This window comes from Carassius auratus, unplaced genomic scaffold (genome assembly GCF_003368295.1).
Source record: "Carassius auratus strain Wakin unplaced genomic scaffold, ASM336829v1 scaf_tig00032093, whole genome shotgun sequence".
NCBI classification, from domain to species: Eukaryota; Metazoa; Chordata; class Actinopteri; order Cypriniformes; family Cyprinidae; genus Carassius; species Carassius auratus.
This window is the reverse complement of record NW_020525975.1, coordinates 1-72,089: the sequence shown is the minus strand read 5'-3', so window position 1 is coordinate 72,089 and position 72,089 is coordinate 1. Positions and strand designations below refer to the sequence as shown.

The 72,089-nt window shown below is 36.1% G+C and overlaps 1 protein-coding gene and 1 pseudogene across 1 annotated transcript; one reads left to right on the top strand and one right to left on the bottom strand.

Moving 5' to 3' along the window:
- Positions 1-1,353: 1,353 nt before the first annotated feature.
- On the top strand, positions 1,354-12,075 carry LOC113080818 (melatonin receptor type 1A-A-like). Its single transcript, XM_026252871.1, has 2 exons — positions 1,354-1,704; positions 11,207-12,075. Exons 1-2 carry the CDS (start codon positions 1,518-1,520, stop codon positions 12,073-12,075), a joined length of 1,056 nt encoding a protein of 351 aa, XP_026108656.1. The 5' UTR covers positions 1,354-1,517.
- Positions 12,076-26,856: 14,781 nt separating this feature from the next.
- On the bottom strand, positions 26,857-71,974 carry LOC113080819 (cytochrome P450 4V2-like; annotated as a pseudogene).
- Positions 71,975-72,089: the final 115 nt, after the last annotated feature.

Genomic DNA, 72,089 nt, shown 5'->3' with positions numbered 1-72,089 from the left:
TATAGCTTTGACATGTCTGAAATGAAGTCTGTATGTGAGAGATAAACTCGCAACTATTCAGTGTGGTTTATTTAAACATGCTGGCACCGACAGGCATCCTCTGATGCAAAGCTAATGCATGGTGCTGAGCCACAGTCCAAAGAGTATTTGGACCACATTACTCTATGACGAATACATTTGGCTGTATGTGCAAATGGACAGCTGCATGGTCTAAAGGTTGTTTTTAAGGGGCAGTTTATTATTGCTGCTCAGATGCTTTTTGCAGCTCTGTCCAGCAGTTGGCAAACTCCTACATTTAGATATCACAATACGAATGCATGCTTTTTCTTTAGGATAAAATACACAGATGAATTGCTGATAACAATATATTTTAAATAAACATAGCCACTTCTCATACATTTTTTATAATAAGCGCACATGGGTGATACATGACTAACTGCATGCGTATTAGGGCTGGGCATTGATGCAAAAAAATAAAAAACATATAATAATAAATCTCAGTATTGTGGCAGGGGGAAGCCGTCACAGTATATAGGCTATAACTCAGCAGCTCTAAGGGTTTAAGTCAAAAGCCCAATTAACCCCCACCCCATACCCCTTACCGCAAAAAAAATGGTCAACATGTGTTTAATGAACTGTATCTTTTGCCCAATAACAGTGGAAATGCCAAGCGCCAACAGAAACAGACTTTAAAAAATAAACCTATACTGAGAAGGATGCACTGGAGTAAAAAGTTAAATACCTAGTCTTAGTTTTGAACTTATATCAAGGCTCTCTGATGTGGACTTGACAACATATAACCTACTAGCTGTGACATTAATACTTAAACTTGTGTTCTTGACCTTTTGTACAAAGTGATTTACAGTTAACTTAATAGAGAAACAGCTAAATACATTAAGCAACCTCGGGTGAAGGTCTTTTTTTTTTTTCTTGCATAAAGGCATAGCCTAACGAATAGTTTAAGGGTAGCCCTTAAGCAGTGTTTGAACCTCCAAGTTTCATCACAGATCTTTAACCAACATTCCACACACTGAAACTGATTTTTTTCCCACGACGCTTGATCAAACTGTGTGAATGTGTCGAATTCGATGTAAATACAGCATGGATATCCAAAAATAATGAATGAACACATGCATAAATAATCTCCAGGGAATGAAAAAGAAGCAACTCAACATTATTCGACCCAAAATCACGAGCCGATTTCTTTGTCATCCACAGCGGGGCAGCGTAACAGCGATCTACACACAGCATCACCCATCCATGGGCATTTGAGAAGAACTTAACTTGCTGTCGGATGTCACATACCAACAATCTGATGTAGACTGAAAGCTATAAAAGTGCGGACACATGTCCGCGCTCAGACCATGAAGGCGTGCGCTCCATCGAGGACCATGATATGATAACAGACCTTTATTTTACGCACGTTTACGCAAACGAATTAACTGCCACACGTGTTTTTTTTTTCAATGGAATCAAATCCTATGATTTATGCCGAGGATTGTTGAAGTGAAGATAAAATGAAAATAAATGGCAGCCGCTTGATGAACAGTTCTTCACTGAGCCCTCACGAGATCACTCTGAATCGCCCACCCTGGGTCGCCACAACTTTGGGCAGCTTTCTGATCTTCACTATCGTGGTTGATATATTGGGGAACCTCTTAGTGATCTTCTCTGTGTACAGAAACAAGAAACTTCGTAACGCAGGTAATATCGCTTTTAAACCAAACATGGCAAGCCGTTTAAACATTTATTCGTTTAAACTATGGATTTTGTATTTTTTTTATTATATCATGTCCAGATGTTTAATTGCTAGCAAATGATATATGATTAGTATCTTTGTTATTTTTGCTGTAACTGTTTATTCGATCTAGTACTACAAGTAGTGACTACGATTTTATTTATTAGTCACCAGTAGGCTACATATTCCTCAAAATCTCCTACTTATTCCTTATTAGTAACATTAGTGACTACCCCATTGTTTCTGGAAACAATGTAACATTTTTGCTATTGAAATATTTGTCATTTCATCATGTGTATGATCTTTTCAAGCTTTACTAATAGCCTACTTATTCATTGTACTTAATATTTATGAAACTAGTGTCTATTTAATTTGTAGTAACATTTTTATCTCACTAGTTACATTTTTTTTTTTTTTTTAACCAGGTTAATGACTATTCAGACTTGCAGCTTTATAGTTTATTACGACCTTACTGGGCAGATTTTGGGACCAGAGGTGTTTTCTTACTGTTCATCAAACTTCTTACCTTCATTTTTGACTTAAGATAAAGTTATATTTTCCAAGTAAAATTACAATGTTGCTAAACAGACAAGATAAAATTCTAAGTTAGAATTTCTCTGTAATACAGCCCCGGGATTCCAATGAAAAAAGTGCTTAATTTACAGGATATTAAATATTGACAGAACATGCATACTGTTTAACAGTCAGTTTACACTGTACTGTAGTATACCTTGAGTTTTAAGAGTTTATAAATGAATTAGATTATAATGCAGCATTCTGCATAAACTTAAATCTTAATTAGTATGATTTCATATTTTCTGCCATTCCTGACAGGGTATTGCACTAAATCATATTGGACAGTAAGGAACTATTTTTAGAGGTTTCAGGTAACTGGCCCAATATCAAACAAACCTGAACAGGCCAGTCATTTTCCTGTGAGTGGATGGAGTGCTTATCACCGGTGTCACACCGACCCATATGCCACTTTTCTCTGCCAATAGCGACAGAGACCTTATGTTCTTCCTCAACTGTGAAGTTTGTGGCACCAGTTTGAAAATTACAAAAGCACTATGGAAAAACAGGTTTTGGACAGTGCTAATGTTTACATTAATTACAAACCAATTTCAATAATAGCTGAAGCTTTTATCACAGTTTATGAAATAAGTTTAATAACTTTTTATTTACAATATCAAGAAGAACCATTAACAATAAAACACTGTAAAACATTACACAATAATATGTATAAGGTATAAACAAATGTTTTAAACAGATGCTAAATAATACAATTATAAAGAACAATAATAATCAGAACATTTTCAACCAATATCTAGGTGTTTTCTGTGCTGGCATGTTTTAGTCCAGATTTAAATATCCAAAAACATAAGTGTAAAAAAAATGTTTGAAAGTAAATATTAAACAATTACATATTTGGTGTTTTTAATGGACAAAATAGCAAATCTGAATGACTCTTTGAAATTATGTAAATACTGACTCCCTTTCTTCTCAGTGACAAGTGGATGTCAGAAACAGAAAGTTGTGTACCAGAGTAATCATGGTAAACAATGTATCGGTTCTTTTCCAAGTGCCATCTACTGTCAGATAGGTAATCTGTATTTCCTTTAAGCCTGTTTTGCAGCATAAATAATGCAGTTTGTATATTTAACCACTTACTGGAAAATAAGCTAATGTGTTTAAAAAATCCGAACCATTCAGATAACCTAAAATTATTCACAATATTTTGAAGCAACAACACCAAACTTTTCAGTCCATTTTGACATAATTCAGCATATTTGTCAGTTGTTTCAAATAAATTACTTATTTATATTTGTTTTGTAACGTTTCCTCCTCTACTCAGTATTGTGCACCATGTTATTGGATTAGCGCATCAAATTAACCCAGTAATTGTCCCATTAGCCTCCTGCGATGTGTGCTTCATTATGTTTCTCACTAGTGAGAGGACCTCCCATGGCCCGTTGCAAAGACCACTGACCCAGTGTGAATATTCAATTAGCAATCATTCCACCACATATCCAAAGTTACAGTTACTCAAAAAAACACGCATACATGCACAGTCAAACGAGCACACACACATTCACTCTCCATTGTTCTTCTGTAGTGAAACAAAGTGGTTCCTCTCCTCCCCATTGCGGTCTATCTGTTTTATTTAAGGTACTCAACCTCAAAGACTCTATCTGCTGTGGCACCACTGTCTGTTTAGATTATTCAGACCAACCATTCCCTGCTGTTAGGTAAACCTCATTTCAACACAGCCAGTGTACCTACATCATAAAATTACAAATGAAACTCCACAGGAGAGCTAGCATTGATATGCTGCTGGACTGCTGTATGTGCATCTTTTAACTTGGGACAAGCTGTATATTTAAAGGTAAAGGTAATCAATTTGTACGTTTCCTGTGAATCGAACCAATGACCTTTGTGTTGTGAGCATCACCCATTACCAGATGAGCTACAGGATCTCTAGCGCGCTTTAGATTCCCTTTTTACATTTCTCAACGTTTCGGACATTGTAACAGAGCCCGTCTTCTATGTGCAACTCTCATCTCTAACTACTGTTCTTTAGTTGCTCTGACGCCGCTTATGAGCCCAAGGCGGTCTTATTAGATGAAGTTCACTGTTCATTCAAGAGGAACTCTTCTATACCAATTATTCACAGAGATTGTGTGAGTGGAAGAAGGGCCCTTTCAGCAGGCTCGGGTACTGAACATGGGTGGAATGAGGACAGAATCCTTCATTACTGTGATTTGCAGTAATTTTACAGCATCTATAAGTCATGTTCAAAGTGTATTCCTTAAGATATAAAAATTATGCTACTGATGATTTAAAAGCTACTGTTCAGGTTTAACTGAAAAATGATGCAGTTGTTGTAAATTAACTGTCACAGATCTGAATGCTCTGATTTCTCTTTGCAACAAAATTGGTTGCTGATTCCAGCTCCAAAAAGAACAAGACAAGACAGACAGAGAGTGTGAGAGACACTCTCAAATTTTCCCATTACAAATCTTCTAAACTCTTCAGACTAAAATTGACTGTAGCTTTAAATGACAAGACAATTATATATGCATATAAAATCATATTAAAATAAAATATAAGCTGTCTGATTCCTAAAGATGAACTGTTTTGCAGGGTCATATACCCTTGTTTTACCTTGCAGTTTTGTTGTCATGCTGCATTGCCCCGTGGGAAACTCCCTAATGTTTTGCCTTTTGCCATGAAGCTTTATTTATTCTTGAGGAGTTCATGTGCTCACTCCTGCCCGACTTGGCCCTTGGCCTGCCCTTGGGCTGGTTTCGATGCCTTAATGAATGGCCAATTGCTGACACGCTGTACTGATGCTGTGCTCAGTTACAGAATGACACACTTTTGAAGATCCACTCTTGGCTTGTCCACTGTTGAACACAGCCAGAAATGCCTGCTCCACCACTTTGTCAGTCAAATGTCACAGTGTGAGTGGTCTGTGGCCATACAGTATGTATGCAGAGCTGGGTAGATTACAAATTGTAACTATTAAATAACTGATTTACCAGATTGATTTGAATAGCATAAACTTGTACCATACTGAAATAGAAATATATTTCATTGTCATTTTAATTAACAACATAGAGTGCATTAAGGGTTCCCAAATTGGGGTTTGCAAAGGAAATGCAGGGGGTTCATAAGTTTAAAGAAAAGCTAATAATTAATTAATTCATAAAAGTGAAAAAAATATATTAATAATTTTAAAATAACATCAATTAAATGTGATAATTCAAATAAAAATAAATGTGTTCATAATTGATGCACACTTCTTATACCTTAAATGATTTCTGCACATCCATTGGTTGAATGCTGTGTAGCTACCTGTGACTGGTCGTTGTGTGAATGTCCACAAAACTGGAAGACTTTCTGATAAGTGCATCATAATATATAATACCTTTTTGCAAAATGCATAAATTTAAAGAGAAAAAATGTAATTGCACTACTCAAAATACTTGTGAATCTTTAGCACTAATTCCATGTTTGTTTATTGGGCCTCTTGTTTTTTTTCCTTTAAGAAGTTGCTTAGTCATTTCTGTAGCTCAGCAAAAGAGCATGTTGCTACAGTAGGTGACACTAAGACAGTTGGTTCAGTTCCGAAGGGGACACATTAATTGACAGAATAATGCAATGAAAGTTGCTTTGGATAAAAGACAAGTGTATAATCTCGTAAATATGCTGTGTGTGTGTGTGTGTGTTTTAATTTGTAAATTATATTGTAAATTAAATTGTAAAGTACAGTTATGTTTTGAGGTGAGTGTTTGGTCCATTTAGCATAAAAAAAAGTATTACTGACCAGTCTCTCCATCTGTTGTTTGAAGCAGACTGTATATTAGGTCATTAATCATTGTGCAGTAGTATGTTTCTCTTTGCCTCCCATTTTCCTGAGTGATTTATTCATCCGGTTCACAAATTCCATAACCAAAGGACCAAGGGGTCTGTTTTTAGATGTTTTTTTAGGTTATGTCAGGCCATCCTGATTAGTTTTTATATATAACACATGGTTGCATTTTGTTCTACTTGAGAGTCAAGCAAAATGGCACTGTGAAATGTTTATCCAAATGAACATTATTTACATAGAAATATTCTTTAATGCAGACAAGCAATATCCCTACTCAAGTATATTAATGTCATATTATTATCTATAGACATGAAATAAGGAATGATATTCATGAATAAATGTTCTTGCTGTTGCTTTGTAATTTTAGTTGTGGTATAACTAAATTAATTTCAGTTTGTTTTTCTTGTCAGTTGTTTTTCTTAGAAGTACATTCGGTTATTTTCAATGGTTTAGAATAGGACACATTGTACTGTGCTTATCCTTCAATATAATCTGTGTGCAAATGTGAGCTAATTGGCACCTGCTAGATACCTTCTCCTGCAAGTCTTTTGCCACTCTTTAGTTGAATTAAGCATAAGGACATGAGTGATGAGTTATGCTTGACAAGACTCCGGTATCATCTGAAACAGCGCTCCAGGATCCCAAAGCAATAAAATATTGATTTAAGCATAATATTTCTGTGAACTCAAGGGTAGTTTGGAGCCTCTCTTTAGTGCTGTATTTACACTCAGTAGGGGTGACAAAATGATATCAAAGTTTATCTGGCAAAGGCTGCAATTAAAATATGTGGTACCCAGCGTTAACTAATTAGAAGTCAGTATTCAAAATTTTGACTATCAGTGTGATATGGTATTTGCTTTAATATCTGGTTGCTTAGATGTGGAGAGGCCTCATTAAAGGGATATTGAATAAATATAACAGATACCAAGCAAAGATCTTTTGGTTTAAGACAAGAGGTTAAAGCCAAGAAATAACCAACATTCCTTGCCCTTTTTAATGAATGCTGCATTTTTCTTTCAGTAAGATGAACAAAGATAAAGAGCAACAGCATGCCAATGTGTTTGTCTTTAGCTGTATTTGACTGTTAAAACATCAAGTGTACAGTATGAAAAATATAATAATAACTTTATATTTGAATATTCCCTTGGTTTATGATAAACAGTATGAATTTCTTAATAATACTAGTATTCTCTTGATTTTCCAATTTGTTGCACTACTTAAATATATTTGTTTGTATGTTCATATTTTTGGTCTCCAAACCATCTGCACTCCTTTTTTCCCTGTGTTTTCTTTAAACAGTACAATATCTCAGCACTGTTCTCAGCAGACTTCAATTTGAAAGGACAGCAAACCTTTCTACTATATACTGTAGTCTTTGCATTCGGCCTGTTCAAAACACAAGTGCATAGATTAATTACAATTTAATTTCTTTAAACATCATATTTAACATGCAGTTCTTCAATGAATAAACAAATCTAGATTTTAGATGTTCAAAGTCCCTAATATTGCACTCAGTACCTTATGACATCACTGAAGTGTTAAAGATTTTATCTTCATGATTATCACCTGAACTGCAAATGTCATGTGACTAATGACTCTAGCTCTGCAGGAAAAGGACGCCATTACAACGCTGACTGACTGATATCACCACACGAACTCGTGGCTATCCTTAGCTGTGATGTCAAAGCTAGCAGACAGGAACAATATCAGTTCATTTCACGTTTTTAAGAGCCCAACAAAAACAAACCAGGCTCTGGCAAAAGACCGAGTACAATATAATAAAATATTGAATGTGTGGCTGCTTTTGAATGGCTCTCATTGGAGAAAGATGCCTTTTAGATCCAGATGGTGCAGTTACAGCATCGACCGTCAGCATCTAAAAGGACTTAGATTCATTTCATCTTAATGACATCTAGCCGTTGTGTTGATAGTGAACATGCTCTACCACACTTCCTCCTGAACTAGTCGTGTGTAAACATTTAGTCTTCATTAGCATTTCTAACTACTATTATTACTATACATCCGCCTTAACATCCTGTAGGCTTATCCAGCACTTAAATAAAAGTTAAATGTTTACCTTCTGTGGTGAAAGTAGATGAAATTAAATTTACACCTGACAAGAAAATACTGTCCTTTTTGAGTGTTTTATTGAACAAACTGTCTAAAGAGCCACTCATCAGTGAATCAGACTACAGTGGTCATGCTTTGCAGCATTAATTTTTTAGCTCAGTTGAATGACCTATTGTCTTGACATTATTTAGCAGTTCCAGTCTTTTGTATCTCATCACATACAACTCACGACTCAAATATAATTAATTTTGCCATACTGCCGAATTTGTGCCGCAGAGCTAGAGGCAGTCGCTCACAGACACCAGTCAGATGGACATCACTCATTAGAGTCAGGATAATGGTTCATTTAGTTTAACTCTTGCTTGCTTTCTCTGCTTTCTGATGACTTTGCATCTGTTATATAGCATATGTGATACGCTCAATCAAATATGAACTTGATTTCCTTCTTGGTGGACATACAGTATAGTATATAACTTCAACAAAATCAGGGGAAAGGCTTAGATAAAGTAATACTTGCTTTGCAGATGCACTACAAGAGTTCAATTGCTTGTTTAAAAACACAGTAAAAATAGTAAAAGTGAAATACTATTACAGTTTAATATAAATTTTATTAATTTCAATACATTTTAAAGTGTCAATTTTTCCAGTGATTGCAAAGTTGAATTTTCATTGTTTCAATCTTCAGTGTCACATGATACTGTACTTCAGAAATCACTCTAATATGTTGATTTGCTGCTCATGACACATTGTTATTAACATCCTTATGTTTTAGCATGAATATAATTTAAGAAAATATGAGTTAGGAAGCATTTGTAACATTATAAATGTCTTTGCTATCATGGGGCAGTGGTGTGAATGAAAAGAAGTTCATGTGTGGACCTAAATCACATATTGAATTTATTAAAGCAAAAACTCACGAACACAGGAATCCAGTACAAAAACAACAGTGTTACAGTTTACTATCAACATCAAACTTAGGCTATACAATATGAAAATAATTTACAAAGGAAAGTTAGATCAAAGAGCTACATATACAAATAAAAAAGGAGTCTAAATTAGAAACAGGTGAGATTAATCGCTAAACAAGGTCAAACACAGAAAGTAAAAAAAATCGTTGGTTTGATTGCCAGCGAATTCTAGAACTGTTAAAACTGTAAAATGCTTTGGATGAAAGCTTCTGCCAAATGCATAAACAATAAATCTCGCAAGATGTAATCATATAGCGCATAGCAGAAAGAAAGAAAAGAGCAGCCAGATAAACAATTAGATGTAGAAGACTTAACAGAGTGAGAAATTTTCTGTGCGCTCCTCTGGCTCTCAAAGGATCTTGTGAATCTGGCTGTGAATTTCTCTCACTGTATGTGTGGTGGTGTGGAAAAATCATAACCAACGGTTTGCCCTGCAGCATGTATGCTATTAGTGGCACAAACAAACTCTCTAGGGAGAAGTGACGCGCTTGTAAGGGCTTTTACTCCACTGTCTCAGAGTCTTTGCCTCTTATGCTACTGTAGAATTGATATATTTTCCTTTTGTTTTGACATTTTATCCTTTGAGAGACAGGAGCATGATTTCATTGTGATCAATGATTTCAATGATCCAAACTAACAAAAATATATGTGTGCTAGAACTAGACATTAAGTTATTATGAATATTTAATGACATTACATAGACAATTTTGTTAAACTGCTTCTAGTTTATTTTTTATTTTTTGTGCTTTCAGACAAAAATTCTGAGCTAATATTGTTGTATGTTAAACTCTTCTTAACAATTTGCAAACATGGTAATCAGAGTTACTTAAGTTGTAAACTTAGAAACCTCCATCTAGTTGTAATCATATAAACAGCATAAAGAACTCTTGGGAATATAAACTTAAGCTTGTTGCAGCTGTGCGCTTAAAATAATGATGTTTCGCATGAAGTCTATAGCTGCAGATGACTTCTGCAGTGAGGTTTGTGTTCCATGCTACAGGGCTCCTGCTGGGCTTTCCAGATCTCTGTTCATATTTCCCTCCTTCTCTGATAGTCGTCCTAAGTTCAAATGCAACTTCAGGAACACAACAGTTGAAAATAGAGGAGCCACTGAGATGTCACAGGAATAATTTACAGAGTCACTGTTCTGGAATGATCTTCTGCTCCGATGATTCCTCTTAACATTGAGCTAAATTTGCTAAATCATAAATGTATTTATTTGGCAATCCTTCAGGATTGCAAGATTTGCACAGTATGTTCTGTATATGAGATAGAAATGCCAGTACACGAGTGCAATGATCCATACCTGATCTGCATCTTGAGAAAGTGAGGCTGATTCGCATTCTGAATATTTGACCTTTTCTTTCTAAGTGAGCCAAAAGGAAATGAGTACATAATGAGTACACAATCATATTCATTTCAAGTGGTTTAAATCTTTTTCAAATATGTATGAAGCACAAATATATAATGCATAACATAAAGGAAAAAACAAACATAAAAATTGTATATTTTTGGTATAGTTGACTTGCTACAGCCTGGTTTCATAGTGTCTCTTCCAACATGGGGCCCAAAAGTTCTAAAAGGTCTTCATTGGAGAGCGAAGTGTCATGTGACAATAACAGATGCAACCCAAATCCTTTTAATAGTGAAAGCAGCTGACAGACTTAGGAAAGATATGATTTAATTAGATGCAATAAAGGTCATGCTGCAGGAGCATACTGGCATCCATCCCGAAAAGGACAGGAGAAATAACGCGCCTTGGGAAAACGTCGTACACAAAATTTCATGCAAATCTAATCTGATGGCTTCAAGGAACCTGACAAGCCATCTGCAAAATGTGAGAGGGTAAATCATATGAAACTTCTTTTCCCCTCTATTAAAAAAATCGCTACAGTATTGTATTTGGCCTAATGTTATTCAATAACCTAATATAATGCATTCTGTATATTATAATAAGCTGTTTTGCTTGAAGGTTTTCCCATTTTTACGGTGTCGCTATGTGGCTATGATTGCTTTATTAGCATTTATTGTTCTTCCACTGTCATTGTTTTGCAGGGAACATATTTGTGGTGAGCCTGGCAGTAGCTGACCTGGTAGTAGCTGTCTATCCTTATCCTCTCGTGTTGGTCTCCATTGTCCATAATGGATGGAATTTGGGATTCGTCCACTGCCAGATCAGTGGATTCCTGATGGGACTGAGCGTGATTGGATCTATATTTAACATCACCGGTATTGCAATCAATCGCTACTGCTATATCTGTCACAGCCTCAAGTATGACAAGCTATACAGTGACAAGAATTCGCTTTGCTACGTCCTTCTCATCTGGATACTGACCGTGGTCGCTATAGTGCCAAACTTTTTCGTTGGCTCCCTGCAGTATGACCCAAGGGTCTACTCGTGTACGTTTGCGCAGTCTGCAAGCTCGGCGTACACCATCGCCGTTGTCTTCTTCCACTTCATTCTTCCAATCATGATTGTGACGTACTGCTACCTGCGGATCTGGATCTTGGTGATCCAGGTGAGGAGACGCGTCAAACCTGAGTTCCGGCCCAAACTCACGCCGCACGACATAAGGAACTTCGTCACCATGTTTGTGGTGTTCGTTCTTTTTGCCGTCTGCTGGGCCCCTCTTAATTTCATCGGCCTGGCGGTCGCTATAGACCCCGGGCGGGTCGCGCCTCTCATCCCGGAGTGGTTTTTTGTATCCAGTTATTTTATGGCCTATTTCAACAGTTGCCTTAATGCAATAGTCTACGGAGTGCTGAATCAAAACTTCAGACGAGAGTACAAAAAAATTATAATCTCACTCTGTACTGCGAGGATGTCATTCCAAGAGAGTTCAAATGATGTTGCGGATCGGATCAAAAGCAAGCCATCTCCTTTAATGACAAACAACAACCAAGTCAAAGTGGATTCGGTATGAAAACACCTGAAAGGACACTGTGAATCTGTTGAATCAACTGTTTATACAGATATTTATATCCTGAAATACAGGTGTATGTATTTTTCTTGTACCTGTTGCTTTTACAAGAGGGTGCATTGCAAATATCTTGCTTGGTCTCAGTGTTTACAAGTTCATAATGACTTTTTTGATTTTCTATACAGCAGGTCAATAATTTTTTTTTCAGGACATCATCAAATTAATGCTATAAACCAATGCACACACACTGTCGTACATGCAGAACAAGGTGCCAGCTGAGCAGAACAGTAGCCCTTAATCCTAGTAAGTGCTCAATAATATGATTTATGATGGTTATCATATTGTTTTTTTAGGTTTAGTTACCGTCTGATGTTTTTAGAGGTTTTTAGAGTCTGCAGTGCATGCCAAATTATGCATTTGCAATATAATATTGTACTCAAGTATATTATTTCTAGGTAACCTGGTAAGACAGCCAGTGTCGGCCAACAATGATATTTGTCCTATTTTTGAATGCAAATGTCTTTAGGTCTAATGACAGATTTAAGACTGGGTTCATGTAAATGTAGGCAAGCTCTTAAAGGAATAGTTTACCCAAAGCTTATGTCATTTTGTAAGATTTTCTGCAGAAGACAACAGAAGAAATGTGTAAAGAACTGTTTCTGTACATACAGTGAAAGTCAGTGGGCTCCAAAATAACACTGGACTGCACTGACTTTTATTGTATTTACAAAAAAAAAAAAAAAACCTTTTAATTATACAATTCGGAGCAACATGAGTAAATGATGACAGTTTTCTTTTTTGGGCAACGTTTCCTTTAATTGGTCACTGTAGCATCTGTTTAACTGCGTATCTTATGAAATGTGAACAAAATTGAAAATTCCAAAAATAAGATTTTAGAACTGTATGTTCTTCTTAACCATCTGTTACAGGACTTATGATTCATTTATTCATCAGACTGCATTGCTATACTCCTGCAATGGGGTACATTTAATAATAAGCAATAAAAGTCTAATTTTAAACAACTTATGCTTAATTCAGGATAATTGGTCAACATTTTCCAGACACCTCAACGGCAAAAAGTTTACCAATTTACCTGAATTCAGCCCATCCACTTTCTGGCATACAGTAGAACACTTTTAAAATATCATATGTTCAACAAAGTACCTTACTTTCTTGTTTACAACATAAAAACCTGTTTTGCTTGTCCATCCTTGAACTTTTCTATGTTAATAAACTGTGCTGAATGAACTGAGATGAAAACAAGACGTATGCATGATTAAAAACTGTAGAAGATGAGAAAAAGCACATTGCTTTCTAGTCTTTTACTGTTATTTACTTTTAATGTTGGTTGAGACTTGAAGCTTCATTAATAGCAACATTAAACAGTGTTAGGGAGGCAGGGATGCTACTAACTTTAATTACGTTTAAAGAATCGCAACAGCTCAGCTGCTTAAAGAGCCAATATATAATCAAAATTAACCCTATTTACATTCTCACTACATGTTTATAAGTTTTTGTGAACAATTCATTGGTGTCTTTAAGTTATTGCCATTTTTGCATTCAATAGGACATGGAGGAAATGGGAGAGGAGAGAAGAGAACTCATGTTGCCTGAAGGATAACTGCACAATAGGTCAGAGTTCTGCCCACAAGGCTCTGGGACTTGTTTATTTGCAATTCCTTTGCAATAACTTGTTTTAACTGATGCCATGCAAGTCACACAGTCTTCTGGATAATGTGGACCAAATAGGTGATCAAAAAAGCAAAAAAAAAAAAAAAAGATACTGCCCGCTCAAATAGCTTATTGTAGCTACTTCTTTTTTGAAGCGTGTGTAACTATGTTTTGCTTCATTCTTAAGGTACTTATATTTTATTAAAACCTTGTAGCTTGATAATCTAAAGAAATACAAAGTGGCTTCCTTAATACTGATATTAAGATCTCATGAATATGTGCCATCATTCCAATGGATTATCAATATGTTCAAAGATTACATATTCTAACTAAACACAATTTCAGTATTATCCTAACATGTCCCAGTCCCAGGAATAATAAAATCTCAGTGTTTTTGTTGGACACTCTCCATGAAGACAGAACATCCATTCATTTCTGTTAACAATCCTACTGGTGCTCTTAATACATAATGAGTGCATCCTGTTTGCTGCTATTCAAGCTTTCCAAATTCCAGCACACCACATAATGAGTTTTGACAAGTCACATATTTGTGTAATTGTTTTTTTTTTTTTTTTTTACCCTAGAAACACTTATCATGCACAGTTGCATGCATAAGCCTGTCAGAATGTGATTCTTCCATCTCTTTCCATGCACAAAGCTTGAGCAGAATCATGCGATGCTATTGAAGAGCAAACCGGAGACTGTTCGCACTGACCTGCTTCCATGCCCACGGATGGTTATTTCTGGACATTCAGTGAAAAGTGTCTTTTAAACAGTGAAAGCTTTAGTAATTACGCATTTCTCTGCACGGGCCTGACGAGGGATCTGCTGCCTTTGAGAACCCCCCACCCCCTCTTTTCCCAGGCGACTCAAATCCGTGTCTCTTCCCCTACTCTTCATCTTAATGAACTTGAACAGATTAAATAAGATCTTAAAGGATGAGCCATAGAGTAGCCACCCCCATCTACTGAGGATTTATATATTTATTTTTTGGATTACATTATGATGACATATTTTAATCTAAGGCTGATTCTCAGAGGAGGGATTGAAGAGGTGATGAGACAGTCCCCACCTCCACACGTGAATAAAAAGAAGCTTGATTAAATCATTTCCACAATGCACTGACAATATAAAGAAACCACTACCAGTGAAATACAGTTGATGGTAATTTTTTACAGCATACCATGCCTAAAATTAAATGTGAGGTGGCATAAAATGAGATTACTGTATACTGAATTAAATAACTCCCCCATATTTCTTTCCAACTAATTTTGTAGGTAAGCTAAAAATGTGCTTCATACAGTAACATTCATATTGATGATTTGAAACTGAAATCAAAATTACTATTCAATATGGTTGAATCAATCTGACTACTTGAGGTTACACCAGTGAAAATTTTGTTTTTAAAGTTTGGCTGGTTGGTCTGATACACTAAGCCCCTGCTGGTAGATGCTAGTAACTACACATTGGGCAGCAATTAAAAATCAGTTTTCTGACAAAAATTATATATATATATATATATATATATATATATATATATATATATATATATATATATATATATATATACATATATTTTTTTTATTATTATTATTATATATATTTTTTAATGAATAGTATTTCATTAGAATTAGATCCTTTACCAACCTTTTTTGGAAGAGTTCCAACAATTCTTAAATAAACAATGAACAATAACTGATCGCAGTGCAGTAAGACGATTGCTTTCTGAAATGTTGTTTGAATATGCTAATAAGGCATTGTGTAATTAAAAATGCAAAAATATGCATTCAGTTTCAGAACAGAAATGTGAAAACTGTATCAAGAAATGATCAACATTTTCCAAACAGAGCAACCAGGATCATTTTTATCACTCCATGAATCAGAAAATATACATTTTCCACCCCATTTGTAGGAATAAAATTACAAAACAAACACACAAACAAAGGTTTTGCCTTAAAATGAATGTTCTACATTATAAAACACTATTGTTATGTTTATATAATATATAATTGATATCAGAGCTCAAGACAGTTGCTTATGAAGGTCCTTGAATTGACATGTTATTTTGTGCTATTAAATAGCCAGTGTTGCTGATTTCCTACAGTTAGAGTGATTGTGCACATGGCATTTAAAGCTCAGGTAATTGGCTCAAACACTTCTGCAGTCCCAGTCCCAAGACTGAAATTTGTGTTTAATACCTCCCAGACAGGTCAAGAAAAATGGTTCCTTAAGGTAACTATGGCACATTTTCCCTTTTTTAAGCAGTCTGGATGAATGCTGAGGTGATCGTTTTTCTTAGCCGTAGTGGGGTCAAGCATCTTGTGACCTTCTGCATCCGAGCGTTTGTCCCTGTGCACTGACAATCCTAGAGTAGCTCTGTGAAGTGCCAACATGCCACACGAACCTGCGTGTTTGTGGACAATGAGGACTTGTCTTTCATTTAGGGCCTGAGAGTGCTGCTATTGAGTGGGATTCACCAGGGACTCGACTGTGAACCTGCTCAAGTCTGGAGCTCAGCAGTTTGATAAAGCCCACTGTTTACGTGCGTTCAGGCGAGGGCCTTGTGTTTGCACGCGCGCATGTTTGTGTGTCTGTCTGCAGAGTCAAGATTCTGCTATCAGCAGGTCTCAGTCCGACGTGAAGCCACTGGACAGTTGAAGGAACAATGGATTACGATTCCAGAGAGCAGAAAACATAATTGAGTTAGCAACATTTACATTTTGTGTTTGGCTATGGAGAGGGGGTTTATAAAGTCATGTTGTGTTAGGCTTTCAGAGATTTCAAATCGGCTCCTTTTCTTGAAGTCTAAAGTGCGGATGGAGCCTCTTTCCAGGCATGTGCAAGAAACAAGTGTGAAATGAAATTACTTTGCTGTTATTTCACAGTTAAATGCTCACATTTGGAATTCCTCCCTTAAACTCTGCACATGTAACGTGAAAACAATAACATTCTTTTCAGTCTGGTAAATGCACGGAAAATGTGAATGGAAATACATCACAGTATTTGACAAGCTAGTCATAAATATCTGCCGCAACAATAAATTAAACAAGCTATGCTAGAACATTTACCATTTTTTATGTTGCTGAATATCAGTGGACATGTTAATATTTAATTAATATTTATTTGTTTGTTTGCTTATTTGTGCTATAATAATAATCACAACCTAACAAAACTAATAATATTAATAGTTGGTATTATATCTATTTTTATTATTAATAATTATTACATTTAAATAAAATAATAATAAATGGTTTGAACAATTGGCTTAAACATAAAACAACATTACATCTGCAAAAAGATCATTTCTTTGTTTTTTCTTTTTTTTATTTTTTAGTTTTGTTCAACAGAAACAATGGCTGTATTCATGAAATGAAGTGTAAATAATCGTGGAGAGCTTCATCTCCACACCTCTTCTTTAATTTCACCATGAGTTGCAGATTTCAAAGCCAATATTTGTCTAGTGGTTTTTGTGCAGTAGAGGAGCGAGCACAGCAGGTGAAAACACACTTCATTGTAGCAAGAACACATAGATCGTATCATATGAAAATATTACAATGTTCCACTAATTTCCAATCCTGGAAATGAATAGTGTTTCTCAGTAAGCAAACACGATCCAAATGAAATATTTATATCTCTACACAAGGATATTTGCTGTTCCTTGTCATGTGAACTGGAGCACATATAAGTCATTGTGGTTAACAGCAGAGGCAGTCACCTCTAATGCCATCTGGTGATGTTAACAGAACGGCTGGGAAATTCTCTACGATGTCCACGTGGAAGCCAAAGGTCCAGCAGATGCTCATCTGACCTCGAAGTGAGATGATTCGACTGAGCATTCTGAGACGAACAACTGGACATTTTCAGAACAACAGGGTTCTACTGGGCAGATGTTAATAACCTTTAATCAAGTTCAGTTCATTTTATTTGTATAGCACTTTTCATGTTATCAATCGTTGCAAAGCAGCTTTACTTTACAGAAAATATTTGTTTTCCACATTACAATTAGGAGTAGGTTATAAGTGGTGACTATGGCAGAAATGTACAGTAAGAATCATACAATTCTTTCTTTCTTTCTTGCTTTCTTTTAAATTGAAGAGAAATTGCACAAAACTAGATAAATTGCCAGCTAAAGTAATAATAATAATAATAATAATAAATATGTATATTGTAGCCTTTTGTTATTGTTGGTTACTGTTGGCGATTTATGAGACTTCAACTGAACTGAAAAACTAATTTACCAGCCTACATCAGCACCGAATTGCTCAAACAATTAAACCTCATGTGAGCAAGAGAACAGGACCTCCAACTGATTACAAAATCAACATTATTTCACTATTCATTAAACCGGTGGTGTTAATCCTTTGAGCAAACCCATAAAATAAACTGATGGGTTAACTTCCAATATTTGCCTTGCATCAAAGTGAAAGAGAGTTTGGCAGGCATTCAGCTGACTTCAGAAATATCTCATCCCTCATTTCACAGGGCTGGACACAGAGCAGCTGTTTCATAAGCTTGAGAACCGGTAAGTTTAGAGTTATTTTCCTACAATCCATTTATAACAATAGGATGTTTAAAAGAATATGTAAAACTGATGAGTGTTGTCACTTAACAATCTTAATCATATATGTTCATGGGGGCTGAAAATGTACTAACTGTTATAATTAAGCAATCCCACTCACAAGCAAAAGTGCTGCTGATATTCAGACTAAAGCATTCTTGTAAGTGTGTGTGATATTTCTGTTATAAAAATGTTTAAAAATACTACTGTAAGTCACTTGCATTTTAGACAATCCTGCGGGTTTCTTTCACTCTTTGAGGTCTGCCAAACAAAATAGCTTAAAATAAAGCTAAAGCAAAATCAGTCGTTTCTTAAATTGGTGTGCACGGTTCAACGACTCACTCATTAGAACAACTTTTGTTTAGTTTAGTTTGGTTCATGAATGGATCTGTGTTCAAGCAAATGGGTTTAAGGAAACGGCTCATGTTGAAGGTTGTAGACCAATTATACCTGACCATTTACATGTAACCTGATTGGTCGTTCATTAACAGTTTATTCATTATGCGTGTCGAACAGGGTTTCCAGGTCTACACAACAAAACTACCCCAATGGCCAACCCGAAAAAATTCCCCAATTCTAGCCCAATGGCTCTAGCCCACATATAAAAAAATGCCACTTCCATACCTAAAGTACATGCAGTTTTATCATTGGTAGAATTTACAAATTTAAATACAATCATTTCATTCAAATTTAATTTCCAATATGTCAAACCTTTAACTCACACAAAAAAAAAAAAAAAAAAAAATTCTGCAGCAACAGTTGAAAAGCATCCCAGATTTGCTAGAAAATCATGCCAAGTGACAAATAAATGAAAGTCTCAGCAGATCAACTAGCCATTTTGTTTTCCCCGTATAATTTATCTTTGCATGCATCATAATGATAATTCAGAATATAATCAAAGACTGCTTATGTGGATTAGTATGGGAAATCTGACTACTGAAAAAATACAACATTTTAATTATACACTCAAAAGAACAAAATGGCTTGAAAAGTCTGTTTTGCTTAACAAGAAGTCAGTAACATTATTTTCCAATCTTTACATTATTTTCCAATCCAGTCACTAAAGCAGTAAAACTGTCCCAAGCATGACACTTTGAGGTCCAGGGAAAAAGTCATTACAACAGCAACGTTTTTCTTATTTCGTTTTCCCAATTATAATTGTAAATCATTCCGAAATTAAGGAAAAAGCTGGCGACATGGTAAAGTAGGGGGTTGTTTAAATAAAGGTGGGTGAGAAAAACAGAGGGGGAAAAAAACACCAGAGGCAGCAGCTAAGAATAAAACGTGATGCCTGGCAGTCGGCTGGCATATTCCCAGCTGGAAGAAGAGACATTTATGTGAAGTCAGCATGCATTAACCTCAATAACCGTCAAGAGTTATATGCCAACGAGCAATCATATTTAACATATACATCAAGACTATGGTCTTTCCTAGCACCTTCTTATTCATTGGTCTCGAGCCATGGTATAAAAAAAATACATATACAGTGCCCTCCATAAGTATTGGCACATGAAGACAAAATTGCTCTGTTTGCTGTGGAGTAAAGACAATTGCAAATATGATTAAAAGATGAATATATGATAAAACAACAGAATGTCACATGTTATTATTAGCTGTTTCAACACATACACGTTTTACCAAATAAAAAGGACAGCATTTTTTAGAGTTAATCCCAATGTTTGATGTGAGCATAAGTATTTTGATAGTCAAGGCAGATTTAAAGCAGATGTAAAAGATTAAAAGATATTATTTAGTTGCAGATCTCTTGCATGCAATCAGAATAGCGAGTCTGCGACCCATAGACATCACCAGATTCTTGGTCTTAAGCTTTAAAATGTCTTTCCAAGCCTGTAATGCAGCCAATTCCAACTGTTTCTGGAGGATGTTGCTGATTTTACAGAAATGTATTTTAGGGTTCATTTTCACAGCTTTTATGATTTGTCTGTCATCAGCTGCTGTTGTTTTTCTCAGCTGATCAGGTCGTTGTTGGTTGCTGATGTCTCCAGTAGTTTCCAAACTCTTGATTTCTCCATGCCCTTAGTTTTTCCTATGGTTCTAATTGACTTCCTCTTTTCTTTTAGCATCCAAATTGCTTGTTTTTCTTTCAGAGTCGTCTTCCTCGTCTTCATCCTGGTTTGTCTGTGTCATCATCGAATGCAAGACTCAAAATACAGAAGCAATGGATATAACTGATACGACACATTCCCTGATTTTAATATCTGAAGAATTAATGCATCAGGACACAGCTGAACACTTAGAAAGACCTGTGAGGCAACTGTTCCAATACTAATGCTCACATCCGATAGGAGGATGAGACTTAGAGAGCAATTTTGTCTTAACTGTTCCAATACTTATGGAGGGCATTGTATATTTTCCATTCCTATGATTTTGTTTCACAGCATAAGTAACAGTATACATGCTCAATCCCACCATAAGTGTATCATGATTACTGCTAAACCCCTTTCTACTTTGCAGTAACTGAAACCGGATAAACAGCACAGATCTCACTTTTGTCCTTGACTTTTAACTTGAAAGTGTCACACTATATCTACATGAAGATCCGGTGCAGCTGTACAGTAATCAGTCTGATGTGGATGACATTATGCCTGCCCGCTCATTAGTCGTTTAACTTGTTCTGCTTAAACTGTCAGTTGTGCGTATATACAGTATCACAACAAACTGGTTAGATGTCATAACAGTTCAGACATCAAATTATTTACTAATGGACTAAATGATTAAATAAATGTTTTAGTGCACCTGGATGGGGAACTGCATTATGCAAATAGATTTCAGATTTTGGGGTTTGTTTGTGTTGTTACCTGATTTGCATAATTGCTTTTGTAAATCAAATCAGGTGCTAAAACAATGACAGCACATGCAAGTAAACAACACTATTATTTTTAGTGAATTCCCCCATGGCATGTGACTCTTTTGTATTGAGATATATTTATATATATATATATATATATATATATATACAGTGTGTGTGTGTGTTTGTGTGTGTGTGTGTGTATGTGTGTGTGTGTCTGAATCGTGACATTGTGGTTGGCCCATAAGCTCTGACACATGACTTAGTGTTTTTTTAACGTCCTCTCTCCAATTTCCAGCCACAAATAATAGGCCAAAAAGCCCCAAATAAAATACAAAAGAGAGCTTTTATCAGTGCCAATTTTTTAAATCTTACTAATCATTTCCTTTCCTTTCTTGTTTTACAAAGGAACGGTAAAAATGAGTTTCACTAAAAACTACCACTGAAAGAAAGATTGTTATCTCCATGTCTGACTAAACAGTTATTGCTTAAGGCTTTTGTATATCACCAGATAATAATGACATTTATAAAATGACTTATAAAGAAATCCTGAAAAACACAAATGGCAGGGGTTAATTGATATTCAAATAAAACATATTGACAGATATCTCTCTCTAAATAGCATAACACACAAGTGTTATTTATAGGGCCAGGCCCGAGAATGCTTCCACATGACACTCAAGGCTTACATACTTCCAAATAAAGCGAGTTGGATAATCAGTCGGAGAGAATGAGATGTCAAGAGTGACAAACTGCTTCTTGAATTAATAGGGACTTTAAATATGCACCATTTAGTGCCATTCAAAAAATCTTTTTTGAACACAAAGGGGTGATAAAGAGAGGAAATTATTAATATTCTGGCTTATATTTATCAATGACAAAATGTCAAAATGACAAAATGCATACAATATGTGTTAATATCCCTTTTCCCAGCGAGCATTGCTACTGGTGATGCACGTTCACTATGAATAGTTAAACAACCTTTTTGGAGCGTTAACACATGTGTAAACCTCCATGTCCCAGGGACACGGGTGTGAAGTTTCAGTCGGACTGGAATCTGACGTGTGGCCAGCAGCGTTTACAAGGACAGACCATAGACCTTTGCTCCCAGTCAAATGAGTTTACGCATTAAATGTCATATACTAGTGCAATAAATAAAAATTAATTGGAAGTAAATGATATTCTCCAGTGCAAGAGTAATGGGCTTTTATTTTTAATCATCCATCTGTTTCCATTTTTAATTAACAGGCCGAGACAGTTCCCCTCATAACCTCTCTCAATAGTGCTGATTTGGATTTTCTTTACCTTTTTAGTTTAATGAATCCACTGCCTCTTAGATTAAGTACTAAGATAATAAGTCAAAACCTAAGCTAATGGTTGAATTCATCTCCGGCAGAAATGTAAGTTTAGTGTTACAACAACTACTTCCAATTAAAGAAGCTGTGCACAAACAACTGCATCCCAACATCTAAAGCGGAGTTTTAAAGACAATGTTCATTCTTCAAATATTAATATACTGCTTTGTGGCACCGTTAAACTGCATGAAATTGCAATTAATCAGATGATGTAACTCCTGATCGGAGTTGAAGTCTGAATAAAACAGGAAAAGAAGCGTTAAGGCTTTACTAGACATACCACATGCTGCTAGTGGCGATGTGCCCCAAATAACTCTAATTTTACAATGACACATTATACTATGAAAAATACTCATTTTGGCATCACTGAAAAGAAAAAGCATGTTGAACATTGTGGTTACTACACTAAAAGATAGTACGACCCTGCATAGTGCATAATGCAAGCCTGAATGAATTATTACTGCCCTGAAAACATGATTCTTTCTAGGAGGAATATGTAAATAATCACTTTATGTTCTGTAGCGGCACATATTTACATTTCATTAAACCTTTGTGTTAAACAAAACAGATTTCATAATGTATTCCCAATGTTTTGTTCTGGAAATGCAGCACCTCTGCTTAGGGGTGAATTGTGAATTGATTTTAAATTATAATGGAACACAGAGAATCCTTTTTTTTGCCATTTCTTTAATTGTTTGTGAAATTTTCTAGCAAATTCTCAACGAAAAATTCTCAAATTTTTTTTTCAGAGTACAAGACATTTAACTAAAAATAAATAGTAAAGGCATGAAAGAGTTTAAGATACTTTTAATGTGACCTTATTGTAATACAAGAAAAATCCACAGTAGTAAGTTAGATAAACACACACACGCACACACACACTCCTAGGACATAAAAGCACTTGAAGTTGAAGAAACACCCAATTATGAACAAATCTCACTCATGAACAAAAAAGAGGTTACCAGGTGCATCTTCTGCTGCTTTGAAGATACCGTGGTAATGATTCAGTACTGGATCCATGAATTAATTTTAATTATGATTTCATAAAGTATCTGAATGATATTAAACACCACACGCCGAGGAAGCTAAATGGACAGCCTCCCTCTTTCATCAATCATTGAACAGCATGTCATGTGGTTGACCCCAAGAGATCATTCTCTGCCAGCAATAATGAGCCAAGCCGGCAATGTATTCACCTAAGTAGGGCAGAGACGGTCCATAACGAGAGAACTTCTGTCCGCAACTCCCAAGATCTTTCACACTCTTTTATTCTCATCCACCACGCAAAATCTGTAATTGAGTTTAGCCTATGCCTTCCTTCACCTTCATCCAACTTCAGTGATTCACTCAGAGGAGACAATGGGAGTCTGACAAGACAGGCGACAGGTAGAGCAACCAAAAATGATTATAATGCAGCCTAACAAAGGAATTGTCATGTGCTTAAAGAATTTGATGGCAGCCCTGGGTTAATCTTTTTGGGTACACAAATAGTGATAGTGATAGTTACAGCACACATCCTGTCCAAATGTGTACGATGGTTTACATATCCCGCACACAAGTACTTTTCTACCTGTTCCAAGTGTAAAACGTTCAGCACAGAGTGTGTGTATGTGTGAGCTTGCAGGTTCAGAGCGAGTGCAGTGAATCGTGGCTTAAAGCTTGCTATGTTCACCCATGCACGCTGATTGAGCCAGCTTACTGACCTCCCATTGCTATCCGGCCTCTGGGGCCCGCAACAAATAACAAGATGTTTTCTTCCAGAACAATCCGCATGAAAAACATCATTGCTTCGTATTTCATAAGTAAGACTGTGTCTGACGGGTTTAGTGCATTCTATCTTCAAAAAGCCTGAAAGCAAAAGTTTTTTAAACTATCCAACAGTGCACAATGTAGTCCACGTAGGCGCTTGTTAACAAAATCTTCAGATGCTTATGGGATATTTAAATTCCCATCTTACTCTATTCTAGGGTGTGGATGTTCAAGTTGAAAGTCTTGTTTAAATGCCTATAAAAGGGAACACAGAGCAGTTAAAGCAATAGTTTACCAAAAAATTTATTCAGTGAAACACAAATTATGATATTATGCACTCTGAAAATAGATGCTTTCACACCCCACATCCACATCATCAGCATAAGAAAACTAAAACTCAATTACACCAAAATTCTGTACACATATTTCACATATTTTGAACTTGACTTTTACTGCATATATTTTGAAGGTGGATGAAAATGATCAGGTTTCATTTGTCAAACTCTTACAGCTACATTGCTGTATTTGAATTGTGAATGAAAAGCAAAACCCATTGAAAGCACAGTCGAGTCACGTTTTCACTTATAGTTTGTGAAAGCCCTGGAGTATCAGTCAGCCGCGTCTACTTCCTCCTGGTTCACATGTGTCCTTAACCTGCCACAATTGATTTAGTTTCATCTGAGGAAGCATGTATTGCCATTCACTCGTGCTTTACAGGGGAGTCGAGGCAGTGCAGAGTCGCTAAAAGCAAAAGACAAACTGATTCGTGTAAATTTATAAATATATGAATGCAGAGGTACCAAAAATATATTTGTTTTTCCCTGCAAAACCCATTCATTTGAGACAGGCTCCTTTCACTGGGGAGAATCTGTTTATAGAGGCACTTCCCATCTCATAAGAGAATACTACACATTTGCTAGGAATGTGTAATGCATATTTATTTTTTATCACGATGGTCTGATTTTCTTCTCTAAAATGTAGGTGATATGAAAACCCTAGATTTATATGGTAGACATCAGTTTTATGAAATAAAATGTGTCATTTCAATAAGCACTAAGACACTCTGACTACACAAAATCACCACAAAACTGAAGTATTTAGCATAGAGATTTGCTGATAGCATATTTTGCAATTCTCAGAAACATTTTATAATATATACCAGGGGTGGCGAACGTTGGTCCTGGAGAGCTGCAGCCCAGCCCTAATAAAACACACCTGAACAAGCTAATCAAGGTCTTAACGGTTATTGCAAAGCTACAGGTAGGTGAGTTTTAATTAGGGTTGGAGAGCTTTGTAGGGCTGCGGATCTCCAGGACTGGAGTTCGCCACCCCTGATATAGACAATAAAATGAAATAGCACATTAGTTTTGTTCTATTTGCTGAAGAACATGCTGAAGCTGTGTTCGTGGATGACTCATGTGCCTGTTGTGGATGTATGAACATGGCTTCGCTGCAATCTTGCCTCTATTTTGGGAATATAGTGACACCCTCTTTAGCTAACCGTACTGGTCTCGCTTGCTCGAGCAGAGGACTGCCGGGTGGCGCTCTGGGAGATCTGAGGGTTACAGTAAGAGCTTCTCTGCTGGCTGAGTCCCCACAGACCTCTTTTTCCTCATGCAGTGAAGATCCCTGGAGGTCAACAGGACACCCAGTCCCATGACCTCACGGCTGGACACTTGGTTTCTTGGAGTGGGACACGGCTCACAACCACAATCTGCTCCGGTGCCTTTCTTACTGGGGGTGCATGTGGAGCTGACAAAGTCAAGGATGGCCTCTTTCACGGCAAGAAGCCATTCATATCCCTCCTCTGTCCTCACTAACCTCAATGGTGGGCCTGGCAGGGGTACATAGATATTCCCCAGGTGGAGAGAGCAGTTGTGATGCACCTGTGCCCGCGAAATGCCGCCACTCAGAGTAATTGTCCACAAAGCAGCCCTGATGGGAGTAACCCGGAGATGTGGAAATCTGCTCTTTTCCAGGAGACGGCGAGGATATCACTGTTCTTTCCCCCAGAAAGGAATCTTCTATTTCATTCAGGTGGTGTTAGCGCAGTGGATAAGACACACGTCTGTGGTGTGAGAGAACTGGGTTCGAATCCACTGTGAGACACTAATGTGTCCCTGAGCAAGACACTTAACTCCTAGTTGCTCCAGAGGCGTGTGACCTCTGACATACTGTATATAGCAATTGTAAGTCGCTTTGGATAAAAGCGTCAGCTAAATGTAAATGTAACCACATTATCAAAAAAAAGAGCAATTTCCTTTTCCTCCAGGTTCTCAGGCTTGAGGGCAGACACTGTGCGACACACTGCCTCTTCACTCTAATCTGCAATGCCCCTTCTTGTCAGCAGCCAAGAAACTGTGGTTGGGAGACACAATGCCTCTCCACGCATCTCTGGCCAGTCCCCCTGGGAACTTAGGGAGTTCTGCGAGAAAGAGTCCCTCTGAGGAAAGAACCTCCTTTCTCAGGGGCCAAGTGGCATGTGTGTCCAGATCTGTAGCTCCTCTATGTGTGGTCCCTGGATGGGAAGTGGCGGACTTGAGTGGTCTGCCACAAGCAGTGGTTGATACCATCACCATACAGCTCTCTTGATGAGGCAACCTTTTCACTGAAGTGGAGTCTGTTCGTAAACTGGTGTTCTTCTAGCTGAGAAGACCCTCAAAGATGCACGATTGGAGTAGTGCTTTCTTTCCTGCAAAAAAGTTTGGAGCGTAGACTGTCACCCTCCACCAGTGGACGGCCATTTCTTGGAATAGCATGATCTCATCATCAGGATCCTGAGGAGGACCAGAAGGTTAAACCCTCGTAGGCCACCCTGAAGCCCTGCTGGGACCTCTCTATTAGAGTCCTGCAATGAGTACAGTTGCGGATTTAATTTTTATATTATCACGGGTGACGGTCGGATCTGTTGCTGAACTTTGCGGGTACGGGTGAGCGTGGGTCTCCAAAAATGTACTCGTGCAGGACTCTACTCTCTATTGTCCAGGCTAGATTTAAGAGGGGTCCCTTTGAGCCGCAGGATTCAATTCCTATCTGCTAAGACAGCACTCCTGACCATGCTCACTTCCATCAAGAGGGTCAGGGACCTCCAAGCATTTTCGGTGATCGAAAAGAGCCTTTTGTTCAGGTCGGCCTACATTCCTGTTGTCCTGAGACCCCTACCTTGATACGTGTCCAAGTTTCCCACCACGTCTTTTCACGTTCAGGTGGTGAACCTGCAAGCACTGCCCTCGGAGGAGGCAGATCCAGCCTTTTGGGTAAGAGGTAAGTGGCGGGAAGAGCTGGCCACTGTGACACTTGCTGTGCTATTCCCCCTCAACCCGGGAATGTGAACACCTTTTTCCACCTCCAGTAAGTTCCCAGGACTGCAAACCCTGGTCGTGTATCCTCCAGCACCCCCGGCAGTAAGACTGGCTGGAGCAGTCTGACACAAGGCCCAGTGTTGGTGTTAGCTTGCCCGGTAAGCACAGATCATTCTGACAGTCTCTACAGGAAGTCATTCCATCCCTACTCTCAGGTAGAACAGTAGGCCTGGGTCAGTCCATTTCATCGTCTTCACATGATACCTCTCTGTGGGTAGGATGTGGCCTCTGTAGTGCCCTTCTCCAGAAGGCTCACTTCCCCACTGTTACTGCCGAGCTGTAACAACAAATAGGAAAGACTTGAAGCAAATCTTTCATTGAGGTGACAATCCCTTCCGTTAAGAAATTTCTGTGGTGAAAGGAACAGCAGCTTGGCTATTACCAGCAGCATTATACTCCCCTCTGGTCTGAATTTGCACTCAGGTGATTGGGAAGTTTACAACCTTTATGTGGCATTTGTCTGACGCATGGCTGCTTGTCAACATTTGCAATGCCATAGCAATGCACATGATATGACATGGTTCAGGTTGTAAGGCTTTCCATGGACCCCTAATGTCGAGTCATGACATAACGTCTCCGTTCCCTCCATCAGGGAGCGAGGGTTACGTATGTAACTGAGATGTTATCCAATATATATATATATATATATATATATATATATAGATTTAAAACGGGTTATGGACATCGGTATGATTTTTCAAGGAATGCAACTTGAAGTGAAAGCTGAATGTTTTAGAATCCTGATGGCACATATGAAGCGATTTTAGGCTGAATCCTGTACACCTACAACAGAATCTAGAAAATGAGCACAGTATTCTTGTCAAGGAGACAGATGAGGTCCATCTGATGACGAAGTGGAATCCAATTCTCTTCCAAGTCATGATACATGTTGTTGTACCCTCAGTGATCCTGATTGAGAATGGGCCATTTCCAGCTCTGCTGCTCTTCTGGAATAGCACCGGTCAGGTGACTGACTACGCCATCAAGGACAATATGAACACAGTGTCATTTTTTTTCCTCCTTACTATTTTAAGCTTAAAGAGCATTGCAACTAAACCCACAGTATGCCGCAGCATAAATGGCTGACCACTGCTCCGGGTGTGTGTTCACAGTGTGTGTGTGTGTTCACTGCTCTGTGTGTGTGCACTTCGGATGGGTTAAATGCAGAGCACAAATTCTCAGTATGGGTCACCATACTTGGCTGAATGTCACGTCACTTTCACTGTCACTTTCATTTTTTTTTTAAAAACATAAAAGTGATCTTTATTTAAAGGACATGCATTTATTAAGAGTGCTTTATCTTTTCAGTGCAACATGTAACTTGTAACTTATTGAAGTTATGGATGTAAAAGAAGAATGTAAGACATTCCAAGACATATTCAGGTAACTGGGTTTTGAATTGACAGTCAAAGATTAAACACAAGTGAGAACAATTCTTTCCTCAACGTGGACACTACACCATACTACTTTTGTGAAGTAATTTTGACACATTAAGTTGAACATGAATTAACATGCCAGTAAGTATTTAAATATATGATGATTTAAAAAAAAATCTAAGCTAAGTTTTATGACATTTCTAAGTCATTAAATGTCAAATTTTAGTATAATTATTATAATTCATATAATGTATTATTATTATTATTATTATCATTATTGTTATTATGCTTGTTAATGGCTATAATTAAAATTATTATGAAGTGAAAGATCATGACAACAACTAATTGTGCAAAGTTGGTGTTGGAGTTATTAGAAAGTACAGTATAACCTATACATAAAAACACCACTATTCTCTCAAAACGGTTGACGTGAATAAGAAGCTTTTGATATACTGAGAAGCTGAGAACCGAGTTGCACCAGTCAAACCATAAAGCTCTGCATATCACCGGCCAATACATGAGGGTGGCACAAAAGATCCCTTTAATCTAAAAGAACCACATGAAAGCATGTCTGGAGTTTGTCCTTGACGTGCCCCTGAGACCAGCCATGTTTCAAAAAGTGAACACAGAAGAAGTCTTATAAGTACCTGACAGTTCACTGTACAGGATAATGGAAAAACAGGAATAATTCATAAACATTCTGCTCATTCTCTTCATGGATGTACATTTTGCCACTAGCTCCTGCCAGTACTCAAAGACACATTACTAGAGCTGTTTCTGTTAACTGCAATATTTCCTTTCAGTGTGCACATTTACTTTGCGTACACAGTACTATTCAAAAGTTTAGGGTTGGTAAGATTATTTCTTCTTCATTGAAAAAGAAAACTTGGTAAACATAAAAAAAGAATACAAAATAAAACAAACGTGAAACTTACTAACCCCACACTTTTGAATTGCAGTGTATAATCTAATGTCTTTAACATTCATGCTGTGTTTCAATTATTTAAATTTTTTACAATTATTTTATTTTATTTTAAAGCAATTAATTAATTTATATCAAAGCAATTAATTAACACACACCAACTTGGGAATGTGCTTCTTTGCATTACAATAAAGGGAACTTATTTAACCTGAAGAGATGTTTCATTGTGATTTCTCGATCTGAAGTTTGAATTTATTGACCATAACAGGACACAGCACATTATTTTTCTAGCATTTAGTCTTCTGTAAATGTCTTGCAGTCTGTAATATAATGCCTATCTCTGTTGAAAAGAACTGATGACCGCAATAAGAGATCAAAGTAGGTATTTTGGGCATTGCAAAATTCAAACCAAAAGCAATTATTTCTGTCCACTTTACTTGCTTGGCATAAATGTGTCTAATCAAATGCAGTCACACACTTCACAATTACCAAGGGTCAATGCCTATCGTTAATGTCCTTGGGTGCATTTTTATTTTTATTTTTTTTGGTTCTATAACCAGTCAGCGGCATGCACATCAGAAGGGTCTAATAAGCATTTACTTCTCTCATCTTCTCTCAGTTTGGAAAGTACTTCTAGCACTAACAGGATTAGAGGAAAAATTTCATTGCCAAGCGAAAGCCTTGAGGTGCCTAACGCTGTTTGCCTGTGATCGCCAATATGCCCTCTGGGAATTATTAATACTGCAGCTGGGTTGACGTCCACTACATCAATAATATTAATAAAGGAATAAATCCTGAATGTATCTAAGATAGAGATCAATCATAGTTTTTGAGGAGGGGAAGTGAGCATGGAAAACATCATGTTTAGGACATGAGGCATTCATATTTTCTCATCGTCTCTGGTTCAGCTGATTTCTCCCAGCTGCAGTTTAAGAGTAATTCTGGAATGCCATGGTATTGATTTGACACAACCGGGTGACTTTTGAATGATCATGGAGTTTTGTAACAAATTTGCAACTTTTACAAAAAAAAAAAATAAATAACAATACAGCTTTTCCAAGAAAGCGGTTCTGGCTACAATTCTACATGAAATATGAGGCTTAATGAATTATTAGTAAGTATTAAAATGCCTATTGGCAACACTTTTAGTAAATTGCTCTATTAAACTTTATTAAGGTAGATAAAATCCAGGCCAGCTGTTATCTTTCTTTCTCTGGAGATTACAGTTTATTGACTTTAATTTGGGTGCAATTGACTGTGACAGAACCAGAAAATGAAAATATATCAAAAATTCCTAAAAGCTTCAGCAATAAACGTGTAAGGAAAATGAAGTACTTGCTCCATACATAAAGAATTTAATTCATAGAGATGTAATATGTTATGTCGGCAAATTTAATATTGAATGAATTGGGACTGAACCAGATTTAACGGTTAATATGTTAATATTGTGCTCATTGAAAACTAATTAGTTTATGGAAAAACACATATTTATTTCAATTAAATACGACATAAAATATAAATACCGTACATTGAGTTGTGAAAATATTTAGCATTTTTTTGTTATAGCAGTTTATTTACTCAGCCAGCCATCCACATTCTCTCTTCTATAATATAAGCTCAAGTTTCTTTTCTTTTCTTTTTTACTATCCTTGTTTGTTTTTCTCGTTTCCGTTTTGCATTGCCGTTGTGGTCTGGAAGATTTCCTGCTTCTCATACTTTCAGTAGATCATCCCCATTCCCTCAGACAGTAGTAAAATGCTCTCAGGATCCAACCTATTATCCCTTAATGCACCTAAAATCATTTCCCTCCCTCAGGCCTCGTCCTCCACCACAGCTCTAATTCTATGCTGACTTTGGCAGATGCAGCACCCGCAGTAATGAGTGGAGGAAACCAAGCCAAATAAGACACACTCTTAATAAATTTGGCTGAGGATTAAAGGATATTTATGTTCTATGGTTGTTCCACCCACTGTGAGATAAAGAGTGGGTTGAACTGAGGAAACAACAACATAGTAACTGACTTTATATTAAAGGATAGCTTGTCATGTTATGTTGTAAAATCATTAATTACAACAAATACCAATATAAATCGGATTTTTTTTTTAAAAAACCTGCATTTAGCTGAATTGTACAGAAAATATACGACAACCAAGAAATAAGAGTTCAGTAAAATCGATTTTATATTGTTTGCAACTTTTCAGCTTAGGCCTTTTAAAAAACTATTTGAATGACTCTGTCTCCACAATATTTGATTTGATTTTTTATATAAAGTATATATAACTTTTTAAATGATTCTCACCAGTAAAAGATCGTAACTACCATCATGCAATTGTAATTATCCTTTTACAGGTCTCCAGGGTCCATAACCGTATCAGTGGGTTGAACTAGTAAGTTATTTCCCACTTTGCTCTAGAGGCCGAATCTCTATAAAAGTACCACTCTTTTATTCTAAGCTTTGAGACAGAATAAATCAACTAAATTCTACTGCGTACAGTCCTGAAGCATATAAATGCAACCTATATTTTCAGTTACAAGTCAAGTCTTTTACTCTAGATTTATACTGTCTGAATGTCGTAACTACCCTGCATATATTTACATTATTGAATTGAGAGAGATGTGTAGCTGGATATAAACCAAGTTTTGCATTTCTTATATATCTACACTAAAAAAGTGCACATGCCTTCAACTAATTTAAATAAATCAATATTGTGTATTTCCATAGTTCATGAATATGTCAATCTAATTTGCCACCTCTAATAGAATGTAGTTATTTCAGGATGAAGTGACCTAGTTTCTACCTGTATAATATACTTTGACAATGAACTTCTAAAAATGACTTCACCCTCGCCCGGACAACCTGGCCCTTGATCCTGAGTTACAGTATGTTGAAAAAATCATTTGCTGATAGTGTGCTGGGGTTCACAGTGATAACTCCTCTTCCCCGTGGAATAACTGATTTATTCACTGGATATGAACCAAAAAAGAACTTTAAGTTGCTTAACCATCTGTCAACCTCTGCAAAAGCATTTGTCATGAGCTCTGCTGTTAAACCCTCAGATGAGATTAACGGAAAGGGGTGTTGGATATCTGATGCAGTAGGGTTTCATTTCACGCTTTGAGGAAATGATTTTCATAGGTTCACTTAATGAAAGGATTTAAGCGCAAGATACCTGTTTTTCATTGTTAAGTTGCAACATTTGACTCCAGCTCTGTGGCCAGGATCGAGACGAACCCACATGATCCCAACGTTCCCAATGGCTTTACGAAATATGGACTAATGCGCTGAGGTAATTTGTGAGGAAAGGTGCAAAGTGGTGTACACTTACTCTAATCTAGCCTGTCCTTCAGGAAACACAAGTAATATAGCTAATATATTACATCTGAGTCAGGGGTTATGTACTGTATCTGTATAGTTTAAGATACGAGGTTCTATAACTGATGAATAAATGACTTCATAGACACAACTGTGAGCCAAAGATTTTAAATGCATCAAAAATGGCAATAGACCCAGGGCTCTGTCAGAAGTAGAGCCAATTTTCAGGAAATACATTTATTACAGGTTTTTATTACACACAATTTGCACTTCAAGTGAACTTAATCTTTCAAAAGTGATTTTTGTTATATGTAATGGAAAATGCTATCAAACGATTTATTTCACAATATATTATAAAAAAAAGAATGTATTAATTGATGTTTTGTATATATATATATATATATATATATATATATATATATATATATATATATATATAAAAAATTTTTTATCAATTGTACATCATGTCCTTTTTATTTTACAGCTGCACACCAAATTAATACATTCATGGACATACAAATATTGATTTGAGTTGAAATGCAAGATTAGCGATTTTCTGAGGTAACTTAAGGTAAACTAAACTTTAAAAAAAGGAAGTATTCATGCTTGACTTAAAGTGTAGGTTGAAACAACACATTATTACTTATTCTAATGTAAGTTGTAATAACTAATCGCAACAATTCATTTTTTACAGTGAGGTGGATACAACATTGCCATGGATGACAGTAAAATTAGGAAAAATCAGAAGGCTAGATGGCATGACTGACCACTCAAAATAAAATATTCCTAAGAGCACAATAGTCATTTTTTTGTTCGTTTGGTTTGCTAATATGGTGACTGACGTTAACAGAGATGAAATGGCAGCTGCATCTCATCCGATAGTATACATGCTGCGTTGAGCTCACTACGCCTCCGGGTAAGGTTATGTACTGTACATGACATTTACTTGGAGGAAAAAAAAAACATACACATAATCTATCTCAATGACAAAATGAAGAGGGCAGAAGATGAATTTCTGTGTTAACCTATAGGTCACCCTACCTGGGATCAACCATGTAACCTTTATGTCACCACCCACATTAAAGGCTTTGTCTTCCATCTAGGTTGCAATAGATACTATATGAGTTAAATTGCAGCAACTAGAAGGGTTAGACCAGCAATAAACATTTTACTCAAGAGAAAGTAAAAAAAAAAAAAAAAAAAACTAGGGCCTAAACAGGTAGTACAAATTTGCAAAGTACACAGCTCTCAAGGGTGCATGACTTCTGGTTTAATAGCCTGTTCCAGCCTCGCCTTTAAGCACCTTGCTCTTTTTCATTTGGATTTATGGATCACCAGCAATCTCAGGCTGGACTTTAAGCTCCACATTGGACTCCCGAGAGTGCATATACACTTTTAAGTTCTTAAAATTAAGCAATTTTTCCACAAAATGAAGAGGTGAGCTTGTGTACTTCTTGACAAGGCTGTCTGAATTACTTGCAGCAGGCACTTTTGGGTGATCAAAGGTGTGTTTAGAACTGAGAAAATACTGTCACCATTTAGGAGCTTCAGTAAAGCACTAAAATCCACAATTATAAAACATTAAAAAAACATTTCTAATATTTGACATAAGCATCTCTGAATGCTTAGATTCCAGCTCTGAATATGTCACCAGCTCTCTTTGCAAGTGAACTTTTAAATACGAGGATTAATGATTTGTTTGGCTGATTTATTTTCCAGACTGTTAGAAGCAGTTGCTAGACAGGATTCTAGACAGTGTTCCGGGATTATGCAACACAGCAGCTCAGTCAAGTGCTCACATGACAAACTCTTTACAGTAGTGTCGTGCAAAGAGGAGGAAAGAGGGAAAAAGAGCAGCTGTACACGTGTATATCACTCAATTAGCATGTGCGCTGTGACCTCCTGTACATTCACCCAGGGGACCAGTCACAGAATTCCACTGTATATATATCTTTCTCTCTCGGTCCCTTTCCCTTCCCCCCTTCTCTCTCTCTCTCTCCTGAGATTTCAACTTTTATCTCTAGATACATCGTTAGAGAGTGCAAACATCTCTATGTGCATAGCCATCTTTGATACAGTTTGAGGAGTGTGAGGATCCAAATTAATTTTGCTGCCATTTTATCAGCTCAGTAAATTTATCTGCTATCTCTCTTTAACAAAGAGGACAAGATTTGAGTTAAAACCTAATTAAAATCTGTAGATATTTGTCATTGTGTATTAACTGAGTGCAGGGGGAACAAATCTCAAGAAGATTGGTAACAGCCAAATAAATACATACATAAACCAAAGTACTATACTAGAGCAAAATTAAATATACAAAATATCATAAAATAATTTAGCTATTTAAACCACAAATGAGCTGTACACATTATACACAATTTCTTGCTTTGAGATACCAAGGGTAATTTATAGTACGATTCATAATTGTGTTGAATATAATTATTTGGTTACTAAATTAGCACAGAAAAGTTTGTAGGAAAGAACATGGATAACCTAAACAAAAACTTTAAAGGGGTCATATGATGTTGCCAAAAAGAACATTATTTTGTGTATTTGGTGTAATGCAATGTGTTTATGCGGTTTAAGGTAAAAAACAAAACAAACAAACATTATTTTCCACATACTGTTCTACTATCATCCTGTGTATTTCATATTTTGTGCAATATAGAAGTAGATGTTCTCAGGTATTTGCCACCGATCACAAAGTCCTGTTGGGTGTTTTCCTGTTATATGAAGCGTACTATTTAACTTACTGTGTCCAATTCTTAATCTCGTCAAAAATTTTATGTGTATAGATTCTTCCTTTTACCTCAAACTCTTGCTATTGGTTGAGCTGTCAAGAGATTGACGGATCTGAGAGGACCGCTCTAAATGTTTTGATGGTGCCTTGGAGGAAAGCTCAATGTTTTCACTTTTGGGGGAGATACATCCATGAATGACATTCTTATAATATTCAGTGAACAATAAACTGGGTAAAGAGAATTATTTATTTTTTTTGCTTTAAAATATAAAAAAATGTTAAATGCAGGTGATTTTTTTTCTTTCATATATAATTGTTTATTGCATATATTTCTTATGTGTATATAGATATATGTTGAGGATAAACTGTGAAGCCAGAGAAACCCCACCTGGATAATAAAGTAAATTAAAGTAAAAGCACATTCAAAAAAAAAAAAAAAAAAACAACATGCTAGTTACAGTCGGATAGTTAATGTCTCTTGACTCTGTCCATTAATATTTATGCACCATTAGCCTACATAAAAAAGGTTTAGTCCTTCTTCATAGTCAAATCTTTATAATACATAATGCTTTTTACAAGATTGTTTCACAATAAAAGAAAAAGGAAAGAAACAGCTAATTTCAAATTCATCAACTGAAAAAAAAAATTCTGCTGTATTTGTTTGTATCCTGCTGTATCCTGCTCAATGTTTTTTTTTTTTCAGTTTATTTCCTCAGTTAAGTTCATTTCAGCTACAAACAGCTTTACAGAAGACAATCATGTCATTATTCAGCTTACGTTAGTTAAAAGTGATTCATTTAATTTCAGTAACATCTCATCTGTTCTGTTCTTTCAGTAACAAGTTCTCATCTGATAGTGTCAGTGCAGTTAAATAATTATACTGAATACTGACAGTCTTTTAACCCCAAAACATACAAGTCAAGGAGTGAAAACTCCATCAGGTGACAGTAGTGGTCAAAAAAGCAGTAGGTGCATGAGAAATCCTTAGGCATGCACATCAGAGAACAGACTTCTAAAAATCTTCAGGATTTGCGGGGTGATGTGGAAGCAGTCTTCTGGACCTCTGCTGGCTTTCTGCAGGGCTCTGGCTGATTGTGTTTAGAGGAGCTTTGTAATGTTGAGTGACTTTCGGCAGACACCTCTCCCCAGGCCCACTGACTGATTCTAGCTTCGGATATATCCTGGCATCAGCAGTTGGCTCACACTGACAGTAAACCCCATCAGCCCAGTCTTTCCCTCCCATGTGTTGTACATTCCTTTTAAAGTTGTTTGGAACAGCCGGTTCTAAAAGATTATGTCCCTGAACAGATTGGAAGATTTCAGCTTTAATTGTGAATGATACAGAGGGTGGGATGTATGGTTCCAGTCTTCAGATTTGACTGGCTGAATACCATTTCAAAGGTAGGTATAGTCCAGCAGTACTGGTACTTTTTAGTTTGTATCACTCTGCTTCTGTGTTCACTGATTCTAGACAAACTGTCCGTCGAAGTGTTAGTCATAGTATAATTCTGCAATACCAGAGACTGCAATTTCAGGACTGTATTTTAAGGACTAATTCAAGCCTGAAACAAACAGGTGCCACCTTTCTTTTAGGCTACGTTTACAAGACAATGGTGTAGTCAAAAACGTTTCCCTTGCATTTTTAAAATGTTTCATGTATATATGACAACATTTCCAATGACGTTCCGATCATTCCTACCTACTCCTGGAGAGAACAGTAGCTGTAAAACGCTGTAACTGGATCAGAAGCATCTCAAAAGTAGATCAGCGCAATCATTGTACATGATTACAGTCTTGAAATCCCAAGGTTAAAGCTAAAATGTCAGCCTGATGCAGTTCTGCAACACAGTGCATTATATATCTCATAGTTTACAAGCATAACCAAACAATGATGAAAATAAACAAGCAAACAGGAAAAAGGAAGTTACAGTAATAAGAAGGATTAAACATCTCTGCTGCTGGTACTGCCAATGAATCGCATCCCTCTTCTACAGAGAAAACTGGAACTCATTAGAGCATTATTAGGATGAATAGCTCTTTATGGTTCTTACCTTCTGTCGGGGAATCGATGGTATAAAAAAAATTGGGTTTCACACAAAATAGGGCTATTTTTGGCTTGGAGAACTCAGTTATAATTCTTGTATTCAGTGCGATGTTTGTGATATGTGACTTGATTGATGCAAAGCACAATATTATTCAAAACGAAGCACATTTTTTATCATCTGAAAGCCTTGCCATGGGGGCTCTCAGAGCGAGTAATTAAAAACTCATATTTAGAGTTTGTTTTCACCCCAGTAGGTTGGATCCACTTAATATGAAGACAGTGTCTTTTATAGCCTTCTCACGAATCTGGATGGATGTCTGTGCTGCAGGCAGAATCTTTGGCTGAAATAAAATATGTCATGCTATGCAAAATGACTAGCATTCCAATTAAACAAAAAACACTGTTAAAATCAACACAATCTGTTACCAATTTTACCTGAATATGACAAAAGTAGGAATCACAACAGAAGTGCTTTAATATATGTGTCTAATCTCCCCTGAAATGTGTTCGAATCACCGTGTCTGGCCTTTACAGAAAATGAATTTTAATTGAACTGAATCACACTCTGTAATTGTGCAGGTCTTTATAGAGATGAAAATCAGCAGGGTGCTCTAGGCTTGACAATTGCCACTTTATCTGTCTGTAAAGCCATCACATCGATGCTTTAGAAGAGATAATGCTACATTAAGTATTCATTCTCAGTAAGACAAGAGAAAAGCATATCCTACTGTAGCTTTAATCGTGACCCGTTTACTATATTGCCTGCAGGGGTAGATGTGTGCATTGTGTGTCATGGTATGCTCTGTGCCAGATATCGGCTTTTTGGCTTGTTATTATGATTAACCATTCCTCAACCCATTTTAGACTTGATCACAGATCAGATTTTCAGCCTGAATCTTACTGACATCCTACAATGAGGTCATTTGAACAATGTAAATAAATAATTACATGCACCTATAAATAAATTAATAAACACAGTTCATGAAAGTTCATCGCATAAACAGTAATTTATGCATATAAGTGTTAAAATATCTTTAAATTTTTTTCACTCGCTTATCATTTAAACACTTTCACACTCAGAAATAGACTCTAGACTTCAGTGTCACATGATCCTTCTGCAATCATTATAATATTTTTGTGGAATCATATATATTATATATATTTATACATATATAACCTTTACTTTCACTTTTAATCAACTTAAAATATGCATCCTTTATGAATAACTATTAATTTCTTAATATACACACACACACACACATTATTAAAATATTTTTATATAGATTTTACACTTTTATATACATTTTAAATTACTCAGTTGTGTGATAATTCATCCTACTTCTGGGATTCACTCTGATTAAACAGGTGTCTATGCAAAAAACAAACAAAAAAAAAACAAAGAAAGAACAAAATGCATTGCCTGGCTTAATACATCTGTCTTTTATGCTCCCAGGATATTGTTATAATTATTATAAAATGCCATGTGTGCATCTGCTTCATTTAGATGAACACACCAATTCACTAAAATGACTCAGACTTCCCATTATTCCCAAACACTGCCTATGACAACAACAGATGTTAGAACAAATAAAGCTCATTATTATGAAGAGTATTTTTCTGACCTGGTTCATTCATCAATCAGTGTTAAAGATATTTTTCAAATAACTGAATCTAATCTCCGTATATAATGTTACACATCATTGAGTATATAAGGTTACACACATCAATGAGTCGAATCAATCTCCAATGACCCAGTCTCTAGTTCACATGACAAACACCATAGTTTCTTCCTCAACTCTCCCCACGGTACACCCCTGATCTCCTGTGCTCCATAAACCCTTTGACCCATCCAAAATCCAATTTAAACACATTCCCTTCACTCACAGTTGTGCTGACTCAATTGGTAACCAGTAACCCTGCCCCCACGCAGCTCACTTCTTATTGCTGAGGTCCTCCACGTCTGTAAATCCAGCCTCTGCTCGGCAGTGTATTATCTCTGTGCTTCAGTCTGTCCTCAGCGCCTCAGAGCGGATTCCTTCATGCTAACCTTGCCCTAAGGAAGGCCATCCACTTTCATTTCTTACAATGTACACAAACTCTAGTTTATTCCTTGCAGTCTTCCTGAAAAGGCAGTTTTAAAATTTTGCGAAAGTAATCTATGCCATCTGTAAAGTCTGCATTTACTGTAATTTACTGTATATTCTTAGCTACTGAGGCCAGTTCTGCGATTATCTGTGTCTGCATTAAACTACTCTCTAGTATTTAAACATGAACTGTATTACTAAACTGTTTACAATAATGCAGTGCTGCTTTTAGGTTCTCAGCATAAGGTCTAGCTAGATATGATCTAGATTTTCATACACCAAATGTGACCCTGGATAGGTTAACCCAGCCAAAGTTTTTTGAGTGTGTTTATAAAATCATCCTTCATAAGGTAAAGAACATTCTGTGAAAGTGTGACCTTGATGTCATTAATATTGATAGAGTAAGGCTATGTCAGAAATTTAAATCATAGTGAAATTTGTGGTTAACTAAAACTTTGCTGCTTGTTATCTCATTACAAATAAATAAAATAAATATACTATTATTTAAAAGTTTGGGGATTTCTCAAATGTTTTTGAAAGAAGTCTCAAAGTTGGTGTTTCTATTAATATTATTATTATTATTATTTGAAAGAAGTTTCAAAGTTATAATCATTACAATTTAAAACAATTTGTTTATCTTCTATATTAATATTTTACTTTAAATGTAATTTATTTCTTATGGCTAAGCGTTTTTTTTTTTTTTTTAGCAACATTTACTCCAAGATTCAGTAATCAAATCAGCAAGTTAGAATTTCTCAAGAAACACCTTTTTTCATTACCAATGTTGTAAAAAGTTGTGCCACTTAAAATTTTTGAGAAAATATCATTCTTTAATGAATAGAAAAGAACAGCATATTGCAACACTATAATCCTATTTAATATCTTCTTTAATCAATTCTCTTAAAAAAAAAAAAAAAGTCATGAATGCTAAATGCTTTGTATATATATTTTAAACTGAAAAAGAAGTAACAACTACAACAATAATTTTTATCATCAATATGATAACTCAAATATATATATATATATATATATATATATATAAACTTACAAAATGTGCTGCATAGGGTAATATCTAAATCTAAACTTAAACGAATCAATTAATTCTAAATAATTAATCTTAAATACATTAGATTATACATTTCTTTACGTTAATTGAAGGAAATTTAATTCAGATCAGGTACAAAAATCATGATAGGTTTACCAATGCAAGAATGATACTGAAAATTCAGTGAGCATGACAACCTATACATTCAACGTCACCTAAAAAATACAATTCTGTCATTATTTCCCCTTGTTGGGGAACTATTCCTTTAATATTATTCCTCAAAATGAACTTGATAACTTGATATCCAGACATGAGCAGCAGCTATAGTCTCAGACAGAAATGAATCAATACCTGGTCAAGAGCAAGCCTCAGGGGTTCAACTCTATAATATTGAGTTATGGCAACAGCACAAGTGCTAGTTATCTAGTTGTCAGCTCACAGCCCAGATGAATGTGCATCTTTATGATGCATCTTTCCCCTTCTAAAGAAAACAAAGAGCGCCAAATGACACAGAAATAAATGCTGGCAGATTAAAGCATTCTGTCTGATCCCCTCAAGAAGGAGGTTTCTCATTTCACATCAACAATGCTTTTGGTCTTGTTCCATTTGTTTTCCCCACAATTCTTTAAGAAAATTTTCAAAGTTAAAGAGCAGGGCTGTGTAGGCTGAGAAGTGGGTGGCTTCTATTCTAAAGAGCAGGTCTCTATTCAGTCTTGCAGTTTCCTCGCTGATGTAGCCTGGCAGTGTGCGACTGCCCCATTTGTCCTGTTCTTGGTTGTTAACAAACACAGACTGAGTCAATCTGATCCAGAAGCTATGAAGAGATATAAAAAAGCTTCCGGTAACTTTCACCATGAACCGTCTGAGTGGTGCTGTTCACCTCAACTGAGCGACCCTAATGGTAAAAACACACTCTTTCCTGTCATTGCTCTCTCTCTCTTGCTACACATTGTAATTTTTACCTAGCTTGGGGAAAATGTCTCTTCTATTGCATATCATCATAAGCATGTATCACACGGCAGTTGCTGTGTCTGTCACCTCAGAGAACGGTTATTTACAGTAAGTGATAATAATAAGGATGAAAATGATCATCATGCATTCAGGAAACACTCAAGTTTGTGCATGACAGATGTAGTGTGTATCTGACAGTAAACATAGTCTTGCTTGTTTACTTGTAACCGTTGAATCCTGTCTTTACTGGGAATGATAATTAGATGCTATTTCAAATTCTTATTCTGTCAATGCATAAAATGTGTTCTATATTGTAATATATTTTTGAGCACAAATAGTAGTAAGCTTTTTTTAGGTCTTGGAAGAGTGGTAATCATTTTAGGCAGTGATTTATATCAAATGAAACATGATAGTAGAAAAGTAAAGAAATTACATGGTGCTGTTTTTTGTATTTTTTATGCGTTTTGGCTTAAAATCAATACACCTTTATCACACTGCAAAAATGTTCAATATTTTAACCGAAAAATAGCTGTAATATACACTGAAAAAAGTTTTTCAAGCAGGTCTTCATCCAATTAAAAAGCCAGTAAGATGAAAATTCTAAGCTTCCTATCACCGTTTATAAGTCCTGTACAATAGGTTTAAATCCATCCAAGGTTAAAAAACATTGTCATTTTGTCAAAATATCATTTTAAAATTACCTCAATTCTCAGAGATCCCCAAACGGTTCTCGCGAAGCTGTTCAAAAGATTCAGTTTCCTTAAACCCCACCTTTCGATAGCATACTGTGTTCTGATTGGTCAACTAACATAGTCAGGTTTGATTGGTTGTTCCGCACACAACTTCATGGTAAACAATGCGTTAGCATCTTTTTGGGGTGAATTATGTCTTATTCCTCTCATCGCGAAGCAAACAGTAAAATAAAAAACTTGAACAGTCTTGCTGCTTTTTCTTCTGTGTGGGTGTATTCAAACCGCACGCTTCAGTTTGAATCTGAATAGCGCGTTCAGCGCGGGGGCGTGGTCACATTAGATATAACGAAGGGAGACGTGAAAAACAGACATCGCGTTGTGGTCACATTAGATATAACGAAGGGAGACGTGAAAAACAGACATCGCGTTGTTTTGGATTACTTTATCACAGAATATCTGTTAGCAGCACTTACTTAGTTTTAAAGAAGACATGTCAAGCTTTCTATAGATATCTCTCTCTTGTCTCTTCGTTGAGTATTCACGGAGTTACACTGAGTTTTGTTTCTCCCGGTAGGCGGAGATTATTATGCAAAGTGTTCTAGTGACGTACATAGAGATGGGCAAAAGATTTGAAATCTATAACGACTCGTTTCAGCGATTCAGAGTCGACTCCTTACTTTAGAAGTCAATAACTTTATAAATCGTGTACTTTTTGGTTTAATTACTTTGCACGTTTACACTGATGGACAGCTACATCATACACTGTAATACAGGTAATTTTTGATTTCCCATCTGTGTGGCTCTTTAATCATTTGTCTTTCAGTTAAATTTACCATTATTTGTTTTAAGTTCAAGTAATATTTTTTTTGTTCAAAACATTGATAAATATAAATATATTCATTAAGAGCTCAACTAAGACATATTTGTTTAGATAAAATGTAAAATACCAAGGTTAGATTAACACTGTATTAGTTTATATCATGACCACGCCTCCTCACACTTGTGTTACGAGTCAGTTAATGATGCCAGTTAACTCTTTCTTTTCATTGAGAGACTGTTTGTAATCAGCGAAATTTGTTGTTTGTCTAAACGACGGGATATTTCTATTCCGTTAGCCAATGTTAAGGCGGGCATAGACTGTGCAATATCTGTGCGATTTCAGCAAGGTACCAACTCACATTGTACGAGTAGGTCGCATGCGATGTAAATCCAAAGTTCACGATTTTTATGTGCTCACTGTACGGTCCGATTGTTGAGTTGCAATTTGACTGCTCACACTATATGTGGGGAATCAAGCAAATCAACACGTAGGATCCCTCAGAACGTCAGTTCTGTGTGCTGAAACGTCCCAAAAATTAAAAAAAAAAAATGCGTAGGCATATCTAGACACGCAGGTGGCTTGAAAGACATGGCCAATATGGTTTATCCATTTTGTAACGTGAACTGGATGTAAGCAGGCATTTTCTTCCCTATTTTATTTTTATTTTTCTTTGCCATAACTCCATAAGTTCTCTCTCCATCACTTCAGTCCACACTACACGCCTTGTCACCATGGTTTCATTTATGGTTTCGTGCACGCACAAGTGAGGCAAACGTGGAAAATCAGTTCGTAGCGCTGATTCCAAAGTGCGATACCTCACGAGAGGTGACCAAGATTTCTGACATGTCAGAAATCCATCCGACCAACCAATTGCCGGTCGGGAGAGGTTAATCGCCTCTCGTTTCCCCTTGTACACTGCACGAACACTGCACTACAAACGATGCACGAAAATGCTGAAAATCGGCCCAACCCGAAAAAGAGTCACACGAATCAGAATTCGGCTCAAAATCGGATGAAAATCACACAGTGTATGCCCGGCCTTAGCCTTCTCAAGCACCTGCAGCTAAAGTGCCATTGTCATGTCTCAAGATATACACCAGTAAAGTTCTTAAGTCATTTTTATAGGCATATTTAAGCTAAGCCCTGTCTGTGAAACCCTGTTTCTATGTTCAAACATTATGTCATGTGGTCATTATGTCATTATGCCTCACCAGCGGCAGGTCCTGAACTACAGGAAGCCGATGGCTGCCTTTTTTTTTCCCCGGAAGAGAGATGAACGAGAGCGGAGCTTTTTTCCTTGAAAAAACGCTCACAATGCCTGAAGATTGCCTCCTCAAAGACATTGGGTGGGTGCTCTTCACCCAAACAAATGATGCAAAGATCGCGTGTTTTATCGGGTGTCAAATAAAGCTGATGCACACATTGTCTAAAAAAATAATTCTTAATTTTTGTAGTTAAACAAATTTGAAAAATAAAACCACTGATATTAGATTTAACTTGGAAATTACACTGAAAAACGTTTCATTCAACTAAATAAAAAAAAATAGGGTAATGATTCACATCTATATTTTTTACTTGAGCCAGTGAAAAATAAATAACTTGCCCTAAACAATATTTTCTGTTTACGAAAACTAGAAAAATTTCTTAAATGATCATTTTTGTATTGATTAACTCTATATATAATTAACAAACAAACAAACAAAAAACATTATATTTAATGGACAATATGAATAATTGTACAGCAATACACTTTTAAAGTATTTTAAAGTATTTACCTACACTGTAAAAAAAATGTGAATTTGCAAATTGTATCTTAAAGATCTATCTCTACCTGATTTAACCTATAAAATTGTTTTGCTGGTATAAATGAATGTATTTAGTTTGATTCAGTGATGCTAAATAACTTTTACTTTAATTTAAAAAAGTAAATACACATCACCTTATAATTTGCTTGAAATAATGAAATGATTTGAGAAGTGTCTGTATGTTCCCTCACATCTGATGATATATATTTTTAAATGATAATGTTTGTTTATGTTAGCGATTAATGTATGTGCATTATAGGTGTTTTTATGTTGTTAATGTTCCTTACATTATTATTGTCATGTGTGTTAACTTACCATGCTGTAATGTACCATTACTTTTACCATAATTTCTGCTACATTGACTTTTGACCATTACCAGTTAATGAAATGTATGTTATATGTAATGTATTCCTGGAATATTGTCACCATATTTTTTATATTTTTATTTTCTGAATTTCCGGAAACAACTGACCTTTACAGGGCAGATGACGCTGTGCCTTTATGTTAACACATATGACCTTCCAAATGTCATGCATAGTCATACACATTCCACATAATACAAATCATCTTCGACATCAAGAGAATGCACATAGTGTATTTTCAAAAAATTAAGAGATCGTACAACACACCTTTATAGATCTGACATTTAAAAGGGTCATATGATGCGATTTCAAGTTTTCCTTTCTCTTTGGAGTGTTACAAGCTGATTGTGCATAGATAAGATCCCTGAAGTTACAAAGACTAAAGTCTCAAAACCAAAGAAATATTCTTTATCAAAGTTAAGACTCTGCCATGCCCCCTTAAAACACGGCACCACATGTCTACGTCACGATGTGGAAATATTTGCATAATGCTGCCCAGATGTTCATGCAAAGAAAGGAGGCGTGGTTTCAGTAACCGCAGTTAGTGTTGAGGCAGTCATGTCAGGGAGATGCTGTGTGTATCTAGGTGAAAGCTAAAGCACTTTTTTTCTCTACCAAAAGTAGATGCATTTAGCAATCTTTAAGATTACTTACAACAGAAGAGAAAAGCATTTTATGGATTAACATTTCGTGAACCTAGGAGAGGAGGTCATTCTGACTTTGCTACAACAATCTGGCGCTTCTGAATCAGCTACTGTAAGTATGTTTTGTTATTAGTTTAAGTATTTGCTATTGACTTTTCAAATGTGGAGTTTTGCTTGTTGTGTGTGTGAGAGAAAGAGAGAGAGAGAGAGAGAGAGAGAGAGAGAGAGAGAGAAAGAGAGAGAGAGGGTCACACAGTGGAGTCAGGTGTCTTAACCGTCCATGGTTTGTGTACTGCAAACACATACGTGTCTATCACGTGACTCTGTTCCACTTTCGGGCTTGAACTGATAGTAAAACTAAAGACATTGTTGTCTTTACTTTTATTTCGAAAGATGGAGCTAGCAATTAAGGGGCGTTACATTTCCGACGAGTGCTTGCGTTGTTCGGCCGATCACTGGGTCAGTTGGCCAATCAGAGCAGACTGCGCTTGTCGGAAGGAGGGACTTCGTAAAAAACAACGCGTTTGAGAAAGGCGGGGCATAGAGGACCCAAAGTAATGTACAGTATTTGAAAAATAATGTATTTTTTTTACATTAAAGCATGTCAACATATTCTGTTACACCAAAATACAAAAAATAATGATCTTTAAAAAGCATTATATGACCCCTTTAATATTTATGTTACTAAAAATGATTCAGCATTCAAAGGAGAAATATACTACTCGATTTCTTTCTTGTATATTAAATATCTTTGATCACTATATTTGCCACTAGCAAATGCAGATAGCATGAATTCAACCTAAAGGCATCAGGCTCCACTCATGGCAAGTCAAAAAATCAATGACGCAAAATTCATATTGCATAAAAAGGCATTTGAAGGGCATTTTTCTTCTCCGTGATAACATAATAAGCACAGAATATGACCATGAATTAATTGATGTATGGTGCATCCAGATATTCTGACACAGATTCATCAGTGTTATGTGAGAAAATGACTTTCAATCTATGCCAGATGGCAATTTTACACTCTGTTAGTGCCAAAGGGGATGTCTTTGCCAGATAGATAGATTGATTTAGATACTTTGTCCCAAGTTTTACAGGAATGTTAGGCCTACGTTTTTAAAATATCTTGCCAACAATTCATTCAGTCATGCGAAAAATGTAAATCAGGACGCTACTAACAATAACAGAACTTCTTCCACTCTTGTGGCATATTAAGTGTACCATTTGTTAAGGGAATGAGGTCTGTATTAGCCTCCTGCTCCGTGTTGAAGAGGTGAGGCACTGTTGTTCAATATAGCACATAGTTATCTCACTCCAACTCATTAGAGCTCTTTTTTTTTTTACTGTGTCAGGATGAGGGCAAAGCCAACTTTAGACTGCAACTTACAGTGTGTATTCAGTTTATTTTTTATTTTTTTTATCTTCTTTGACAGCTCTTCACAACATGCCCTTGATGAAAAACCAATGGGTAAGTTGAAACATCGATAAGGAACTGGGTATCTTCCAAAGCCTGGAGCTGTTGAAGGAATTGGGGGAATTTAAATATTCAGCTCACGGAAACCAGGCTCCAGAAAATCAATTTCCCTTCGCTTTCATGTTGAAGATCTGTGCAGATCCACCACACTAAAGTCCAAATTAAGGTTGAAATGGAGAGCATCCATGTTGCTCCAGGGGAATCTTAGTCCAGGTCGCTCTGAAAGCGTGACCTAAAGTCACACTCCAATTAGCTAGGGTTTGGATTACTGGCTCGATTCAGTGTCTGCGAGGGATATTCCAGCGTTCCATGAACACTTCAAAAAGCCCATGGTTACAACTATAGAGACCTATTAATGGACTAAAGATATTTATGTGGCACTTACTGTAACAAAGGCTCACTTCAAATTATTATTACATAGTTTCGCTGCTTTAAAATAATATAAACAGTGACGCTAAGTGATTATGACACAAGATTAAAGTGCAAATGTGGAGTGTATGGTGCTACCCAAAAAGGTTCTCAAATTCAGGTCCTTATCACAAGGACAAAAAATAAACATATACTACATGTAGCGGTGCCTTTGTCATAAACTATTTTTCTCTTTAAAGAAACTCTTTAAGACTTTAAGACTTGCATTAGAGCAGAGGTTGGCAACGCCGGTCCTGGAGTGCCGATGTCCTGCAGAGTTTAGGTCCAACCCTGAAAAAAAACCTCACATGTCTGTAGCCTAGTAATCCTGAAGACCTTGATTAGCTTGTTCAGGTGGGTTTGATTAAGGTTAGAGCTAAACTCTGCAGGACAACAGCACTAAAAGTATTGATAGGCTTTTGAAAATTTCTTTAAAAAAAAAAAAGTTTTCTTTTAAAACTTTCATCTTTTTTGAAAGTTTTGAAAATAAATGGTTTCTATAGAATTCACCATTTATTTAAAAGCAAAATATATCTCACCTAATGAAAATATACAACTTTATCATTTTACTTGTATATTATCTTAAATCTTCCATCAAGCAAACATATTCCATTACAAAATACATCACCTGACTCCATATAAAATCTCCCACACTTCTGCCTTTATGTCGTATTACAAATGACAGAAGGCTGTTTTTTTTTAATCCGCAACAATTAAACCACCATTTATATTTTAATTGCAGGATACCAATCAAGTTTAGCTAATTATTGACATCAGAACATCCTTATTTGTGTTCAAATTATTTTAGAAAAACAAAGACAGCTTTCATAAGTTCTACAAAAATTCAGTGGTTGAAAATAAGTAACCCGTTGCCCTCTGCAAATGGATTCTGAAAGCAATTATGTCCGCTTTTATTCCCATTTGCCTTATCCAGGCCTAGGGTCAGAAAAAAAGTTCAAAGAAGCAATCAGTGGTATGTGTTTATATAGTGTGCATCACGTTTAAAATGGAGCTATCACTATAAAACATATAAATTGTCCATTATTGAAAATACTTACGCCATCCCTTCCCCGGTCTTTTACTCCTGTGACTTTAAAGACGTTCTTCATCATTCAGCGCAACTGAAGGTGTTTCCAGAAGAAGGGATTTAACACTCTCCTTTATGTTTTGGATAGCATTGATCTCTGCAAGGCAGATGTAGGTAGAGACGTTTGATGAGACGCTTCCTTTGAAGAATGGAACACTTAAGACTGTGTTATCTGCTGTAATCTCCCTTTGCTATAATGACTCTGCCTTCCAGCTAAAGCAAACACAGGCACATGGTCACCTTTCTGCTGCACAGTTAGTACAGGTGGACACTACCATATGTTTAGAAGTAGAATGGGCTCCAAAAGTCTGAGACCTTGCTGAAAAGCTGTGATTTTTTTCATTAAACCTTGAAATGGAAAACAGAACGTAGAGTTTTAGGACTCTGGGACAATCGAAACAAAGAAATGTTATGACGTAAAATGGGATATTTAAGATTCAGCTCTATTTCTAGATCTCTAATTGCATAATTCCATTTGTGACTATGATAATGTGATTCTTTGTACAGACAGTCAGATGTTCTTGATCCATAAAAGCGCAAGATGGTCTTTGGATGATCTGAAATCATGCTGGAGAATATGATCATCAGGTTTAAGTTCATGCAGCGCGACTGCTGCTGTCACTTAAGCAATAGAGGGACAAACCAAGGACCTCATTTATAAAACATGCACACAGATTTGATCTTAGAATGGGTGTACATTAAAACCAGGGTTCAATATTTATAAAAGTGGTCTTTGTGGAAAACTGCTTAATGCCATGTCAGGGTCAAAGCAGATATGCACACTTTTCTAAGTGATATAGTGACATGACATGTATGTATGATGACCCATACTCAGAAATCATGCTCTGCATTCAACCCATCCAAAGTGCACACACATAGCAGTGAACACACACACACACCATGAACACACACCTGGAGCAGTGGGCAGCCATTTATGCTGCAGTGCCCGGGGAGCAGTTGGGGGTTCGGTGCCTTGCTCAAGGATACTTCAGTCATGGTATTGCCAGCCTGAGACTCAAACCCACAACCTTTGGGTTAGGAGTCAAACTCTCTAACCACTAGGCCACGACTTCCGGCAGAGAGTTGAAGTTCTACAAGTATTGGGAAATCTAAGCAGTTAAAAGATTTGGAAGTTAGATGGAGTTTACAAGGCTGCAATCTGAAACCACTCAGTTGAACAACATTTTGAATTTATCAATTTCAAATCTGAAAGAAAGGCATACATACATCTGAAGAGTTTGGTTCCAATACGCAATAAATCCATTCATCGATCCATCTTCTTAAGCTTATCTGGGGCCGGGTCGCGGGGGCAGCAGTCTAAGCAGAGACGCCCAGACTTCCCTCTCCCTAGACAATTCCTACAGCTCTTCCAGGGGGATACCGAGGCGTTCCCAGGCCAGCCGAGAGACATAGTCCCTCCAGCTTGTCCTCTATCTTCCCCGGGGCCTCCTCCTGGTGGGACGTGCCTAGAACACCTCCCCAGGAAGGTGTTCAGGAGGCATCCGGAACAGATGCCCGAGCCACAATAAATCAATTTTTATGAATTTGAGAAAAAAATTAGTTTTCTTTACCAAGAAATTGGCTAGATGAAAAAAAAAATATGTTTCAAACTTACACATACTGTAGCATCTTTAGTTTATAATAACAATAACAATTCAAATCCAGGTTTTGATTTTCAAAGATTTATTATAAAATTGTATTTTCTTTTTCCTAAAATGCAATAAATCCATATGTTTTTTTTTCTTTCAAAATGCAAGAAATCCATTGAATCAATATGAAAGTTATTTACAACATAGCAAGCTGATCCACATATGACAGCCTCTGAACTTGATTAAAACTAATCTTACAGGCACTGGACGAAAAATACATTCATCAGTCATTGCTACCAAAATGAATTCAATGGGTCATCTAAACAAAATTTCATCATGAACAAGAACATGAACAACATCACATTACACCACAGAAATTCCAAAATGGTATTTCCCTTACATTCAACTTCCAAAAGTTACATTCATTTAGTTGACTAGTGCTATGTGCTGTATTAACAAAAACATAAATGGCATTAATAAAAACACTAACACTGACAAGCTACACAATATCGCATTTATAATCGAATGCGATTCATCTAATGAATGTGATATAGCGCAGCTTGTCCCTGATCTATGGCTCTGTGTATTAAATGCATCTAAAAGAATTCCATCTGAAAGCATGTGATGGAGATTTACTGGTACTATTAATCACAGAACCAGCTTTACTGACGAGATGCGCCCCTGTTTGTTGATCACAAAGTACAAAGTAGATGAAGAAAACTAGGATGCCGAGTATATTCACAGCACCGCAATTAAAGTCTGGAGTGTGTGGAAAGGTGCGCTGAGACTGGTTTAGTGGATATATCGCAATCTGCAAAAAGGGAGACTGTCATTTGTCACGGTTTGGAAAAAAAGGGAGAAAGCATACCAAATAACTCGGCGAATAATGCATTTTGCATAAAATTATAAATGTACTTTTTAATACTCTCCAGATACAATACTGATTTGGGCAAAAACTCAATAAAAAAAAGGTGTTTATCGCATTTTGGAACCAAACTCTTCATTTTTTCTGTGCATAAGATCGTTCTATGACTCACATGTACGCACATTCGAGAAATGGTCATAAGATCAAATGTAGGATGGTTTCAAATTTCATTTTAGTTAAACTATCTCTCATTATATAATAATTTCTGATTATATAATTGGAAATGAAGAAAAAACTAGCTCCTCTCTCGATCTCTATGTATGTTTTTAAAAATGCTTTTTTATTCAGGTACTGTATGGTCAGAGTGGTGGTGGGTTCAAAACGAAGAGCTTTGGATTCTAAACCGCTGTCAACCTGTAAATGATTTCCTGCTTTCTGAAGGAGGCGTGACACAGATCCAATAACGCAGATGGAATGTAAACTTCTTTTAAATCTCTAATCGCTAAAGTGTGCATGCACATTTTCACCTACAGAATAACCCTTTAAGCTCCAATCTGTTGCATTTTTTGCCAATAGTTCATTAAGGATTGACACATTACAATACAATTTACCCATTTGTTATTCATTATTTGTTATCTGCCATCAATGTCTTTACTAGTAGACACAATGTTTATTTAAAAACCGATATAGTATAAAACCGTACAATTGCAATCACTTTGAGCAGCTAGTAAATTTACATAATTATTTCTGCTCATCTCAGTGACAGGGGAAACATGCATTTAACATCAGTTTTTAACTGAGGTTTGTGTTGTAGTCTGCATTAAATGGGAATTTTTTGATTTGGGGATTGGGGAACTGATTGTCCCATCAGTCTGACTGAGCACTGCTCAGAGCAACACTGCCTCTCTGTGGAGGAGCCCTGCTCCTTATTACCCATCAACCCCAAATGACTCCAAATGAGCCGAGAGAACAGGCTCAAAGTGCATTAGTGGCCTCTGCTCAGAACAAGAGCAGAATTCAAGTGATTGGTTTTAGAATCTGAACCGCATCCAAAGAAAAGCTGTGAAGAAATGCTTATAGATATATACTGTATTTAGTACTGGACATCACAGACTGACGACTTACATTAATATAATTACTGTAGCAAAATCTCCCTGAGGGCAATTTGAATGATTTGGTTGTTGCTCATGCTCCAGATAAACAAACAAATTATAATCACTGCCCCAATTAATATTAAAGGTATGGTATGTTGTATGTCGTGTTACCATTTCTGCACTAAATTGATCTTTTTAATGAAAATCACTTTGAGCTTCTTTTTAAAGTGTTCTGTTGACAAGGACAAAGTACACACAGAGACTTTCCCTTTTAATTAAAGAAAACATTTCTGCTAAATGAAAGCCTCCAGACATTCCACTGACATGAATGTCAGTTTGATTAAAAATATTACTTATATTCAACCCGTGTATTTGAATAAGGTGCTGATGGTATCCGGTATGTCTGGATGTGCAGACATGGTTTAGTCTTTTGCCAAAGATTTGTTTTCATCCAGTGATTCGAGCTGACTAATACTGGTGTCTTGAGAGCTTTAATACCAGTTGCTTTATTGGCTTTTTTATTTGCTTTGCCATTTTTGCAATGAATCTGTGAATTTAAGACTACCAAATATTGCAACTCTGGTTGCAACTAAAAGTACTTGTTGAATCTTTTCTAATCATCTAAAATACAGTATTCTTCAAAAGTTTGTAGTTGGTAAATTTCATAATGCTTTGCAAAGAAGTCCCTTATGCTCACCAAAAATTGCATTTATTTGATCAAAATAACACTTTTCTTATTTTCACATATTTCACATAAGTAATTTATTCCTATGGTGCAAAGCTGAATTTTCAGCATCATTACTCCAGTCGTCAGTGTCACATGATCCTTCAGAAATTATTCTAGTATCCAGATTTTCTGCTCAAGAAACATTATTCAATATTATCAATATTATGAACAGTTGTGCTTTCTTGTGTTATCTGTATGATAAATCTTTAGTAACTCTCTTTTTTTTTTTTTTTTTTTTTGCTGAATAAAAGTATAATTTTATTGTTTTAAAAATCTTACTAACCCAAAACTTTTAAATGGCAGATTATGTCTGAAATCAAATGATCAATTTTGTACATTCAAATCAAACTAAATAAAAGCAGTATGCAGCCAAGTTAAATGTGTGCAATATTATATATATTATATATATATTTTTATGTTTATTGGTAATGCATTCAGCAAAACATAAAAACAATCATAGTGTTAGATTTAAGAAGTATCTACACATTTGTTTTCAATACATAGGTAGATAAGTGCAAAAGTAGTTTTGCCTCAATTCAGCTGATTTACTTTTGCTGCTGATACAAATCTGGTACTCTCAGCTGTCCTTTTTCAAATTTTCTACGAAAAATTCCAATTAAATCAGCACAGAAATGCAAAAAACAGCACAACAACTCTCTAGCACGTCAATGATTTGAGATCTAAAGCTACCTTAAGTTGTAATGGTGGTGAGAGTTATTTTGTAGTTTGATCCAAATGCCCTTCTCGGGACGCAGAATGAGTTCCCCCAGAGTCTGCAGTTCCTCACGGCTCTGACACGCCTCTATGTCAAAGTGACGCAAGAACTACCTTCTCCTCCATCATGGCGAAGCGCTGGCCTGGAGCCACAGATGCACAAAGAGAAAATGGGAAAGACAGAATAAAGTCTCAGAACGGCAACAAGAATAAGAGATGGGGGAAGTTCATGAAGTATATTTCCACAAATGCTCTTATTTGGAGCTTTCGTTCCTGGAGGGCAGTTAGAAATGAGTCCAGTGCTGAAATAATAAATCTCCAAAGGTATGTGGCTCTCGTTCAGTTTCATTAGAAGCTTCTTCTATTTGTGAGGCCAGCGACCTGAACCTCGCTTTAAAACAATCTGTTTTTTTCCCAAATGGAGGATAACTACACTGCATCTATCTTTTAACTACCCATGCTAAATAAGCAGATTGACTCTTGGGTAAAGTATAATAGGAAGAGAAACTACACTTTAAACGTTCTCTCGTTTTCTTCTTCTTAACTTGGGCATGGAATTTTTTGAATGTGAGCTCAACGTTCAAACACATCCATCTAGTGTGTTAGGATAGAAAACAATGTAGAACAGTAGAATGGAAAAACACATTCTGTGTGTCCAATCCTGCTCCTGAAGCAACAACATCCTACACATTTTAGCTAAATTCTGCATGATGGTGGACCTCCAGAAACAGATTTGAACAACCCTGACAAGTTCAGATGATGTTATTCGACTCGGGTTGGGAACCAAGAACTTGTTCCATAAAATATATATATATATATATATATATATATATATATATATATATATATATATATATATATATATATATATATATATTTGTTATCATTCTGTTCTTTTTCTTACCGATGCAGTTTCTTGGCCCTGCAGGGAAAGGGATGTACACATATGGATGCCTTCCTTTGCTGTTCTCTGGCAGAAACCTTTCCGGTCGATATTCCTCAGGTTCTGGAAACTAGCGCGGGTCTCGGTGAAGAGCATATGGTATGATAACAGCATTCACTCCTTTTGGGACCTTGAACCCATCTGCAACCAAGCAACAAAACAAGAGCAGACCTTCAATTATGTTATACATGTCACATTTTTTAACAATTGATCAGGACTGCACCACTACCTTTGGCTTAGCACACACCAAGAGACAGAATAAAGCTTTAATAAATAATTAATAAATGGATACATTTATTGTCATTTGCAACACTTTCCATCCTAAAAAGTTGCTATTTTCCATCCAGCTGCTTTGCTTTGCATTAAAGAATCTTAGCTCAACACTCCGGTTGCTTCATATTTGACAATGGGAGATGGAAATAGAAGCGTTGACATCTGCTGTTATGCTGAGGTGCAAATAACGAGAGTGGGATAAAAAAAGTGCAGATCTTTGATCTGGCAGTATTGGCAAGGTGACAAACTGCTGCCACCTACTGATGTGACAGGTCTCGCAGATGCTGCGTGCAAACAGAGGCACGGAAGGGAAGATCCGCAGACTCTCCTTGACGACACACTCCAGGTAGCGCAGCTTTTTCAGGTCCTCCACCCCCATGTGGCGGTCTGACGAACCTGCCAATCAGAACACAGGAGACGCAGCTGAACTCTACAGTAAATGAAGTTGTTAGAAAACTTTTAAAAGCATCTAGATGTTTTCTCAACCACTCAAAGGAACTAAACAGAGCAAATTGTTTTATGAAGAACACATGGAAGGCATTATGTACAATAACTTACGTGAGAAAGAGCTTTTTACCAAACACTTCCTGTAGTTCTGCTTGCACTGCCTTCTGGACCTCAGGATGGGAGCCAATCAGATGTAAAGCCCAGTTCATTGAAGCTGTTGTATCATGACCCTGTCAAAGATGATGTTTTTTCAAACAATGTTCTGTCTTCAGAGACTTTCCTTTTGTAGTTTTATTTGTACCTCAAACATGAAGTTGTCCACTTCCTCCTGAATGTCCTCATGACTCAAATTCTGTCGATCCTCATGAGTAGTTTTTAACAGCATATCTGGGAAGGCCTGTCTTTTCCGAGGCCCCTGGTCAGAATCACTGTCAGGTTCAGAGTTCATGAACTTTGCTCTTTCCTTGATGACCTTCAAGAAAACACAGACAATTCTGTAATAATAATCTGACACTCATCTGTCTTTTTTTTGGGCTATATAAATCACTTAATTTTCCTGAAGCAACCTTATCTTAACACTGCATTGTGTTAGTGTTAAATAATAATTTCCTTTTTTTTTTTTTTTTGACATAAAGCTGAAATAAACCTGGCAAGTAAAATAAATCTAAGTAAATAAGTAAAAGTAAACTGAAATAAAAACTAAAGTTATATAGATTATAGCTAAATAGCAAAACAGCTATTTAAATATAAATATTTAAAACAAATAAAGCATAAAAAAGCACATAATGCAAGTACTAAAACAAATAAAAAATATCAAAATAAAAACTCATTTAAAATATTAATTAGTAATACAATAGTGAAGGGTTAATTCGGGATAATTGGGTTATGTCATCTCAATGGCACAAAGTGTCCCAATTGATCTGAATTCACCCTATCAATACTGAAGAGGATCACTCACACTTGCAGTGAAGGAATGGAGAATCTTCAGTCTTCTGGAATGTTCTTTGCCTTCCTCTAACTTGTTGTAGATCCAGTCTGGCCACAGCCACGGTGCCCTCTGTCTCTTGGTGATGATGTCACTCATCCTGCAAGAGGAATATAAACACTGTAGGTTCTTAGAGAGAACAACATGTATTCCCTATGCTCTAACACTGAATTACACTACTTACTTATAGACACTTTGGATATACTCAGAGTCAGAATTGCTCTGAGCATAGCTCTTCTTTCCCATTGCAGTTTTTGTTGTAGACAAATCACATGTTTTATTAATAGTTATTAACTAAATAATAAGCATAAGGCATTAACTAAATAATTACATCAGCATGCATAAACAGTATGCAAACACCAAAACCTCAAATTGTGCTTTCCCACTCTGAATGGAAAGATTGAATAATGTACCGCATATGATATCCAAAGCACATAATGTTATGTGGCTGAAGCAGTTGAATGGCTCTCCGTCCATGTGCTTCTGCATCTTTTGTATCAAAATATCGGTTTGTTCATTCATCACCTCCAGGAAGTCGGAGAGGATGGAGAAGTGGAAGGTTGGAGTCAGTATTTTACGCCGGTTACGCCACTTCTCCCCTGAGCTTTGGGAAGAAAAGTTGGGAAAAGTCTGTGACCTCAACATAGCTTTAATAGTGTAAAGTGAACATGGAGATCATTTTATATTCAATTTCTGTGATTCTGGACTCTGCTGCGTTTGGACAGATGGCCAGTGACCCTGTGTCCAGCGTGGCTGATTATAAACTACTGTGCTTTTGATAGACTTTGTTTGCAATGCTTGATGCAAGCTGCTTTTGAATATGAGATATGAGATCTGCCAGTTTGGCAGGTGGTCCTCTACCGTATGTGAACCAAAGTTTAGTTTGACTTTACATGTTTTGAGCGTTGAAGGACATGACTGCAGCTTTTTCGATTTTAGATATAAGACAGCAGAACTCCAAATACTCTTAAAACATTAATGTAGGATACATTAAAGTAAATGGAAAGGATCAAATTTCAGTAACAGGCACCTCAATATTCTCCTGCATGATACAAGATCAGAAAGGGGACTGGACCCACCCACACCTTTGATAGAGGAAGGTGTGTGTTTTCAGAAACACACGTTATTATTTTGCAGTATTAATTGATCATTGTTAATTAATGCTAGTTAAAAAGAACACTCTATCTTACCGCCTGCATTGGCTTTAAACTGCAGTGCATTGCCAATGATTGGATAAGCGCCTGGCGTTCCTGGAATTGGTTTCATTTCGTTCCATTTTCCTATATAATTTTTAAGTGGATGATATGTAGCAGATGCCAACAGAAGTAAAAGAACGGCTGTGAATATAATACCCAAGATGTATAATCCAAAAAGGACACCCATTTTGTTTGGATGAAGCTGGCCACAGTTAATGCACTGAAAGAAGAAAAACACCGTAAGCTGATCGAACAGATGGAGTTATGATACATAACTGGGACGCATGCAGGTTATCTGTGGGTAAAGTGCCTCTCGCTAAAACATTAACAGACAGCAGTGGTAATGCATCAAGAGATAATGATCTGGCATATTACGCTTTTTATGCATTGTGGTTTACTGGCACAAATTCAGCGGTCTTTCTCCCATGCAAGAGCTCTGCCAAGTCTTTTATTAAAGACAGAATGGCCAATGGATTGTATTCTAGTCATCTTTTACTTCATCAAAGTATGATATTAGTGCAAAAGTATTATTTTTATTGGTGAAAGTGAGCATAGATGAGAAAAAAACCTTGCAAAGACATTCCTGTAACAAACGTCTAATATTCTCCGATGATCACTGATATATCACTGAACCTTTGCCAAATTATATTACCATATTATTGCTAATGACACCACCAAGTAGATAAAAGTCTTAATACAATTTTGCTAAAGCAAACAGTTTGGAAGAATTGATATCACTGAAAAATATAAATAATTAGGCTATGAATTGTCTTTTAATCAACCTGTTGGCCACAGACATCTGTTTAAGCAGTTAAAACAAATTCATATTACACTTTACATGAAATATGCATTAACTTACAATAACAAAAGAAGATGTGAAAAACTGTCAAGTCCATACACTGAAGGCACTACATGTGACTGGACATCAGGTAACAAACCATACAGCAAATCACAATCAACTGTGTCTATCAGTCTATTGTATTCATAATCACATGGCTCATTAAGCTCTTTTGTTTAATCACAAAATTAACTCCCATGCTATGGCATGACAGGTTGAAATTTCTTCCTCACATGCACTGGAAATTGCCTCAGCTGTTTCCGATGATTCTGGCCACCTGAAAGCAGATGCTATTGATGATTTACTAAGACTTGATGAAATATTTTCATTATGTGCATCTCTTCTTTACCAGGACCGTGCCTTATTGAACATGTTAATTAATCTCCAGTGTCCCAAAAGCGAAATAAATAAAATCATTCTCACAAAGAACTCAAATATTCCTTTTAATTAAAGCCCCTTTGTCATTGCTTATTTTTCTGGATCATTCATTTGTTGATTCTATGCAGTCTATGGAGTACAGACTGCAAAGTTAATTGGTTCAGGCTTTAAGGTTGTACATTAAGTGAACAAACAAAAGGCAATAGATTTAAACTAAGTGACCCTAACTAATAAACTTTTGTTTCTGAGTTAAATTAAAGATAATAAGCAGTAGTGCATTGACCTATAGAGCTGATCAGGGGCATGTTCCCTCGATCCCCATCAGCACAGGGTAGACACCTCCTGATGGATGTGACACACTCCATACTGAAGCCTCTCACACCCATCAGTGTGTTCTCACCTAAGAGATATACAGAAAAAAAACTTTTTTCTTTTTTTAGGAAGTAAAACTGTAGTAGGCAAATCGATGGTACTGTATGTCTGTGTTGTTTCTCCTGTCACTGGCCAGATCAGGCACCTACTTAGTAAAAGTATCCCACCTTTGACAAGTCCTCTACTTGTCCTCATGTTACAGGCAAAATCCGTGGGTGTGAAAGACCTTTTCATTGGGGTGTCAGACTGCAGGACAAAAACATGGCATGAGTTACATCTAACAATAGACTCCTCTGTATTTACCTCCTATTTCAAGCACTGTTACCAAAGCAGGAAAGTATCTATATCACTTCCTCGTTAGGGGTGGTGTATTTGGATTTGTTCTACATTTAACTGCTGGTAGGGGATAGCGGGGTCGAAAGTAACGTGGGACGAAAGTAACAAAGCAATTTTCTCCGAGCCTCTTTCTGAATTTGCATTCCCAGCTATGACAGCATGTTCAGCATGCAATCCTTGACGGAGCTGAGAAATATCACGTGATTTCCTCATCGTTTCCGGAAGTTAGGTCCGTAAAACTGTTTTCGAGTACAAAAAGTAAATTGTTGAAGCGGTAATTTTTTTTTATTAGTCGTGTTGTTTTTCTTGTTTCATGTGTCACAGTAATGATCAATCTACAGGTTATTTAGTGCTTTAACACATCCTAAAGTTTGCATTTTCAATTTTTTTTTATATAAAATTAAATCGAGTTTAAATGTCAGGAGTTCCCGTCGGGACGAAAGTAACAATTGTTACTTTTGTCCCGCTACAGTCACAAAAAGTATTTATTTTGTTCCAGTGCAAGCTATATTGTGAATTTCTGTGTCTTGCATCATTTCTTACAAATGTTAATGTCATATTATACCAAAATAATATGTCTTAGTGAGGGTCAGAAAGACAGACAGAGGTCTGGTTTTATCCAGATGTTTTTGAGAGGGTGTTTCTGGACATAGAGGAACATCTCTCTCTGTGCCGGTGCTACGTCCCATTTATATTTAGGTTTTAGCCATATCTTAGCCTTTACATCTTCACCTGTGAATTTGCAGTGTTTCCAGATGTTTTAATGCACATTTTCAATTCATGCATAAAAACAACCGGATGGAAACATAAATAGGCCTACTGTTACATTATGTTTAGAGTTTTTTTTTATTATGCTAATGTTATTAAATTTTTATATTGTGCATTCTGTAGAATTTTTTTTTTATTATATAAAAACACATTGAAATTTACTATAAAAAATACAGTCAGGTTTTAAGACATCTGATGAAACTTAAAACTTGAAATGAAATTGAAAATGAAACTGAAAATAAAATTTAAAATTGAAATTTAAAATGAAAATATGAAAATGTAATTTAATATTTTTTTTGCAAAGATAAAGGACAAAATATGTTGACAGTTATTTATTAACAAGGTCACAATCATACTTAAGGTATACTTAAGAAAAATAAGACTAACAGAAAAGAATCTAGCTTATATTGTTGTGTTACTTTCGTCCCAACCGATGAGGTCGAAAGTAACAATGTTCAACTTATGTTCAAAGTGAAATTATACTGAAGTCTTTCTACGTTTCTACAAAATACCACCTGGTATTATTAGACCACACTTCTGAGTTACTGGCCACAGCAGAAATATATCTCTGTATACAACATTATCTTTTAAAATGAAGTTTTTCTGATAAATGGTACTTTCGCCCCTGCTCTCCCCTAACCTATAGCTATAACTGAATAACATCTGATTTCACAATGACTACTCCTGACTGTACATGTACGTTGTCAAGACCTCTATTTAATGTATGTGTTATCATCTGCAATGTATGCTGTTTTCCTCTACACAACTGTACTGTAATCATACTTGCAGGGCAGATGTACTCTGAATGTGGGAGTAGTATTGGGCAGAGACAGATGGTGTTTCTCAATGTCAAGGATACTTCCTTGGCAGGACTGGTCCTTCCAAGTCACTTCCTTCAGAGGCTAGGCGTGGCTCCTAGCTAGCATTTGAAGAACACGTAAATGGACCTGGGGTGCGTTTCCCAAAAGCATAGTTGCTAACCTGTTAGTAACTTAATTGGTTGGCAATGGGAAATTGAATTGCAACCAACAAAGTTGCTAACTTAGTTAGCAACTATGGTTTTGGGAAACGCTCCCCAGGCTAGAAAGTGCATGTCATTGCGTCATTACGTCAGTGAAAAGGTAAGCTTTTTTTTAAATAATTTGCTTCTCACCGACTACACGATCTACTGTACACTAAAACGTATGAATGCCTCCATTTGTTCCTTGGTCTTTGTTAAAAAAGACGAGAAAGCTATGAATAACACGGTGAATGGTATAAAAGTATAATTTTAACATTAAATTACTTTGGACAACTTAAATGGTTGTTTATAAAAGAAATGCCAGTGACGGCAACCAAGCTAACGATTGTTAAATGACAGGTCAAAATTGAATTCGGTCGAATTTTTGGAACAAGATAGCAAAGCTGCACGCATAGGATTGTGGGTGATTTGAGAGCGTGAAGAGCGCGAAAGCTACACATATGCATCCTTTCCTGTATATGGGGCATTTTTCTAATGAAGGACTCAGTCCTTGTTTGAAATTCCGAGGATCCTCGACATTGGAACAGTCCTTCGATGGGTGTCGATGACATAGCATCCTGGAAATTCTGGCTTCCGAGGATCTTTCCTTGACATTGAGAAACGCCTACATACTCCCGCATCAGGGTGGGCTCTCTCAGAGGTGGGAGGTCGTTAACTGCGCCTATAACACTGGTAGCGCCGCCTCTAAGGATCCTTCCTCTGAGCTAAGAAATACAGAGAAATATTACAGCTTTGATTGTTAAACTAAACTAAATCAGTACAGACTGAATAGCCAACCATCTTTACCGACACAGAACTTAAAAAATCTCCTTAATATTCAAATGTAGGTATTATTTTTCTGTAATTTCTGAATTTTCTGTAAAAGGGCAAAGGGCAACCATGTTTACTGTTTTCAGTGTCAAGTCAACCAGACCATGGAGACAGTATGCCCCTTTCACCCATTTCCAAAAACGCTGCTATCTCTCTTTACAGAGATCAAAGTCCACACGAAGGACATATATTCTTTAAAAACCAAACTAACAAACTAAACTCTTTAAAAACCAAACTACATGAAGTCATCTGTGCAGACAGGATGTTACATAAACATTTGATGTCTAATTAACGTCATGTATTGCCTGTGAAGGCAACTTGTTTTCAGGTTTTGAAAAGTCATAGGATGTTTGGTCAACTCTAATGGTGTTTGCTGTCACTAGAGGTGTGAAGGACAGGGTTGACATAGACTATATCACGTATAGCTAGTATAAAGCAGTGGCAAATGTCAAATCCAACAGATTATGTTTGTGAAATATGTATGTTTCATGTATATACACTACCATTAAAAAATCTGGGGTCCATAATATTAAAAAATACAAAATAAAATGTTTCTATTTGAGTATTTTTTTTAAATGCATTTTCCCGTGATGGTTAGGCTGAATCATACTATTCAGTATTTAGTGTCACATCCTTCAGAAATCACTGCTGATTCACAGCTCAGGAACATTTCTTTTTCTTATCATTATTATCAATTTTTAATACAGTTATGCATTACACGATACATTACTTCAGGATTCTTAAATATTTATTTGAAAAAGACATAACAGTCTTACATTTTTATAGAAATGCACTGTATCCTTGCAGAATAAGAATCTTACTTTCTTTCAAAAAGAAGAAGAAAAAAACATCTTACCGACCATAGACTTTTGAATGGTAATGTACAGCATGTATCTGAGGAAAAAAATAAATCAAGGTGGCGAGGGAGTAGCATGAATCTCTTCAGATAGGCAGATCAATAGTCTGCAGGCCACAGTAACACTGGTGTGGCTTGTTACCTGCACAAGTAGGTGCATAGTATTCTTGCTCTTGAGACTCAAGAGTGTATCTGAGGAAGCCTGTGGCTCTGAACGACACTCACTGGTGGCGAGGGCAGGCTTTCATTCACAGAGGATCTGCACGAAAACAAACCCAAGAGCACATACTTACTCTAATTAGCAGTCTGCATGTTTACCCATGCCTGACACCCCTGCTGGAGCTCAAGGCTACATCTGTGATATTTCCAAGTGATGACAAGTTTAAAAGTGTTACAATTAATAAGGTGCAATGCAGCTTGAGGGACCAATTTAACAAGCGCTTTTAAAAGAAGTCTGCATTTCAAAAGGAGGCCTCGGCCTGTTATAACGGGACCCCAGTAGACCCTGCATTGAATAATCTGCAGCCAAATATTCTGAAAGAATTGCATCATGCATAAAGGAGTTGCTGCAACAGAGCCTCTTCATGCAAAACTTGTGAGGATATAAAATGGTACACACAGAGGTATAGCTCACCCAAAAAACTTTCTCAGAGGAACACATAAAAATTAATTATGCTTCACGCAGTAAAAAAAAAATGGGGACTGGAGCTTTCAAGCTTCAAAATGAGTGCTACAAAAGTATTTTAAAAAGTATCATAAAAGTGGCCCATATGTTTTCGCTAATTATACACAACCTCCCAAGTAGTACTTATACTATACTACCTGTCATGATGATTTATGACTTTGACCTTTGACCTTTTGACAGGTTGAACTTCCGGTAACCTTATGATGGATGGGCGGGATAAAAGAGTTCAAGGGTTAACCTATGACCTTTCCAAGCATCGATCATGTGGTTTTGACAGCTAGTTTTACCCTATTGACCTAGTTAGTTCTAAATCATGGTTTTGACGGCTAGTTTAAACGGTACATGAAAGACTCCTCATGCATCGATCATGTGGTTTTGACAGAAGTTGTTTGAACTTTGTGTCAGTTAGATTGTTTGAACTCTGTGTCAGATAGCTTGTTTGAAGTCACAGTTATACGGTTATGTGTGTGTGTGTGTGTGTGGTTATACGGCTTCTCCCCCCTCCCATTACATTCATGAGCGGTGTATAAATGGGGTCGGTGTGTTCTACATTTTATATATATATATATATATATAAAAACATTCTATATTTTATATAATTCTAAAAACAATAAAAGGTTGAAAAACATTTCAGTTATATAATTTATATAATATAATAATGATCATGCTAAAGTTGAAACATTTTAGTTATTTCATATATGTGACATTCAATTATTTCACATTTATATATAAAACATATAATTTATATAATCTAAAACACATTTTAGTTATTTCACATTCATATATAAAACATTATATAATTTATATAATCTAAAACACATTTTAGTTATTTCCCTTTCATATATAAAACATTATATAATTTATATAATCTAAAACACATTTTAGTTATTTCACTTTCATATATAAAACATATAATCTAAAGCAATTTAACTAAGGTTGAAAAAAAAAAAAAAAACATTGTTCTTTTAAGGTTATAAATTAAACTGTATAAAAAATATACTGAAGCCGACTGTTTCAGATAAAACAAGATCCAGAAAAGAGCAGAAAAGGGATGTTTTCACACACCTTTGATCCAGCGTCTGTGTTAGCACGCAACAGTGGACACTCATCGGAATTTACTAACCAATCATAATATCTTCAAAGCCATTTTTTAATCAAAACCACCGTATCTCACGCGGGGGTACCATGTTTTTGACAGTTTTCTGACGGGTGCATCTATGAATTACGGTGGGCGAGCGGCTAGCATCTCTTGTTCCCCTCTCTCTCCCTCTCAGTCATTCATTCGTCTCCAAGTCTTATTTTCTTCTTTTAATGAATATAAACACATTATACATTCACAAACAATATAAAACAAAACATTTACAATAGTTTTGTTCATCACTAAAAATATACATTTTACCAGGATCGGGGGAAGAAATATATAATTGAACAGAACAAAGAATATGGTCTATTGAGGAACCCGGACGTGTCATTGACACAATTCAGTTAAATTCATTTCACATTAATCGTTGCAAAACATTTTCTATATTCTATTTAAAACCTTTTATATCCATCTTTATATCATATCTTTTTATCAAAAGCTGTATAATTATTTATTTTAACCGTACACCTACAGTACCACCACAATAAAATGTTGCATGCACGTACATTTTTTATGAAATTTAGTTTTTAAGCGATCTGAATTATGACTAGCCTATAAATCTCATCATAAACCGCACGTACCTTGTTATATCACTATAATATCCATGCCACTATACAAATTTGTATTCTGATAAACCATATAAACAAGCGGACATAAGCATGGACATATCAAGTTAAAAAGAGACTTATCTCTATTTTAAACAATATGAAAAAAATATATAAATAAAATTATATATGACAACGTGTCACTAAAGCAGAACATACATTTTAAACATGTTTATCAAACTTATAAAACACATCGCAGTAACAGACATGTTACTAAACCAAAGCAAATCAATTTATCATAAATTTTTTAATCATGTATTCAACATATACTTATACAACATATACAAACACGTTTTAAACATATTTTAAACAAAAACTGATCATAAACGACGCCTTCTCAAAATTACAGACATGTACAATCATGCTGATCACATATTATGGGATATTCAGACTTTTAGCCATTAATACGTTTTAGGATAATGAAAAACACCAACGTCTGGGGGCTGCCAAAATATCTCCAGCCCCCCAAAACCCACTCAGATTCCATGGGTTAAAGAATATGGAAATAAATAATTATATAATGACATCAGGCTACTAAAGCAATTAATAAAAAATAAAAAAAAGTATAACTAAAAAAAAAAGATAACTTATTTTAAATGTGATTATATATAGCATAGTATATAATAAACATTTCTGATGATACATATAAAAAATATATCCCTTACATTTTTTAGACCGGTGAGAGATGTCCAAACATGAATGAAATATCCCCAAAATAAAATAATACGACTTAAAAATAAAATAAAAATGATTAAATCATAAACAGAATCTCACAGGTCCTCTTAGTGAAATGTATGTGAGACCTGAGGGGCTGCTTCACACACACCCCGCGCAGGCGAGGGTGGAGTTCCTGTCCGCATGATCAATGGTGTACATTATTTCAAAGCTAACATTAATGTAATGTTTTTTAATAATCAGTTCCCCCCACTACATCTGTTTAAATGTTTCTTAACTCGACAAATTAATGATATATATTACCTAAAATATTTTATATTTTTATATAATATTATATAATAAATAATTATTTATATTATATTATATTATATTATATCATATATATATATATATATATATATATATATATATATATATATATATATATATATATATATATATATATATATATGATTATATTATATTAGATGCATCATGCATTAATCACTTTAGATTCTTTAAAGTTCTTATTTTTAGCACCATCTTCAAAGTTTTTAATACCATCTCTCTCCCTCTCCCTCTATCTCTCCCTCTCTCTCTCTCTCACACACACACACACACACACACACTCTCTCCCACTCCCTCTATCTCTCCTTCTCTCTCTCACACACACGCACACACAATGAAACATGAAACCAAAGTCTTTCTGTATGTTTTTTAAAAATAAAACTTAAAATATTGATTTTGCTTTAAATGTATGCTGAGGAGCTCGTTTGTTTGTCACAGCATAGACTGTGAAGTTTAGATGAAGTTGTTTTAGCTTTTAGAAGAAAGACCCTCGATCGTATTCAGCCATTAAAGATGGTTCAGGAAAGAAGGGGTTTTGCGGACCCACGCATCCTAGAGATGTAAATTATGTGGTTTGCTACGGTCGTAAACCTTTCACATATCTACGGTACTTTCAGACACAGAACAGGAAAGACATTTGCAGGCCCTCTATTTAGCCGTCCCAAAATACCTCCATTTAAAAGCAAAAATAACATTTAAAAATGATCGCCTGTATATCTAACGGCTGTAACTCTATTTTATATATTTTATATTATATTATTTATTTAAAACAATATATTTAACCGACAGTATCCCCCCAACGTGTGTTTTCCATCAGCTGTTTGGCCTTCAGCCTTTTTACGTAGTGCTTTTCATTTAGCCTACTGTAAGATCCCTTTACAATAGTGTAATGAAAGTTAACTTTTCTTAAAGTTTATAGTTGTATTTTACTGTATCCCCATCCTTCTATCCTGTAGATTGCATGCGTACTGTAAAATAACAAATATACATCTTGCTTAAAGTCAGTCAAATAATTACACCTACAATTTGAAAAGTGTTTAAACACATTGTGTGTCACTAAAGCAAGGCACGCCGTCTATCGTCTTATTTTTTTAAATAACCCGATGACCGTCATTGTCTCTTCATATAATTTATCCACCCGAGTGCTTTTCTCACACGAGTAGAAAACTCTTTCTCTTTGGATGTTTTTGGCAGAAACATAATTTCTACATCAGAACATTTTTTAAATGTACGCTGAACTTTTTCTCATTCTACAGAAATACTATTTTCAAATTATTTACCCGTCCTATAACACTTGGTGTAAATGTTCTTACCTAGAACAGAAAACATACGCTTTGACTATTTTGTAGATGTCAACAGATTATGTCAAGAGTGTTTCACATCTAAGAATCAAGATGTTTTGTAAATGACATTTTTCTTACACCTCGAGATTTAGCCGTATCAAGATTTCGGACGGGCTTTCGTCTATTTGAGTGACCAAATCACTAAGAAAGAGAGTATAGCAAGAAAACTAACGTTTACAACGCATATAGGATTCAGAATACAATTATTAAAGTATAATTTTTTTTTGTTAAATGTTGATTTGTAAATGATATTTTTATTACTCCATTAGATTTAGTCATCGTGTTCGGATAGCCGATGACACAATTCACATTATGTTTTAAGACTCCCGTAAGTTCATGCTAACTCTCGCGTGGGAAAGAGAGCGGGGTGAGCGTATTCTATTCATTTAAGAAAAATTATTAAACATTTCCCCCGAACATTTTTTATTATTTTGACAAAACACGACACGACGACATTAAAGAATGTTATCAGTTCCTACGTCCATCTTCTTCGATTCAAATAAAGCGACATCTCCGGTGTACGCGTGTATGTGCTAAACATCTTTGCTTCTCCACTTTTCCAGATTTGTTAGATGGGCTACCGTTGTAATACAAACACATTTGAGAACTACGACGTTCTCACTTTTGTAACGGTTATAGAAAAATGCCGTACACACTTTTGCATTTCATAATTCAGTGATTTTAGCTGTAATGGTCACATAAGACAAATTTGTCAATGTGTGACTCGTAAACATGTATAATTTTATTTATTTATTTTTACCAGAGATAGTCGACCGATCTGTTGACACGTTGTTTTGTAGTTTTCTGACGAAGAGTTTTCTCTGACTGCGGTCAAACATACACTGCCTGTTCATAGGAATTTTACAGCATGACAATATCGGCCCAACATCGAGAGCTCTTGTTCATATAGCCGATGACCACATTCACATTGTTTCAGCATTTGCCAATTGACATGGTCGTAAGCATTATCATCTACCGTACGCTGAGATTTTTCTGCTTTGGCCACTTTTGACGGATTTGCTAGAGGGACTATGTCGCCTCGTTGTAACGTGATTACCTTTAAGATCCATAAGATTGCACTACATTCACCTGAAAAGGTTATAGATATAGTCTTTTATACAGGAAATGTGTATCAGAATAACAATTACCTAATAGTGAAATCCACTCTTCTAAACTATTGTGAAAACTTTTAATGTTGATCCGGCCCACCAGCCGTGTATCTTTTTCATTGTTTTTTAGATAAAGACTATCTCAGAGTTTGGTCAAACAGACAAAACGTGAACAAAATAGAGTACAAGATGATTAAACGATTGTCAAGAGAGTGTTTAAACTGAGATTGTGATGCACTTTAGAGTTTTTTCTGGTCTACCTGTGTCACAATGAAAAATAATAGCCACTACCTCGACTTTTAAAATGAGCCTTACCATCTTCTGTTATGACTCTTATACTTAATACAAACCCATCTACTACACTAAAGTTAGACATTAAAAGTCATGGATGTCATGGATGCGGTATTTTCATCGTATGCATCTCTAAACAGTACTTCAATAAATAAACCGCTGTTGATAAGTCGTTCATTTTGAGTGAGAGGCGGGATGATTTTGACCGTTTTAGTCATTCGTCGTGCTTAAGGTCTGATCCGGGAAACCGCACTACGACTGGAACTGCGCTGTCACGTCTAAAAAAAAACGCTCTTCTTTAAGAAAACCGCGAGGCGAGCAGTTTCTGACAGCTATCAATTCACTTCATTTTTTTTTCACCACCACAAATATTTTGTTTAGCATACATATTAGTTTTAGTCAGTTACATAGGTGTCACGCATGAAGTTTATAGTTATTTTAAATAATTATGATAGAGTTACAGGTTTAGGTTAGTGGGGTGCCTGTAAGTGGTGACAACTTCGAGTATCGGAGACGACGGTGTTACTCAAACAGCCCATATCTTTATCTTTTAACAAAAACTGTCGTATTACGCGTTACTAAGGCAAAATCTGTAACAGCGTTCATTAATATGTTGAAATGAAAATAAACATACAAAACTTTATAATGACCGTGAGTCCAATATAGCCTAACACCGCATTGACAAATGTTTGTTCTAACGCTTTCGCCCAAAAATTGCGAGATTTCTTGACTTCGCCGTGTTTAACGGACGCTAGAGCGAACTGTAAACCACACACTTTCTCATCGCATTACGCTAAGAAACAGCACATGGTTAAAGCTATTACACCATAAACTGTCTAAAGTTGTTAATGTACAAGCACAGTAAACTATTTCTACAAAAAATATCACTGCACTACTGTTTTTGCATATAATACATCATTCAACAATACTTTTGCACACTCATTCGACTGTATTTATTACCGCCGTTCTCACGTTCCTGCTGTTCATAATGTATTTATAATCCTTCATTGCTCTGTTCATCATGTACATACGATCCCTACATTGCATTCATATTTATATTCTGTATATACTCTGATCAATATCGTATATAGCAACTACGCTGTATATTCTGTATAGCTTTACTTACTCTGCACTTTTATGTATATAAAAACACTATATTCTTGGACTTCTGGTTAGATGCTAACTGCATTTCATTAGCTCTGTACTTGTACTCTGCATAATGACAATAAAGTTGAATCTAATCTAAACAAGTACAATCGTACGCTTCCAGGACTTTGCTCATTCTTTCTGTTTCAATTTGTTTAAAACGGACTTTCGCGTTCTTATCTTATTTTCACCAACTAAGTGTTATTCCTAGGCCTCGCGGATTGTTTTCTAGTTTTGGCCCTCAACCTCTTTGTTCATACGCAGTGATATCTCTGTGAATCTGCTCGATTTCATAAAATATCTTTTACGTTATATCATTATACTATCCTAGTTTATATCAGATACAAGTTTGTTTCTTCATATTTCTCTTACATCTACTCCCGTCCATTCTACCCCCGTCAGAGTATCCGCGACAGTATACTCATTTGTAAGTCTCTTCGGACGTATGCTAAATCATTAAAATCCAAAATATGAACTCTGAGAAAGAATTTCCGGTGAAGGGATTCAAACTTTTATTTCAACAAAACAGTCTTCAATTTACAATGAAGTAGCGAAGGAGGTATGACATGACATCACAAGTTATCTAGCCAGAAAAGAAAATCTCGGCAGGCCCTCAAGTTTTGTTCTACTATGAAATTGACGACGGTTTCATAATTTCAGGTATGGCGAAACCATAATGTTTAGCGACTAACATCACACACAAATCCGTTATGCACGTACAACAGACAAGAAGTCTCGTTAATGTACATCTCGTCGCTACATTCGGCCGTCACATACAGAATTTTTCTGGTCGTTACACAAATCGGCGCCTTGCTGGTCGTATACAGCTTGTCAAAATCGGGCCACGGGTTATTTTCAGACTTCTCACAACGTCCATTTCTTTCTTGAGATTTGTTACGCGCTTGGAATCCGCCGTACAATCATGATTTGGATCGCATGCATGATCGATGACCATGCGCATCAGATTCAATCATTTGCTCTCTGTAACATTGTTTAAACATAGAGTCTATGTTGGCTTTTACAGGACACATCTTTCCTTCGGCACAGCCGCACTCCACTCGCTCATCCGCAGCAGCGCTGGTAGTGGTAGACATCCTTTTCAGAATTTGTTCCAAGACGTAAACCGAGCGTTTTTAAAATCCACGACGATCCAGTGTTTTTTAAAATCCACGACGATCCAGTGTTTTTTAAAAATCCACGACGATCCAG

Coding starts and splice junctions, on each gene's coding strand:
- LOC113080818 (XM_026252871.1), top strand. CDS start 1,518: ATGAAAATAAATGGCAGCCGCTTGATGAACAGTTCTTCACTGAGCCCT. Junction 1,705..11,206: donor CAAGAAACTTCGTAACGCAG/GTAATATCGCTT, acceptor ATTGTTTTGCAG/GGAACATATTTGTGGTGAGC.